This window comes from Durio zibethinus, chromosome 12, assembly GCF_047325235.1.
Source record: "Durio zibethinus cultivar Kanyao isolate XHJ-2024 chromosome 12, ASM4732523v1, whole genome shotgun sequence".
NCBI lineage: Eukaryota > Viridiplantae > Streptophyta > Magnoliopsida > Malvales > Malvaceae > Durio > Durio zibethinus.
In genome coordinates, this window is record NC_143173.1 from 14,490,753 (window position 1) to 14,562,841 (window position 72,089).

Here is a 72,089-nt window from a genome sequence, read left to right on the forward strand (position 1 = left end):
TAGAATTAGAAAACATAGATTCAAAAATTAATCTAATTGAGCCTACTTATCCCTAGAATTGTCAAAAAATATTGAAAAAAACATAAATTAAACGCAATTATTGTAATTATAATGATTACATTAACAACGCATAAATTAAGAAATTAATTAGGTGAGCAAAGATACAAATGTTTTCTTTCATTATGATTATTTTTCATATCATTAAATGATATTTACATGATGTCATATCATCAACAAATGAAATTGCATCATAAAAATCTATCGCAATTTTTTTATTAAAGAATTTTTTCTTTTCTAATTTAAAACAAAAAAAAATTCAAACTTAATTCTTTCTATGAAAGTACATATGTATTTATGATTAAATCAAATACATGGTCCTTTTACTATCGTGTTCGCATGCACTGATGTGAAAATAAATATTCTTCTGTTGTCTATGAATTAATATTAAACCAACCTGAAAATTTTTTAATGGCAGTAGTTGCAAAGGAGTAAGGACAACTATTGAAGACCCAAAAGTCACTGCTGACAAAGACTCAATAAAACAAAAAAAAAAAAAAAAAAAAAAAAAACAAGACAAGAAAATCAGTAACAATACAATGTGAAATTAAGTTTTTCTTTAATAATAATATTATTAATTTAATCTCAAGTTTCAGGAGAAATTATCAAATATATTAATAAAAAAAATTTTAATACCAAAGGGGTAGGTTGACACGTATTTTTAGTGTATTCAAAAATATAAAAAAACAGTTTACAAAAATAAGATCAATGTCATCTTGTTAATTTCATTTATAAAATTAAAAAATTTTACTGACAATATATTAAATAATTTTTTCGTGCATTTAAAAAAATAACAAAACAATTTTTATAAAAAAGATAAATGTCATTTTGTTAATTTCATTTGTAAAATTAAAAAAAATTTTGGTAATATATTAAATAATTTCTTCAAAATTTATCTCAAACAATATTTAATGCAAATTTTTCTACATCAATAAAGTATATTTAAAACTTTACTCTATGAAGTACTTGCCAAAAATATCAAACTTTAGATGAAAAAAATTACCAATTACCATTTATTGATAAAATAGTGGAACATTTGTTCTACTACATGGGAAACCTCGAGAAAAGAGACAATATATCTATACTTTTTTTGGCCGAAGGAGACAATGTGTATTTATAATTTACTATTATTCGATCTGTAAAAACTTTTAACTTATTTTAATTTGGCCCTTTTTTATTTTTTTTAGTGTTTTTCTTGTTGACTATAATTGACGATTAAAAACCACCGGCTATGTAAAGTAGTCTAACCCTTTTGTTCCATTTTTGCCTGTCATTTCATTGTAATTTTGGCTTTTCTGATATGGATGAAAATTTGATGAGGGCTGCTCAAGAGGGAAATGTTGATGAATTATATGCATCAATCCAAAGAGATTCTAATGTTTTGAGGCGTATTGATGAGATAGAGTTTGTTGACACTCCAGTAGACATACAGCTGTAGCTGAAGGTTGCATTGATTTTGCAATAGAGATAATAACTTTAAAGCCTACATTTGCTAGGAAGCTAAACCAACAAGGCTTTAGTCCCATTCATATGGCAGTGGGAAAGGGACATTAAGAGCTGGGGCTGCTTCTCTTGGAAAATGATAAAGATTTTGTTCGTGTCAAAGGGAAGAAGGGTGAGACTCCATTGCACCATGCAATAACCAGAGAACACAAGCTTGATCTCGTAGCCAGATTTTTGGAGCTCTGTCCTGAATGCATCCAAGGTGTGACAACTACAAACGAGACTGCTTTGCATATTGCAACGAGAAACAATGAATTAAAAGCTCTCAAACTCCTATGTGGGATGCTGAGGAGGACTGACAATCGAGAGGATGTTAATTAGAATGACAGGAATGGGGACACTGCCTTGCACATAGCTGCGTGCGATATTCAACATGAGATTCTACTCATCTGCTCTATTTAATTTTACTTTTACCGAAAGAAATAGATTCTTTTCAGATCTATAATCTCATCTTACTCAAACAGATGCTCAAACTACTATTGAAATGCAGCGCCGACAAATATGAGACCAATTAGGCTGGTTTAATGGCATTGGATGTTGCACAACAACTTAATAAAAGAGAAAGCATTAGAATTCTGCATGGATGTTGTATTCCAAGAGTTTTAACCCTCATATAAATTGCAGAAACAAATTTTCAGGGATGTGACAAAGGCATCGGCAATAACTTTTCAAGATATGAACAATATATCAATTAAGGATCGCAATACCTCATTAGCAATTCTAGGACTGCTTTTTAATAGCAACCTACCAAGCGTGTCTTAGTCCGCCTGGGGGTGTTTGGCAGGGGGACGGTTCCTCAAATTTCACGAGAAAAGTACGCGGGCAAAATGTCCTCAATATAATTTTCTTTATTTCTACATTCCAACCTCTGCTGTCTCACAGTAACGTTTTTCCTAATATTGGGCCTCCTTAAACCTTTAACTCGTGGTTTGAAAAGTGAGAGAAAAAGATTTTGTCTTTTATGCTTGAAAGAAAAATGGTTAGACCCGTGCGTAGAACCGGAGTCGGCTCAGGATTCGCGCGTCCGATTTGATGCCTTAACTGCTGGAAATCGGTCCAACTAAATCGCTTTTGAACCGTTTGAAACGCTTTTCAATCACCGGTGAACCGCTTCAAACCGTGTTGAATCACGCCAAAACAATTGAAGCGGCTTGAACTGGACTGTAGAACCGTTGATTGTATTAAGCAAGGGCCATTTTAGTATTTTTATTATATTTTTTTTCATATTTTTTTATTTTTTACTCAATTTTCTAATATATGTTTATTATTTTTATTTCTGTTTTTGGGACTTTTTATTTTCTTTTTTAGTGAACTTTGATATAGAAAATAAAATAGTTGTAACAAAATATATAGGAAAATTTTATGTGAAAAATAATTTTTTAAAGATATTTATAAAAATAAATTGAGGAAATTTTTGAAATTTTAATTTTTCCTAAATTCTTTGAAAAATAAAAAAATGTCATTCGTTCTTAATAATCACAAGTGAAATATTTCTTGAATGTCACCTAAATATGGGAATAATTCAAAAAATTATATTTGTTAAGAATAAAGATTTTACAAATAATAAATGAATTAAAAATAATTAATTATTTGAATAAATTTTTGGTAATGTAATTTTAAAGAAAATTGAAATAGTTTAAATTTCTTTAATTATTGTAAGTAAAAATATTTTTGGATTTCATTAAAGAGTTAGGATAGTATAAAAATTATTTTTCTAAACAAAGATTTATTTAAATAACTCAAAAAAATAATAATTAAATATAAAAGTGTTTATTTAAATAAATCTCTTAAAGGAAATTTTTAAAGAAAATTCGAGGAATCTTATTTTCTTTAATTATTTTCAAAGAAATTTTATTTTTTTTAAATTTCACCAAATAGTTGACACAACCCTAAAATCAATTTTACAAATGAAATTTTTATTTAGATAATCACATAATGATAAATAATTATTATAATAATAATCATCATAAATTATTTATAATATTTTAAATCATGCATGTTTGTGAATAAAAAAAAATCTCCGAATGAAATTTTTGAAATTTGGTGAATGGATAATTTTTTTAGCATTTTTTAATGAGAATATTTTCTATAAATTTTGTCAAAGTGTTAGAAAATTTAAAAAAATGTTTAAATAATAAATTTTATAAAAACTAAAAATAAAAATTTTTCATAATAAATTTTAAGGAATTAATTTAGATATTGAAAGGATCATGCTATCAAAATTAAAAGGACATTACCTGTTTAATTGATACCATTCTTTGAATGAGTGATGTGAAGGCACCCAATATGTTTGAGTTTTATTCTAAACTAAATTTAATTAGTCAAATATTAAAAAATTACATAAAATTTTTTTATCATTTTAGTAAATTTCTTAAAAAAAAATTTTCGTCTCAAAAGCATTTAAGGAATCCATTTATTTCCTTGAAAATGCTCTATTGTCAAATTGACGAAAATTTTTGTGATATCATTTTAAAAAATTTCTTTTATAATTTAATTAATTCTTTTTCATTTTTATAAAAATATATAAAATTTTTATCATTCTGACAAAATTTAGAAATTTCTTATTCCCTAAATTTTTTTCCTAAAGATCACTCATTTATAATATTTAGAATTTCATGATCTGAAAAATTGGTTTAAAATTTAAATTTTATAAATTATTCTTTATTTTGAAATAATTTAGAAATAATCTCTTTTAGAAAATTACACATTTGTAATTTGTCTAGATTTTATCATTGATTTTATCCTTAAAAAAGACCTTAAAATTGTTAGAGATTAAATTATTTGATTATCTAATTTTTATTATTTTATTTTAATTTAAAATAAATATTATTAAAAAAATTTTCTAAATTCATCATAATTTTGGTATAATTTAAAATATTTATTTATCAGTCGTACATTTGCAATTGTTTGAAATATTATTATTGAAATATTTGTATCATATTATTTTATTTATTATTTTCATTAATCTTGCTTTTTCTTAAAATTTGTTCAATTTTATAATAAAATAATTATTATGCAAAAATTTTAGTTTAACATTTTATTTAATAATTCTATTATTGTTTTTTTCATTATCATCATTTAAATAAACGTCCCATACTCAAATTACTCTAACTTTTAATATGCATATATTAAATATTAAACATAAATATAAATAAAATAAAACACAAAATATAAATAAATAAATAAATAATTATCTAAGAATATTATAATTGTATTTGTATGTTTTATGTATTAATCTTATCATTTTTCAATATCTTTTTGTAGTTTGACCGTTGAAATTTATGTAATAAGAATAATCAGATTCAACAGAAGGACTAAAATGAAAGTATACAGCAAAAAAAGAGTGCGGTCGAGCTGCTGGCATTGTGCTGAGACAATAAATGGCAATGGCCACAGCTACACCATTAAAAATGAATGCTATTCCAGTGCCACTGACAAGACGATTGTGCTCCAGTCGTTGGTCAAAGGCCTTTTTTTTTCCACCGTTTGTTTTAATCTGCGTCGTTATCTGTACACATCGTTACGACGTGTCCTTGTGCTCCAGTCGTTGGTCAAACCCCTTTTTTTTTTCCACCGTTTGTTTTAATCTGCGTCGTTATCTGTACACATCGTTACGACGTGTCCTTTTCCAGTGTCCCACTGTTGGCATCACCTCCCATGGAGACAGCGCCCTTTCATTAACTTTAATCTATACCCATTTTTAAATCCATCCACCCTTTAAAGAAAATCCCCAAAAATTAAAAATTATGATTATACAAATTTATTCAATAAATTAATTTTTAATTTATATATTCAATAAATTTATTTTTAATTTTTAAAATTTTTATTTATATATTAAATAAATTTATTTAAACAAAAAATATTATTATTTAAATAATTATATGATAAATAATCATAATTATTTAACATAAAATTATAATTATTCATACAATCTTTTAACTATTTTAACAAAAATTATAAAGTCCTGACCTGTCATTGTCATTTGGCTTTTCTCCTATGGATGAAAATTTGAGGAGGGGCTGCTCAAGAAGGAAATGTTGATCTATTATACGCATCAATCCAAAGAAATTCTAATGTTTTGAGGCGTATTGATGGGAGAGAGTACTTGGTTTTGAGAAAATACCTATCTATATAATTAAATCTGTATTTAGATAATTATGTTTATATAAATAGATATCTATTTGTGCAGTTATTTTAGGTATATTTAAATTATATTTGACATATAATAATTGAAAAATAAGATATTAATCATTTTATTATATATTTATTATTCAATTAAATAAAATGATTGAATTATTAAAAAAATTAAATATCTTATATGAATAAAATAATTTTATTACTTTAAAAAATAAAAAACAATTTTCAAACGATAAGATTAAATCATTTATTAGAAATTTTAAATAATTAATTTTTTATTTTTTTATTTTTTATCGTACCATCTCATAACCCAAGCCTTAAGAAAAGAATTCAATAATTTATTAATTAATTTTAAAATTTTTTATTTATATATTGAATAAATTTATTTAAACAGAAATTATTATTATTTAAATAATTATATGATAAATTATAGCAATTATTTAATATAAAATTATAATTATTCATACAAATTTTAATAAAAAATATAATTATATTTATATAATATAAAATTATATACGACCATCTCACTCCCCACTAGGCTCTTGGACATTTGTTGTGAAAAGATAACAGATGAGAGGTCAGCTTTGGCAGGCAGCGGGACCAAGCATTTGATTTAATTTGATTTGATCGATGTAATCAGCAAAATAATGCAGCTAGTTGGGTGAGGAGTGACCAGTAGTTCGGAACATGCATCTTACTATGATCAATGCCTGTCTTTTATGCATCTTGCACTTTTGAAAATCGGATACAAAAGTCGTTGATACGTTGTTTTTTATATTCAAAAGCAAAAAACAGTTAATAAAGTTTTGAAAAGTCTTGTAACTTGTTAAAAGTGAACAAAAGAAATTGATCTTTTGAATACTTTGGACCGTACGGATGAACAGCACTTGTGTGTGAATAGTATCAATTTAATACCTAAAAGAATCGAAGATATGAAGCGTAACTTACAACATTTCATAGTCTTAATAATAATATTTAATATTATTTTTTTTACGATACAATAAAAGCATATAAGTATCTAAAATGTCATCCATTCGATTTCATTTTTAATAAATCTTCGCAAAAAAATGACATATTCTTTTTTAGTCTTTAATGTCAGTTATTGACTTTTACAAAACTCTATAATTAGTATCTTATTTCGAAGATATAATTTTAAAAATGCACTCTTTCACATTTGAAATGACTTCTGACCCATACGTATAATAAAGATACACATTCTATAAATCGTCTTTTTTTATTTTATCGATAGAAATTCAATGACCTAATGGTTTCAGCTAGGACTACTGGAGCGAGATTAATTGCTTAGATTTTAATTTGCTTGAAAAAATTTATCACAGTTATCTCAATGTAACTCAAAGTCAAAAGATTATCATGTCATACGATGCTAGAGCAAACATATCCATACCTTGATCATCATCTAAATGCTTCTGAATGAAGTTTCGGAGAAAATCTTAACGAATGTCGAGATGTTCACCTTTAGACTTCGTAAAAAAATCAATAGTTTCTACTTTAACCCCCATAAGCTTGGTTAACTTTTTGCGATAACCAGATTTTGGCTTTCGGATAAATATTTTATCTGGACATTGTAATTTTATCTCGAGTAAAATCGAATACTCCTCCATAGTTGGTACTAAATCTTTCTGATTAAAAGTGAAGCATCTATAGGATGGATCCCAAAATTATATAGCTGCTTTGACTAGTTGTTCATCGATCATTACTGAAATAAGGGATGCAATCTACCCAAACTTTTTACAAAAGCTTTCTTTTCTTTCTTCACTTAACTGACCCCAAACAGCAGCTAACTCTTTTAAATTATTCTATGTGAGATCTAAATGCACTTTTTCGGATAATTCAGACACATAATCGGTAGGTAAACAATCTTCATTCTTTTGTTGAGCTTTTTTTGACCAAACATGTATTTCATTATACGACTCACATGGCACACTGATTGAGGATGAGCAAATCTGTAATTCTATGGGATCCATAAAAACTTCTTGAGAAAAATATGTCCTAGAGCAAATATCTCGATATAAAATTGTATGATATGATTAATGCAAAAAAAAATGAAACAAAATTGAATTAGTGTGAGGATGTGGTTTAAAAAATATATTTTTTTATTTTTTTAGTTTTTTTTTTTATGTTTGGAGATCTTTTGTTTGTTTTGTTTTGTTTCGTATTATGCACAACTTTTATTCTTAGGTATTTTCTACAAGAAGATGGATAAGGCTTTACATAAGGCTAGTTTCCTAGGTTTATTATATGTTGGGTTTGAATTGACACTGTCTAAAAGTTCCCAAATTATTCCTAGCTGTCATCCATGTTAGACTAGTGAGACACCTCGATCCTCACCCATTACAGGCTACGAATGAAAATGATTCAATTCGAGTGAAAGTATTTCGCTTGTCATTACGGAGGTTATCACCTCACAAGAGCATAAGTACTTTACTTCCTCCTATAAAAGACGAAGCCCGGGTATAAAGCTCATATATAAGATGCATCGTGCCATTGTGTGCAAATATATCATAATTTATTGAGAGCAATATATACAAAAAAATAAAACATAAGAGGCATAGTAAAAGAAATGTGTGTGAATTTTTTTGCTTTTTATTTTCGATTTGTTTTGTTTTTTTTTTTACCATTTTTATTGAAAATGAAAAATAAAAATTTAAGAAATTGATTAAAATTGTTTAACTCAAAATTTGAGGATAAAATGTAGTTAATTTTGGCATGACTCTAAAAAACAAAAGGCGTCCCCAGTGGAGTCGCTAAGCTGTCATAACGATTTTGTGTCCGTCCGATGAATTTGAAAATGAAATAAAGAAAATAACGGAGTCGCCACCAATCTTTTTTGATTATGTGCGATTGGTCACTTACTAAAACATATCCTTTTGATAGAGTTTTAAAATTTATTAAAATTTATTAAAAAGATAGTTTTACAGTCTGTGAAACAGTATGGGTTCGAGAGTCGGTTACGCGTGGGGAAGGATTAGCATCCCCAAAACGTTCGTTAAAAACAGTACCAATTAACAACGTGTTATCCTTTGATTTTGATAAAAATAATCCAATTTTTGATGTTCGAAAAATAATTTTTTTGATTTTTTATTTATTAGAAAAAAAATTTATTCTCGAGAAAAATAAATTAAAACTTTTTTATTGAAATAATTATTAAAATCCAATACGTTTGGTAACATTAGAAGAAATTTTTCTCACCTAGAGATTTCTTAGGCATCGCTTTTCAGAATACCTTAGAATCTCATCCTCGAAGGCTCAAATTTACTTTTCGTAAAAAATTATCATGCATGCAATGTAAAATATTACCATGTTAATGCACACATTTTATTTTCCTTTGTTAAAAATTTTATTAATTATTTTATTAATATTTTTATTTAAAATTTTGAAGAAAAATGAAAATTTCATTATATTGAAGATTTTCTATAAATATTTCAATACACTGGTAATATTTTACAAAAAATCTTCTCACCTAGAGATTTCTTAAAGCATCTCTACTCGAAATACTTTTAGAATCCCATCATCGGATAAATTTTTTTTTCTTCTCATTTTTATTACTTATATTTTTAATATATTAATCAATTTTTATTTATTACTTAAAAAAAAAGAAAATCTTTACCGTATTGAAAATTTTTTTATAAATACTCCAATACACTAGTAGTATTTTAAAAAAAATCTTCTCACCTAGAGATTTCGTAAGCATCACTACTCGGAATACCTTTGAATGTCATCGTCGGATAAAAATTTTATTTTCCTACATTTTTTATTAGTTTAGGATTATTATTAAATTTATTTTTATATTATTTTATTTTTAAAGTTTATTTTAAAAATTAATAAAATTATAAAAAAATATAACAACATATTTCATCATTTAATCTAACAAATATAAATATTTTAATATGCATGAATATTAATAAAAATAATATATAAAAAATAAAAAAATAAAAAAAAATTTTACCTGAACCGAATCGATCAACAAACGGTTTGATTAGGTTCAATCAGACCGGTCAGAGGTTGATGAAAGAAGTGGGTCGCAGGTCGGGAGTGCGGACCCCGGGTCGGGTTGCGTGTTGACACGTGGATTCTGGGTGCTTAAAACGACGTCGTTTTGGTTTTCATCGTTTATATAAAAAGTTTAATTTTTTTTCAGTCATTTTTCTTTCTTCTCCAAAAAAAAAAAAAGCCTGATTTTTTTTCTCTCTTTTTTTTGACCGACCTGGGCCGATGGTCGTCCGTCGCAATTGCCGCTGCAATCCTCGTCGGTGGCGAACTCCGACCACCGTCGACGGTGCCAACAAATTTGAAAAAACTCTCACAAACTCTTCTCGACTCTTTGAACGCAGATCCGACCTCTTTTTCATCAAAAAGGGTCTCCACTTTCCTAGATCTGCTTTCAAAATTTTGGTGAGATTATTTTTTTGTATTATGATCCTTTTTTTTTTAAACTAACCCTTTTTTTTTTCGTGCAGGAAGCTCGACGCTGGGTTCTTCCATATGGGGAGGACTATTTGATTTTTTTTTTTGTTTTCGCAAAATCTCCCTCTTTCTTTTTGTTTTTGATTTGGCTAGGAGCTCTATTTATAGAGCTCTGGCCGTGCGTATGCTTGAGAGAAGGGCATGAGGCTCGGCATAGGGTGTAAGCACGAGTCATGTACCTCTTTTATTCGTTTCTGTCTTATTTGACAGTTTATCAATGAGATGAGTAATTAGAGAGGTAAAAGGTAAGGTATAATGATCATAAAGGTAGAATATAGGATCTGGTGGCAGAGGTGCCTTCCCTAGCACCACTGCCATCCTCGATTTTTCTATTCTGTTCATTTTTTTATATATTTTTTTATATTTTGTATTATTTTTAATATTTTTTATTGTATTTCATATTTTATATTTTTTATTACGTATTTTTTTTAGCAAGTTGATGTCCACATTTATTATTCAATTAAATAAAATGATTGAATTATTAAAATAATTGAATTATTGAAAAAATTAAATATCTTATATGAATAAAATAATTTTATTATTTTAAAAAATAAAAGACAATTTTCAAACGATAAGATTAAATCATTTATTAGAAATTTTAAATAATTAATTTTTTATTTTTTTATTTTTTATCGTACCATCTCATAACCCGAGCCTTAAGAAAAGAATTCAATAATTTATTAATTAATTTAAAAAAATTTTCATTTATATATTGAATAAATTTATTTAAACAGAAATTATTATTATTTAAATAATTATATGATAAATTATAATAATTATTTAATATAAAATTATAATTATTCATACAATTTTTAATAAAAAATATAATTATATTTATATAGTATAAAATTATATACGACACCTCACTCCCCACTAGGCTCTTGGACATTTGTTGTGAAAAGATAAAAGATGAGAGGTCAGCTTTGGCAGGCAGCGGAATCAAGCATTTGATTTAATTTGATTTGATTGATGTAATCAGCAAAATAATGCAGCTAATTAGGTGAGGAGTGACCAGTAGTTCGGAACATGCATCTTACTATGATCAATGCCTGTCTTTTATGCATCTTGCACTTTTGAAAATCGGATACAAAAGTCGTTGATACGTTGTTTTTTATATTCAAAAGCAAAAAACAGTAAATAAAGTTTTGAAAAGTCTTATAACATGTTAAAAGTGAACAAAAGAAATTGATCTTTTGAATACTTTGGATCGTACGGATGAACAACACTTGTGTGTGAATAGTATCAATTTAATACCTAAAAAAATTGAAGATATGGATCAAAACTATGTATTCATTATTCTGCTTTTTAATTTTTTTTAATGTTTCTTGTTGACTGTAATTGAATTAAAATGGATAAAGCAATAATATTGGATATGAGTTTGGATTTTTAAATTTTTATTTGGTTTGGAATTAATTAATAGTTATATATTAAATATATGTTTTGAACGATCTGTCTTAAAATTTTGCTAGTTGCTTATTTAAAGAATTTTAAAACTACAAGATTAGGTTTTTGTACATTTGAATCACTTGATTTTTTTAGTAAATTAATTTATTTTTAATTTTTTATTAATTAATTTTTGAAAATTTTATTTATATATTAATAAATTTATTTAAACAAAATTATTATTTAAATAATTATATGATAAATTATTATAATTATTTAATATAAAATTATAATCACTTTTATAAATTTTAACGGTTTTAATAAAAAATTTAATTATAGCTATATAATATAAAATTATATAACTATTTCGGTGTTGATCATCCGCACTAGGCTGTTGGACATTTGTTGTGAAAAGATAGAAGACCAGAGGCTAGCTTTGGCAGACAGCAGGCCTAAGGCATTTGATTTGATTTGATTGCTAGAAAGTTACGTGAAAAGTGACAAACAGTTCGGAACGTCCATCTTGCTCTGATCAATACCAAACTTCTTTTTTTTTTTAGTGCTGCAATATGCACCGTACCTTTTTCTCTTCGCATTTTAATTTTTTAAAAGTAAAATTACTTAATTTTTTAAAAATAAATTTTTAAAAAATTTTAATGATTTTCGAAAATGGACCGTACGGATGAACAATACCTTTGTCTGAATAGCAGCAACTTAATGCCTAAAAGAATTGAAGATATGGATCAAAACTATGTTTTCAATAATCTGCTTTTTTTTTATTTTTTAACGTTTCTGGTTGACTGTAACATACCAACTAAACAGCACCTACGTTTGGAAGGTACTATGTAACTGAATTAAAATGGATAAAGTAAATACATAGGGGTATGAGTTTGGAATTTTTAAATTTTGTTTGGTTTTGAACCAATTAATAATTATATATTAAATATATGTTTCGAAGGATCCGTGTTAAAATTTTGTTAATCACTTATTCAAAAATTTATAAGGTAAATGATTAGGTTTTTGTACATTTGATTCACTTGCGTTTTTTCAGTAAATAAATTTATTTTTAATTTTTTATTAACTAATTTTTAAATTTATTACTTGTATTTTGAATAAATTTATTAGAATAAAAATTATTATTATTTAAATAATTATATAATAAATTATTATAATTATTTAACATAAAATTGTAATATAATACTATTTAATAACACTGATGTGATAATGAAGTGTGCTAATTTAATATTTGAAATGACCAATAAAAATATTGAGTTGACAAAAAAATTAGAGTAAATTGAGTTAGCTTTTATATGTAAGTATAGTTATTATATAGCAATTGGTGCTATACAGCCTCAAATGATTTCGTGTTTGTGTTTTACCGTGAGGAGGGGAGCTGCTTAACTTTAAGTGAAACCATACTCTTGATTTCCTCCATCTTCTCTTTCACCCTTTTAATTTGGCTATATAAAGCAGTCTAACCCCTTTTTCCTCTTTTGTCTTTCATTTTCATTGTCGTTTGGCTTTTCTGATATGGATGAAAATTTGAGGAGGGCTGCTCAAGAAGGAAATGTTGATGAACTATATGCATCAATCCAAAGAGATTCTAATGTTTTAAGGCATATTGATGAGATGGAGTTTGTTGACACTCCATTACACATAGCTGCAGCTGAAGGATGCATTGATTTTGCAATGGAGATAATGACCTTAAAACCCACATTTGCTAGAAAGCTAAACCAACAAGGCTTTAGTCCCATTCATCTTGCAGTGGAAAAGGGACATAAAGAGCTGGTTCTTCTTCTCTTGGAAAATAATAAAGATCTTGTACGTGTCAAAGGAAAGAAGGGTGAGACTCCATTGCACTATGCAATAACCAGAGAACACGACCTTGATCTCATAGCTAGATTTTTGGAGGTTTGCCCCGAATGCATCCAAGATGTGACAACTACAAATGAAACAGCTTTGCATATTGCAACGAGAAACAATGAGTTAAAAGCTCTCAAACTCCTATGCGGGATGCTTAGGAGGACTGACAATCGTGAGGATGTGGTGAATCAAAAAGACAGGAATGGCGACACTGCCTTGCACATAGCTGCCCGTGATAATCGACATGAGGTTCTACCCATATGCTTCAATTAATTTTACTTTTGGCAAAAGAAATAGATTCCTTTCAGATTGTATAATTTCATCAAACTCTTGATTAAACAGATGCTCAAACTGCTATTGCAATGCAAGGCTGACAAACATGCTACCAATCAGGCTCGCTCAACGGCACTGGATGTTGCACAACAACTTGATAACAAAAAAAGCATTGGAATTCTGTGTGGTTGCTTTATTCCAATAGTTTCAACTTTTAATTATAAATTGCAGAAACAAATTTTCAAGTATGTGACGAAGGCATCAGCTATAATTTTTCAAGATATGGACAATATATCAATTGAGGACCGCAATGCCTTACTAGTAATTCTAGGATTGCTTTTAACAGCAACCTACCAAGCCAGTCTTAGCCCACCTGGTAGTGTTTGGCAGGGGGACAGTTCCTCAAACTCCACTGCCGATCTAGGAGATGAAGAAAAAGTACCAGGGAAATCAGTCATGAATGAAATTACTTTTCTTTATTTCTACATTCCAACCTCTGCAGTCTTCATAGTAACGTTTTTCCTAACATTGGGTCTCCTTAAACCTTTTCCTCGTGGTTTCAGGACTGCTCTTCAAATACTCCTTGCCTTTCTTGCTATATGCTTCAACGAATCAATCTCTGTCTTAGCGCCAAGTTATTTAGCAACTGCAGTTATCAATCTATTTTCACTTACGATTTTCGTTTTGATGATGTTCATGTGCTTTGCTTATCGGGTGTCAAAAGTTAGTGTTTTAATTCTGGGATGCTGGTTATTCCCCACAAGTCCTCTGTTTAATGGTTTTGTAAGTTATGTAATAATAGGATGTTGGTTATTCGTTTTTCTACGTGATAAATTATGGAAAGGAACAGCTTAAGTTGTAGGGTATTGTACTCATTGGTTTGGGTAGTAGAGTTATATACATCATAGAAAATATTTTGACATATATCCTAGGATGTTGGTTATTCCTTAGTCTCTGTCGATTCTGCATAAAGCGGTGTAATGAACATTATAATACCTGAACAGTCAAAACAATGTACCATGTCCGTGTCCATGTCTCCCACACATGGATATTAGATGCATATCTAGTGATGAAGGATGGTCACCGCAATTTCTTTTAGAACAACAATGGAAATTGCTTCTTTTTTCCTAAGTTGTTCTATTTGTAATATGTCAAACTGTCAATGTATCACTGTTTTTTTTTTCTTTTTGTTTAATTTTTTATCTTTTGAGTTTATTTCACTTATATATATTTCGTGCATATATAAATAGTGTTATAAAAAAGGTACTACAATTTTCCTTCCATCATTAGTTCTCTCATACTTTTAACTTGTAAAAATGTTAAACAGGCCATTTCGATTGTTGAAGGTAAAGCAATTATATCCTCCACTTTACATTTAATGCTTTAAAAGGTAAAGTTAAAGGTAGACAAAGCAAGTGGAGGAAAATTCAATTTTCGTCTACAAATTAATTCTCATGATTCAAGTCGTTTAACCTTAACCACCCTATCTCACCTCTAAGGAAAATGGTAGTTAACTTACGCACTTCTTGGTTTCTACTTTCTATAAAAAGTTGCATTTTAAATTATTATTATTTGAATTTATATTTTCATTTTAGCATAAACTTTATTTGAAATATACTATTTATTGCTAAGATAAACTTTATTTGTAATCATCAAAAAAGAAAATTGACATTAAAGAAAATTAAAACTGTCAAATAGATAAAGAAAAAGAGGAACCCTGCTAATCAAAAGCATGAATTTTTGTTTAAATATGGGTTTAACTGAAACAGTTCACTCACTTTTATTAAAAAGTAAATTCTTCTAAAATTAGGTTTTGATTCTTAACATTTCATTTGCTATATATTTCCTTTCTTCAATCTCTTTGGTTTCCATTTTTTTTTTTTTTGTAAAAAAACAAAATTATTTGTTTGGTGCAAGAAATTATGTGATGTGTTCTCATTTATTTCTTTATTATTATTATTATTATTATTGTAGTTGTAATAATTTTTTAAAATACTTCCATTACCAAATAAGCAACTGAATTTAAATAAAAAATATCATCAGATTTGTTTACAAGAGCAAATATTTAAGCAGCTTTCAATGGACAAAAGATTGAGAGAGGCCAACAGTTGCATGATTTATTATGATAAAATGTTGGATTTTTAATTTAAGTGATTAGGTGTGGAGATTTATAATTAACTTGGAAGATATTATCTGTTTTATTTCAAAAATTTTATAATTTTGTCCTGTACAAAATATTTTATAAGTATAAATTTAAGTTTCTAGTTATATATTATGTCAGATTTTCAAACCATTTAGATATGAAATTGAGGTATCATAAATTTTCATCCATTAAAAATTAACTTTATTGTCAAGCCCAACACAAAACACATATAAAATTACGTAACCAAAAATCATACTAAATGCTAGGATTTTTAGAAATTGCTCTCTATGTAGTATTTAATTTTTATTAATCAGTAATTAGCTCTAATATCATTTGTTGGGATTCACACTCAATATACGATGTATTATTTGTTTTAATTCAAAATTTTCATAATTTTATCTTATAAAAAATATCTTAAAAATATAAATTTAAATCTTTAATTATATATCATAACATATTTTTAATATATTTTAATATGACATTAAGCGTCACATTAGCATTCGAGATCTGATAATATGTAAAAAGAAAGTGAGAGAGTGGGGTTGAGAAAATGTACAGTTTATTGAAGAAAGCCTGAAAAGGTAGAGGAGATACGATGGACAAGTGTGTGCGCTTTTTCTAAAGAAAGTGAGCTGAGAAAAAAATGGTGATGCTGAGCACAATAGCAAGAAAATTAAGTTCAGAATCCCAATATCCTTGGGACAACATCTAGCATGACCTTACCATTGCCAACAGCAAGCCATGCTGTGAGCACAAAACAAACTTTTCTTTCATCTTATAATAAACCTACAAATAAATTTAATAATCTATTTATTATCTTCATGTATATAAAATTTTAAGTCAATTTGAACATATCAAGTGTTGATCAAGAATACTAGATTTTTTTTCTTATATATGTTTAACGATTTGAAACTTTTATTGATGTCAACAATATAATAATCTAAAATAAATTATTAATCCAACAATTAGATTAAGAAAATATAAAAAATTATATATAAACTTTAATTATTTTTACACTGTATAGTGTAAGGGAATCTTTACTCTAATCATTAATCCTATAACTATTTGATATAGATTTTTAGTGAAGGTTTGCTTTTCTTTTTTTTTTTAATTTCGAGATTTCGGGTTTTTATAGTTTTGTTAAAAGAAGGTTATTTTACTTGCATTATGGCAAAGTTGGTTTCTTTGGCAAAAAAATTATATATAGAAATGCAAAATGCAATTGCCTTTATGCATGTAACTATTTGATGTAGATTTTTAGTAAAGGTTTGCATTTTGAGGAAAAAATGTAGATTGGTTTGGAAATGTTATGTATAAGTGTTTTTTTTTTTTTTGGTGATATGATCAGCACTGCAATATCATCAGGATTTTTCAATATTTTGAAAAGGCTAACACATGTTGGGCGCTTATTAGGGTTTGGAATTGAAAATAGATGTTCAGCTTAAATCGTTTTTGTTTTTTTAAATTTCTTTTACATTAATACTCTCCTTTTTCTTCTAAAATGGTGTTAGAAAGTGCTATTAACAAGCTCTAAACCATTGTACCAAAAGAATAAAAGGGAAAGACATAGTATGAACAAGCCAGCCACTACAAGAAATAATATTTTTTGTAGAGAAAAAAATTATTACTAAAAATAAAAAATTTAGTCACTAAAATTATAGCGACCAATTTAAAGTCATCATTTGTCATCACAAATAACTTCATCACTATTGAATTGTGATGATATTTATTAAGTTGCCACTATGGACATCGACATTTTTCAGTAAAAAAAAAAAATATTATTAAATACAAAATACAAGATAAAAAAAAAAAGAACAAAAAAAAATGAGGGATGACAATGATGTCTTTTTCGGCACCACTATCATTATACCCTACCACTCATCCCTCACCCATACCCTATTCACTACCCTCCCCTAGGCTCCTAGCCATCGTACCCTACCACCAGATAATATAAAAGAAATAAAGAGGCATGGAGCTTGTGCTTGCACCCCATGCCATGCCCTATGCCACTCCCTCAAGCACAAGGCATTGTCGCAGCTCTATAAATGAGCTCCTGGTCGAACACAAAAAATGATGAAGGAAGCTGCAAAAAAAAAAGGGGAGTTTTCTGCCTAAAAAAAAAAAAGTCAACACAGTCCTCCCCGTAGGGAGAAACTTAGTGCCTAGAAGCTTCATGCACAAAGAAAACAAACAAAGTCAGTTTCAACAAAAAATAAAAAAGTCAGAATACATAAAAAAAAAATCGTTTCACCGAAACTTCAAGAGCATATCTAGGGAATTGGGGATTCTTTTGGTGAAAAAAAGGTCAGATCTGTGTTTAGGAGGTCGAAAGAAGTTTGTGGGTATTTTTTAAAATTTTTTGACACCGACAATAGCAGTCGGAGGTCGTCGCCGACAGGATCACGGCTGCCGTCACGGTTGACTGCCACCAGCTCTAGTCGGCCTAAAAAAAAGCATTTTTTCTGAGAAAAAGGAGAGAATGATCGAAAAAAAATTTAGCACATTTTTATATAAACTACCAAAACCAAAACGATATCGTTTCAATAAAGACCCTAAATGACATCGTTTTAAGCACCTAGGATCCGCGCGTCAACCCGCGACCACACCCGGGGTCGCACACCCGACCCGTGACTTGCTTCTCCATCAGCCTTTGATCGGTCTAACTGAACCGAAACTGAACCGCTGAACCTAATACGAACCGTAACTGAACTGTTAAACGCGATAGAACCGCCAAATCGAACCGTTGAACCCGATCGAATCACCGGACCAAACTGCGGCTTGATCGAACTGTTGATCGATTAGGTTCAGGTAAAAAAAAAATTTATTTTAATATTATTTTTGTTATTTTAGTTATTATTCTTAATATTTATGCATGTTAAAATGTTTAAATTTAACAGAATAATTTTTTGTTGTTTTATAATAATAATTAATAATAAAATATATAATAAAAGTTTTTTCTAATTATATTAATTTTAGAATAAATCTTATAAAATAATAAAAAATGATAAAAAATAAGAAAAAAAAGAAATTTTTGTTCGACGATGAGATTCAAAGATACTCCGAGTAGTGATACCTACGAAATCTTTAGGTGAGAAGATTTTTTAAAAACTACTAGTGTATTGGAGTATTTATAAAAAAAAATTTTCTTATAAAATAATAATAATAAAATTAACTAATAAATAAAAATAGGTAATAAAAAATGAGGAAAAAAAATTTTGTTCGATGATGGGATTCCAAAAGTACTTCGAGTAGAGATGCTTTAAAAAATTCCTAGGTGAGAAGATTTTTTCTTAAATATTATCAATGTATTGAAATATTTATAGAAAATCTTCAATACAATAAAACCTTCTCTATTCTTCATTTCTTTTAAATAAGAATAATAATAAAAATTAATAAAATTTCTAAAAATAAAAAAATAAAACGTGTGCATCATGTTATTATTTGCATTGCATGCATGATATAATTTTTATGAAAAGTAAATTCGGACCTTCAAGGATGAGATTCTTAGGTATTCTGAGAAACGATGCCTAATAATAGATGAGTGGCATAGAAAGGGATGCTCACATGAGATGGAAGACAAAAAGCTTAGGGAGGCAACAGTACATAAAGCACTTGACAATCAAGTTTGTAAGGTAGTGAAGAAAGCATGAGAGATGATTGAAAAGGTAGAAGCATTAAGAAGAGAAGTTAATCCCATAGGAGAATGTGGACAACACCTAGTGAACTTTCTAGATGAGGTAAATGACTATTATGAACAAGTCAAACGCTTCTATGGATATAACTCTATGATAGTAAATCTCATGTAATAAAAGTTATAAGGAATCAATAAAAATTTCTAATATTGAAATTCATCCAAGAGCAAATATCTCGCACTTGCTTTCATGCATCATGTACATCATTTTTCATAAAATAAGTGAAAAATAAAATTTTTAACACATAGCATTCTAATTTTTTTTCTTTTTTTTTAAATAAAAAAATTTTGTGATAATAAAGGTTCAAAAATAGCTCGCCCATCAAAAATTTTGACCCAACCTACTAGTCATTCATATAATACCAGGACTCAGACAAGAATCATGGAGCAAGAATAGGCCAGTCGATTTGAGAGAATAAAAAAAGTTCAAGAAGAACTAAGAGGGGATCTCAGTACAACAATGAATATGTTCATGAAACTTGATAAGGGAAAAGTAATGGAAGAAAATCGTAACTTTTAAGAGCAATTGCCAAATATGGTAGATCCTTCTACCCTCCAGGGTTTGAGCTACGATCGACTCAACCTTCTTAAGGAATTAGACTGCCAATTCCTACTCCTGGTGGATATCCCAATCCTTATCTAAGAATGACATCCACACTTGTTCCAAGATAATTTTAAAATTTTGTTAATCCCGTTGTAATGAAAAAACCACCTGAGCTGATCTTAGTTCCCAGTTTGAATGATCTCAAAAAAAGAAAAAATTAGAGATACAGACAACTAAAAAAGTGAAAGATACCAGTGCCCAGAAGAATATGAAGTTATTGAAAGAAAGGCTTAGGGCTGTAGAGGAAATAAATTTTTATGACTCAACAAATGTGGCTGACCTTTGTTTAGTTTCAGATGTGGTCATTTCATCAAAATTTAAGGTCCCTGAATTTAAAAAATACGATAGCATGAAATATCCAATGATTCATATCACTATGTATTATCTTAAGATGACAGCACATACTCATGACGATAAGTTATTAAAGTACATATTTCAAGATAACCTTACGAGATCTGCAGCTAGATGGTATGTCCAACTAGATAGCACTCGTATTTATTCCTAACAAGAGCGTACAAGGGCATTTCTTACATAATATCAGCATGTCAAAAATTTAGCTCAAGATCGTCTATCTTTACAATGTATGAAAAAGAAAGCAACTGAGAGCTTCAAAAAATATGCACAAAGATAGAGAGACATGGCTGCATAAGCTCAACTTTCTCTTACTGAAAAAAAAAACTGTTTTATTTGTGAACATCATGAAAATATCGTACTATGAGAGATTGATAGGCAATGCAATCAAAAACTTTACAGATATGGTGATATCAAGTGAGATCATTAAAAATATCATAAAAAACGGTAAGCTCAATACAAGAGAGATAAGTGAAGCAAAGAAAGACGGAGCTCCTAAAAAGAAAGATAATAAAGCTCAAGCAGTGAACTATGTGGGACAATAATTCAAAGGTTTCACACCTTATCCTACACCAGTCTACCAAACCCATTACCCTTCCATAAATAATATTACATCTATTCCTTATCCATACCAGTCATACCAACTATTACCACAATCAACTTATTTACTCTATTTTCAGTCATCTTTTCATATACCCACCTACAATCGTCCTGCTACACCACCAGACCAAAATGGAGATTTAATCCTAATAATGTTTTGAGAGCCTTGAGAATTACTAAAAAAAAAATCACGTTCGATCTCATACCCATGACATACACATATCTATACCTTTAACTTATCGAGAAATATTTATTAGCTCCTATTATTATTGAGCCTTTGAAACCCCTATTTTCTAAATGGTATGATCTCAATGCATATTGTGATTATCACTATAAGAATCCAAGTCATTCTATTGAGAACTGTACTACTTTGAAGCATAAAGTGCAGGGGTTAATCAATTAAGGGGTGTTACATTTTGATACCAGCCAAAAAAGAACTCCAAATGTTAATGAAAACCCTCTGTTGAATTATACTAAACCATTAATAAATGCTTTGATTGATGGGCAAGCAAGCTATGTGAAGAAAAGGGTAAAAAAAGTTAAAACTTCGATGGTTAAAGTATTTGAAGCTTTGGTCAAAGCTGACATGTTAAAACTAGTAAAGTTTCAAAATCACTCTGAAACAATTAATTTAATTGAAAGATGTGACTTTCACAAAGGTGCTTTGGGGCATTCTATCGAGAATTGTCACCAATTCTATCAAGAAGTGCAAAAATTGATGGATATGGATCGAATAGAGTTTCACAAAAAAAGAGAAGAGTTGATGAAAGCTAAAATATCTACCATTGATTCAAAGAATAAATTTATGCGTAGATCAGTAATAATTTATTATGATGAGAAGTCAAAATTGAGGCCAGAAAAACCCACATCCCGATCAATGTGATAATTAAAGTTCCTAGATCTTTTTCATATCAGAATGATAAAGTAGTATCATGAAAGTATGATTGTGATGTTATAGTCAACCCAAATATTACAAACATAACGGACGTAAGAGGCATGACTCAAAGTAAGAGGTGTTATACCCCAGAGGCTCTAGAAAAAGCTAGAAAAAAGAATGTCAATGTAGGAGAAAAAAAAAGTCAGAGTGGTCTTGACGTAGCCTCAGAAAAAGAATGTCAGAAGCCAATCTCTAAGAGTGAAGCATGTAAATTTTTAAAGTTAATAAAACATAACGAGTATAGTGTAGTAGAATGGCTTAACAAAATGTCGCTAGAATTTCGCTATTGTCATTATTGCTCAGTTTAGAGTGGCACCGTAATGCTTTGCTAAAGGTGCTAAATCAAGTATATGTATCTCACAATACTTCTATTAAATATGTGAAATAACTTGTTAACAATCTGATAATTTCAAATTATATCTCTTTTAGTGATGAAGAGATTCCTCCTGAAGGTCGAAGAAGTATCAAGGCTCTTCACATTACTGTGAAATGTAAAGATCATATAATGGCTAAAGTTTTGATTAATAATGACTCATCTATCAATGTTATGCCTTTGACTACTCTGGTAAAACTCTCTGTTGATGGATCTTATATGAAACCTAGTCATATGATAGTGAGAGCCTTTGATGGAACCCAAAGAGAGGTGCTAGGAGATAAAAATGCCATTACAGATTGACCCAAGTACTTTCAACATGAAATTTCAAGTTATGAACATCTCTCCTTCATACAGTTGTTTATTAGGTAGGCTATGGATCCATATGACAGGTGCTGTTCCATTCTCATTACATCAAAAAGTCAAATTCATTGTTGATAGAAAGCTAACATGTGTGATAGGAGAAGAAGATTTATTAGTAACTCAATCGATAAATACTCCTTATGTGAAATCAGCAGATGAAACTCTGAAATGCTTTTATAGAATCTTCGAGATTGTCAATGCAATATATATAGTTGAAGGATCTAAATTGTATTTACCATACTTATCTACGACAACTAAAATGGTAGTCAAACAGCTTACCAAGATGGGATGAGGATCTCAAGTTGGACTTGGGAAGAACCTGTAAAAAATCATGAAGCCATCGGTCATATATAAAAAGAGAGACAGATTTGGCTTAAGATATAAGCCAACAAAAAGGAACAGAATAAGAATGGTGAATGAGAAAAGAGATAAGAGGATAGTTAATCTTAGGGGATATGAGTCGGAGTCAGAGCTTATGGTCATTTCATATCTCTATGATTCTTTTCACTCGAGAGAATATATTTATCCAGATTTACTGAAAGCCCTAAGTGCAGGATTCATGAAAGAATTTTCAGAGCTGACCATTCAAATGGTGGATGATGAAAAAAAGAAGAGCCAAAGTGAAGAGCAATTTGTGTACCTTTGTCCTTCAAATTTTGAGCTGGATAATTGAAAAGTTATAGAGCTGCCTGTTACCTTTAAAACTTTGAAAAAATAATGTATTGTAAAACTTTAAATCCCTAATTACTTTCTACGAGTATGAGGAGATCTTTTATAGTGTGTTTATGTTTGTTGTTTTAATAAGACTTAGAAGATGTATCAGCATTTCTTTTATTGTTTTCATCTTTATTTTACTTTTCATTCTTTTCTTTTCGTCATTTTCTTGTCATTTCATTTTTGTGTGCTAATATTCTCTTCATCTTACCCTTTACAAGGTCACAAACAATGAACACGAAGATAATCATAGCAATAATCTTAGATTTGATTTCGAAAACTTAATTCATGTTGATGAACTTGATAATGAGAAAGATTCAGATAACTACACACTGCCTTTTGATTTGTTAAAATTAATAGAATATGAAGATAAGCCAATTGAATCCCACCAAAAAATTACTGAATTAGTAAATTGGAGAGATGGTAAAAATAGAAAAGAGGTTAAAGTTAGTATATCTCTTTTACCAGTTGAAAGACAGAAGCTAAAAGAGCTACTCTGAGAATATGTAGATGTATTCGCGTGAACTTACCAGGATATGCCAAGACTCAGCACTGATATTTTAGAGCACAAGTTACCTTTAAAATCAGGATATAAGTCGATGTAGCAAAAATTAAGGCGTATGAAACCAGAGATGCTGCTGAAAATTAAAAAGGAAGTGAAAAAACAATTTGATGTTGGATTTTTGAAGATGATAAAATATCCTGAATGGGTAGCCAACATAGTACCAGTTCCTAAAAAGGATGAAAAAGTGAGAATGTGTGTCGATTATCGAGATCTGAATAAGGCAAACCCTAAGGATAACTTTCCTCTACCTCACATCGATACTCTAGTGGATAATATTGCTAAGCATTTCATATTTTTCTCTATAGATGACTTCTCATGCTATAATCAGATTAAGATGGCTTAAGATAATATGAAAAAAACTACATTTGTGATCATGTGAGAGACATTCTGTTACAAAATCATGCCTTTTGGGTTGAAATATGCTAGTACCACTTATCAAAGAGTAATGGTGACTCTCTTTTATGATATGATGCATAAAAAAGTAGAGGTATATGTGAATGATATGATTGTAAAATCTCGTGAAAGAAAAGATCATGTAGTTAATCTCAAAAAGCTGTTTGACAGATTGAAAAGATTTCAATTGAAGTTGAATCTTACTAAATGTACATTTAGTGCCAAATCAAAAAAACTATTGGGCTTTGTGGTCAATGAAAAAGAAATCGAAATGCACCCGAGTAAGGTACAAGCCATCCAGAACTTACCTCATCCTCGTACCCCAAAAAAAATATAAGATTTCCTAGAAAGACTGAACTATATTGCTCGTTTCATCTCTCAACTCACCTACAAGTGCGATCCTATTTTTAAGTTTCTTAAAAAATATGATCCAGGAGAATGAAATAATGAATGTCAAAAAGCTTTTGACAAAATCAAAAAATACTTATCAAATTCGCCCATATTGGTACCACCTGTTCCAAGAAAGCCTTTGATCTTATAGTTAACAGTACATGAAAATTTTATGAGATGTGTGCTGGGGCAAAACGATGAAATTGACAGAAAAAAATGAGCAATATACTACTTGAGCAAAAAATTCACTGATTATGAGTCCAAGTATTCACCATTAGAGAAGATATGTTGTGCATTAGCCTGGACGACTTGAAGGCTTGACAATACATGCTTTATTACATTACTTGGCTTAAAGCAAAGTTGGATCCTATTAAGTATATATTCGAAAAACCCTTATTGACAGAAAGAATATCGCGGTGGCAAGTTATGCTTTTCAGAATATGATATCATTTATGTGACTCAAAAAGCTATAAAAAAAAGTACCGTAACTGAGTTTCTTGCTGATCGTGCTGTTGAAAATTATAAACTAATGAACCTGGAGTTTCCTGATGAAAATGTGATGGTCATTGAAGAAAATGAACTTGTTGAAGAGTCTTGAAAGATGTATTTTGATGGAACTGCTAATGCTTTAGGTCATGGTATTAGAGTAATTTTAATATCTCTCGATGGGCACTATTATCCCATTACAGTCAGATTAAATTTTAATTACACAAATAATGTGACTGAGTATGAGGCATGTGTTATGGGTCTGCAAGTAGCAGTTGAAAAAAAAATCAAAGTATTAATTGTGTTTAGAGATTCAACTCTAGTCATCTATCAATTACGAGGAAAATGAGAAATCAGAGATTCTAAATTGATACGGTACCATAAGTACATCTTTCAATTGGTTAAACGATTCGAAGAAGTTCAATTTGAGCATTTACCTAGAGAGAAAAATCAAATTGCTGATGCACTGACTACTTTAACTGTAATGATTAAAATAAATGCAACTACTGAAATCCAACCCATTAAGCTGAATGTGATGGATGAACCAGCACATTATTCAGGTGTTAAAAAAGAAGTTGATGGGAAGTCATGGTATCATGACATCATGCAATACATTAAAAGCCAATAATACCTAGAACATGTAACAGAAAACGATAAGAGAACTATTGAAAGATTGGCTATGAGTTTCTTTCTTGATAGAGACGTCCTCTATAAAAGGGGTCGAGATCAAGTATTCTTAAGATGTGTGAATGCAACTGAAGTGAAAAAGATTATTGAAAAAGTGCATGATAGAGTTTGTGAGACACATGCAAATGGTCATATGATGGCTAAATAAATTATGAGGGCTGAATACTATTGATTGACAATAGAGAGTGATTGTATTGATTATGTCAAAAAATGCCATAAGTGTCAGATCTATGCTGATAAGATCTACACTCCTCCAACAACATTACATGTTTTGACTCTTTCGTGACAATTCTCTATATGGGGTATGAATGTCATTGGTCCCATCACTCCAAAAGCTTCAAATGAATATATATTCATCTTTGTGATGATTGATTACTTTACAAAATGGGTAAAAATCGCATCATATGCTAGTGTGACCCGATCTATGGTATGCAAATTCATAAAAAAAGAGATAATATGAAGATATAGACTTCTAAAGAATTATTTTTTATAATACCAAAAATTTGAATAGCAAAATAATGAATGAAATTTGCACTTAGTTCAAGATTGGTCACCGTAATTCGACACTATATCTTCCAAAGATGAATGAGGTAGTAGAGGTTGCAAACAAGAATATCAAAAAAATCTTAAAAAAAATGACTATACTTATAAAGATTGGCATGAGAAGTTACCTTTTACTTTGCATGCTTATAGAACATCAGTCCGAACATCTACTGGGGCCATTTCATTCTCTTTGGTATATGGAATGGAAGCTATGCTGCCGGTCAAAGCAAAAATTTCCTTGCTGAGAATTCTGATGGAGGTAGAGTTAGAGGAAGCAGAATGGGTTCAAAATCGCTACGAGTAGTTAAACCCCATTGAAAAGAAAAAACTTACAGCACTTTGTCATGATCAATATATCAAAAGATATCAAAAGAGGATGATGAGAGCACATGACAAAAAAATTTATCCGTTGCTTTAGGAAAAGAGATTTAGTGCTGAAAAAAATCTTTTCAAATCAACATGATAATCGAAAAAATGGACACCAAATTGAAAAAATCCGTATGTGGTGAAAAAGACCTTTTCTGGTGGGACATTGATTTTGACAGAGATTGACGAAAGTGATTTACCTACTCCGATAAACTCAGATGCTGTGAAATAATATTTTGCTTGAAAGAAAAAAAATAAAAAAAAGTAAAAAATAAAAAATAATGACTTATCTAAACTGAAAACCTGAAAAAGGCGATTTGAATGCGAAGAAAAAATATCATTCCACAATACAAGGGCAAGTGTAATTTTATGAACTCTAAAGGATCAAAAAAATCATCTAATTTAGTTTTAAAAAAAGAATCTAAGAATATTTTATTCATGATTATCTTATGATCATTGTTTGAGCACCTTTGTTTTAACTCAAATAATTTACCATACACTTGTTACCAATCTAATAAAATATGCTATCTTTCATTTGAAAATAACACATATCCATTCCTTTATTCTCATTTTTTGTCCGTCATATGAATAGAAAAAATGTGTGATTGCATTTTATTGATTTTGGACTTAAAATAATGAAAAAAACAAACATAAAAGATCTTAGCATTACTTTTTAAAAGTGGACAAAGACAAATGAAAAAGAATGAGAAAAGCATGACAAGACATTGATGTTGCAGACTTTCGAAGAAGAAAAATATTGTGATTAGATGTTAATAACAGATTGATCATATAAGAATTTTGATAAAAAAAGTCAAAAAACGAGAGATTTCGAAAACTTTTTTACTACAATGAATAATTTTGATTGCATTACATGCATTGCATTTAGAGCACTCAGTACATGCATTCATGAGCAGTTTTAATAAGGATAGAGACTTTCTATTTTCTAATGAAAAATAAGATCAAATAAAAAATTTCAAAAAAGAAAAATTTATTTGTTCAAATATAAGAACTCGATTTGAAGAACAGATGATATTTTTAAAGTTGTTAAGCTTCTATTGAAAGAAACTTTTTTAAGATGATTTTTAAAGTCATTGAATCTCTATTAATAGGAATTTTTTCAAGTAAAATTTTAAATTTGTTAAACCTTTGTTAAAAAAAACCCTTTTCAAAATGAAATTTTAAAATTATTGACTCTTTGCTAAGAAGAGACTTTTTAAAGATGATTTTTTAAATTATTTAACCTCTGTTGAGAAAAATTTTTTCAAGTGAGATTTTTAAAATTATTGAACTAAGATGAGTCTTTTTCAAGATAAAAATTTTTAAAATTTTTAAATCTTTGCTAAGATGAATTTTTTTAAATGAGATTTTTAAAATTGTTGAACCTTTGTTAAAAAGAATTTTTTTTATTAAAAAATTTTTTTCAAGATAAAATTTTTAAAATTATTAAATTTTTGCTGAAAAAAAATTTTTTTAAATAATTTTTAAAAATTATCGAACTTCAAATGAGATGAACATTTTCGATTCGATGAAAAAAATTTTATGGATAATCTATATTAAAAAAAAATATACCTTTTTGGATTTCGGATAAAATTGAACCTCATGCGATTATCGCGGGCAGCTACGTGTAAGGCAGTGTCCCCATTCCTGTCTTTTTGATTCACCACATCCTCACGATAGTCGGTCCTCCTAAGCATCCCGCATACGAGTTTGAGAGCTTTTAACTCATTGTTTCTCGTTGCAATATGCAAAGCGGTTTCATTTGTAGTTGTCACATCTTGAATGCATTCGGGGCAAAACTCCAAAAATCTAGCTATGAGATCAAGGTTGTGTTTTCTGGTTATTGCATAGTGCAATGGGTCTCACCCTTCTTCCCTTTGACACGTACAAGATCTTTATTATTTTCCAAGAGAAGAAGAACCAGCTCTTTTATGTCCCTTTTCCACTGCAAGATGAATGGGACTAAAGCCTTGTTGGTTTAGCTTCCTAGCAAATGTGGGTTTTAAGGTCACCATCTCCATTGCAAAATCAATGCATCCTTCAACTGCAGCTATGTGTAATGGAGTGTCAACAAATTCCATCTCATCAATATGCCTTAAAAAACTAGAATCTCTTTCGATTGATGCATATAGTTCATCAACATTTCCTTCTTGAGCGGCCCTCCTCAAATTTTCATCCATATCAGAAAAGCCAAACGACAATGAAAATGATAGACAGAAGAGGAAAAAGGGGTTAGAATGCTTTATAGAGCCAAATTAAAAGGGTGAAAGAGAAGATGGAGGAAATCAGGAGTCTGGTTTCACTTAAAGTTGAGCAGCTCCCCTCCTCACGGTAAACACAAACACGAAACCATTTGAGGCTGTATAGCACCAATTGCTATATAATAACTGTACTTACATATAAAAGCTATTCCCATACTCAATTTACTCTAATTTTTTGTCAACTCAATATTTTTATTTGCCATTTCAAATATTAAATTAGCACACTCCATTATCACATCAGTGTTATTAAATAGTATTATATTACAATTTTATGTTAAATAATTATAATAACTTATTATATAATTATTTAAATAATAATAATTTTTATTCTAATAAATTTATTCAAAATACAAGTAATAAATTTAAAAATTAGTTAATAAAAAATTAAAAATAAATTTATTTACTGAAAAAACGCAAGTGAATCAAATGTACAAAAACCTAATCATTTACCTTATAAATTTTTGAATAAGTGATTAACAAAATTTTAACACGGATCCTTCGAAACATATATTTAATATATAATTATTAATTGGTTCAAAACCAAACAAAATTTAAAAATTCCAAACTCATAACCCTATGTATTTACTTTATCCATTTTAATTCAGTTACATAGTACCTTCCAAACGTAGGTGCTGTTTAGTTGGTATGTTACAGTCAACCAGAAACATTAAAAAATAAATAAAAAGCAGATTATTGAAAACATAGTTTTGATCCATATCTTCAATTCTTTTAGGCATTAAGTTGCTGCGATTCCGACAAAGGTATTATTCATCCGTACGGTCCATTTTCGAAAATCATTAAAATTTTTTAAAATTTTATTTTTAAAAAATTAAATAATTTTTCTTTAAAAAACTTTTAAAAAATTAAAATGCGAAGAGAAAAAGGTACGGTGCATATTGCAGCACTAAAAAAAAAAAGAAGTTTGGTATTGATCAGAGCAAGATGGACGTTCCGAACTGTTTGTCACTTTTCACGTAACTTTCTGCATTATTTTTCCGAGTCTAGCAATCAAATCAAATCAAATGCCTTAGGCCTGCTGTCTGCCAAAGCTAGCCTCTGGTCTTCTATCTTTTCACAACAAATGTCCAACAGCCTAGTGCGGATGATCAACACCGAAATAGTTATATAATTTTATATTATATAGCTATAATTATAATTTTTTATTAAAACCGTTAAAATTTATAAAAGTGATTATAATTTTATATTAAATAATTATAATAATTTATCATATAATTATTTAAATAATAATTTTGTTTAAATAAATTTATTAATATATAAATAAAATTTTCAAAAATTAATTAATAAAAAATTAAAAATAAATTTATTTACTAAAAAAATCAAGTGATTCAAATGTACAAAAACCTAATCTTGTAGTTTTAAAATTCTTTAAATAAGCAACTAGCAAAATTTTAAGACAGATCGTTCAAAACATATATTTAATATATAACTATTAATTAATTCCAAACCAAATAAAAATTTAAAAATCCAAACTCATATCCAATATTATTGCTTTATCCATTTTAATTCAATTACAGTCAACAAGAAACATTAAAAAAAATTAAAAAGCAGAATAATGAATACATAGTTTTGATCCATATCTTCAATTCTTTTAGGTATTAAATTGATACTATTCACACACAAGTGTTGTTCATCCGTACGGTCCAAAGTATTCAAAAGATCAATTTCTTTTGTTCACTTTTAACATGTTATAAGACTTTTCAAAACTTTATTTACTGTTTTTTGCTTTTGAATATAAAAAACAACGTATCAACGACTTTTGTATCCGATTTTCAAAAGTGCAAGATGCATAAAAGACAGGCATTGATCATAGTAAGATGCATGTTCCGAACTACTGGTCACTCCTCACCTAATTAGCTGCATTATTTTGCTGATTACATCAATCAAATCAAATTAAATCAATGCTTGATTCCGCTGCCTGCCAAAGCTGACCTCTCATCTTTTATCTTTTCACAACAAATGTCCAAGAGCCTAGTGGGGAGTGAGGTGGTCGTATATAATTTTATACTATATAAATATAATTATATTTTTTATTAAAAATTGTATGAATAATTATAATTTTATATTAAATAATTACTATAATTTATCATATAATTATTTAAATAATAATAATTTTTGTTTAAATAAATTTATTCAATATATAAATGAAAATTTTTTTAAATTAATTAATAAATTATTGAATTCTTTTCTTAAGGCTCGGGTTATGAGATGGTACGATAAAAAATAAAAAAATAAAAAATTAATTATTTAAAATTTCTAATAAATGATTTAATCTTATCGTTTGAAAATTATCTTTTATTTTTTAAAATAATAAAATTATTTTATTCATATAAGATATTTAATTTTTTCAATAATTCAATTATTTTAATAATTCAATCATTTTATTTAATTGAATAATAAATGTGGACATCAACTTGCTCAAAAAAAATATGTAATAAAAAATATAAAATATGAAATACAATAAAAAATATTAAAAATAATATAAAATATAAAAAAATATATAAAAAAATGAACAGAATAGAAAAATCGAGGATGGCAGTGGTGCTAGGGAAGGCACCTCTGCCACCAGATCCTATATTCTACCTTTATGATCATTATACCTTACCTTTTACCCCTCTAATTACTCATCTCATTGATAAACTGTCAAATAAGACAGAAACGAATAAAAGAGGTACATGACTCGTGCTTACACCCTATGCCGAGCCTCATGCCCTTCTCTCAAGCATACGCACGGCCAGAGCTCTATAAATAGAGCTCCTAGCCAAATCAAAAACAAAAAGAAAGAGGGAGATTTTGCAAAAACAAAAAAAAAATCAAATAGTCCTCCTCATAGGGAAGAACCCAACGTCGAGCTTCCTGCACGAAAAAAAAATGGTTAGTTTAAAAAAAAAGGATCATAATACAAAAAAAAATCTCACCAAAACTTTGAAAGTAGAGATCTAAGAAAGTGAGGACCTTTTTTTGATGAAAAAGAGGTCGGATCTGCGTTCAGAGGGTCGAGAAGAGTTTGTGATAGTTTTTTCAAATTTTTTGGCACCGTCGACGGTGGTCGGAGTTCACCACCGGCGAGGATTGCAGCGGCAGTTGCGACGGACGGCCATCAGCCCAGGTTGGTCGAAAAAGAAGAGAGAAAAAAAAATCAGGCATTTTTTTTTTAGAAGAAAAAAAATGACTGAAAAAAATTGAACCTTTTATATAAACGGTGAAAATCAAAACGACGTCGTTTTAAGCACCCAAAATCCACGTGTCAACACGCGACTCGACCCGGGGTCCGTGCACCCGACCCGCGACCCACTTCTTTCATCAACTTCTGATCGGTCTGACTGAACCGGAATCAAACCGCTTGTTGATCGGTTCGGTTCAGGTAAAAAATATATTTTTTTAATTTTTCTTATTTTTTATATATTATTTTATTAATATTCATGCATATTAAAATATTTATATTTGTTAGATTAAATGATGAAATATGTTGTTATATTTTTTTTATAATTTTATTAATTTTTAAAATAAACTTTAAAAATAAAATAATATAAAAATAAATTTAGTAATAATACTAAACTAATAAAAAATGTAGGAAAATAAAATTTTTATCAAACGATGATATTCAAAGGTATTTCGAGTAGTGATGCCTACGAAATCTCTAGCTGAAAAGATTTTTTTTTAAATACTACTAGTGTATTGGAGTATTTATAAAAAAAATTTCAATACAGTAAAGATTTTCTATTTTTTAAGTAATAAATAAAATTGATTAATATATTAAAAATATAAGTAATAAAAATGAGAAGAAAAAAATTTATCCGATGATGGGATTCTAAAAGTATTTCAAGTAGAGATGCTTTAAGAAATCTCTAGATGAGAAGATTTTTTATAAAATATTACCAGTGTATTGAAATATTTATAAAAAATCTTCAATATAATGAAATTTTTATTTTTCTTCAAAATTTTAAATAAAAATATTAATAAAATAATTAATAAAATTTTTAACAAAGGAAAATAAAATGTGTGCATCAACATGGTAATATTTTGCATTGCATGCATGATAATTTTTTACAAAAAGTAAATTTGAGCTTTCGATGATGAGATTCTAAGGTATTCCGAGAAGCGATGCCTAAAAAATCTCTAGGTGAGAAAAAATTATTCTAATGTTACCAAACGTACTGGATTTTAAGAATTATTTCAATAAAAAAGTTTTAATTTATTTTTCTCGAGAATAAATTTTTTTTCTAATAAATAAAAAATCAAGAAAATTATTTTTCGAACATAAAAAATTGAACTATTTTTATCAAAATCAAAGGATAACATGTTGTTAATTGGTACGTTTTTAACGGGTGCTGTGGGGGTGCTAATCTTTCCTCACGTGTAATCGACTTTTGAACCCAGACTGTTTCATAGACTGTAAAATTATCTTTTTAATTAATTTTAAAACTCTATTAAAAGGATATGTTTTAGTTGGTGATCAATCGCACCTAGCCAAAAAAGATTGGTGGCGACTCCGTTATTTTTTTTATTTCATTTTCAAATTCATCGGACGGACATAAAATCGTTATGACAACTTGACGACTTCATTGGGGACGCCTTTTGTTTTTGAGAGTCATGCCAAAATTAACTACTTGTTATCCTCAAATTTTGATTTAAACAATTTTAATCAATTTCTTAAATTTTTATTTTTCATTTTCAATAAAAATGGTAAAAAAAAAAAAAACAAATCAAAAATAAAAAGCAAAAAAATTCACACACATTTCTTTTACTATGCCTCTTATGTTTTATTTTTTTGTATATATTGCTCTCAATAAATTATGATATATTTACACACAATGGCACGATGCATCTCATACATGAGCTTTATACCCGGACTTCGTCCTTTATATGAGGAAGTAAAGTACCTATGCTCTTGTGAGGTGATAACCTCCGCAATGACAAGCGAAATACTTTCACTCGAATTGAATCATTTTCGTTCGTAACCTGTAATGGGTGAGGATCGAGGTGTCTCACTAGTCTAACATGGACGACAGTGAGGAACAATTTGAGAACTTTTAGACACTTTCAATCTAAACCCAACATATAATAAGCCTAGGAAACTAGCCTTATGTAAAGCCTTGTCCATCCTCTTGTAAAAAATACCTAAGAATAAAAGTTGTGCATAATACGAAACGAAACAAAACAAACAAAAGATCTCAAAACACAAAAAAAAAGCACTAAAAAAATAAAAAATATAATTTTTTTAAACCACATCCTCACACTAATTCAATTTTGCTTCATTTTTTTTTTTTTGCATTAATCATATCATATAGTTTTATATCGAGATATTTGCTCTAGGACATATTTCTCTCAAGAAGTTTTTATGGATCCCATAGAATTATAGATTTGCTCATCCTCAATCAGTGTGCCATATGAGTCGTATAATGAAATACATGTTTGATCGAAAAAAGCTCAACAAAAGAATGAAGATTGTTTACCTACCGATTATGTGTCTGAATTATCCGAAAAAATGCATTTAGATCTCACACAGAATAATTTAAAAGAGTTAGCTGCTGTCTGGGGTCAGTTAAGTGAAGAAAGAAAAGAAAGCTTTTGTAAAAGGTTTAGGCATATTGCATCCCTTATTTCAGTAATGATCGACGAACAATTGGTCAAAGTAGCTATATAATTTTGGAATCCATCCTATAGATGCTTTACTTTTAATCAAAAAGATTTAGTGCCAACTATCGATGAGTATTCGATTTTGCTCGGGATAAAACTATAATATCCAGATAAAGTATTTACCCGAAAGCCAAATTTGATTATCGTAAAAAGTTAACCAAGCTTATGGGGGTTAAAGTAGAAACCATTGATTCTTTTACGAAGTCTAAAGGTGAACATCTCGACATTTGTTGGAACTTTCTCCAAAACTTCACTCAGGAGCATTTAGATGATGATCAAGGTATGAATATGTTTGCTCTAACATTGTATGACATGATAATTTTTTCGAAGACTTTGAGTTACATTGAGATAACTGTGATAAATTTTTTCGAGTAAATTAAAATTCAAGCAATTAATCTCACTTCAGCAGTCTTAGCTGAAACCATTAGGTCATTAAATTTCTATCGACGAAATAAAAAAAAGGTGATTCATAGAATGTGTATCTCTATTATACGTATGGGTCAGAGTCATTTTAAATGTGAAAAGAATGTATTTTTAAAATCATATCTTCAAAATAAGACATCAATTATAGTTTTTGTAAAAGTCAATAACCGACATTAAAAACTAAGAAAAAATAGGTCATTTTTTTTACTAAGATTTATTGAAAATGAAATCGAATGAATGGTATTTTAGATACTTATATGCTTTTATTGTATCGTGAAAAAAATAATTATAAATATTATTATTAAGACTATGAAATGTTGTAAGTTACGTTCCATATCTTCGATTCTTTTAGGTATTAAATTGATACTATTCACACACAAGTATTGTTTATCCGTACGGCCAAGAGTATTCAAAAGATCAATTTCTTTTGTTTACTTTTAACAAGTTATAAGACTTTTCAAAACTTTATTTACTGTTTTTTGCTTTTGAATATAAAAAAACAACGTATCAACGACTTTTGTATCCGATTTTCAAAAGTGCAAGATGCATAAAAGACAGGCATTGATCATAGTAAGATGCATGTTCCGAACTACTGGTCACTCCTCACCTAACTAGCTGCATTATTTGGCTGATTACATCAATCAAATCAACTTAAATCAAATGCTTGGTCCCGCTGCCTGCCAAAGCTGACCTCTCATCTTTTATCTTTTCACAACAAATGTCCAAGAGCCAGTGGGGAGTGAGGTGGTCGTATATAATTTTATATTATATAAATATAATTATATTTTTTATTAAAATTATTAAAAATTGTATGAATAATTATAATTTTATATTAAATAATTGCTATAATTTATCATATAATTATTTAAATAATAATTTCTGTTTAAATAAATTTATTCAATATATAAATAAATTTTTTTTAAAATTAATTAATAAATTATTGAATTCTTTTCTTAAGGTTTGGGTTATGAGATGGTACGATAAAAAATAAAAAAATAAAAAATTAATTATTTAAAATTTCTAATAAATGATTTAATCTTATCGTTTGAAAATTGTTTTTTATTTTTTAAAGTAATAAAATTATTTTATTCATATAAGATATTTAATTTTTTTAATAATTCAATCATTTTATTTAATTGAATAATAAATATATAATAAAATGATTAATATCTTATTTTTCAATTATTATATGTCAAATATAATTTAAATATACCTAAAATAACTGCACAAATAGATATCTATTTATATAAACATAATTATCTAAATACAGATTTAATTATATAGATAGGTATTTTCTCAAAACCAAGTACTCTCTCCCATCAATACGCCTCAAAACATTAGAATTTCTTTGGATTGATGCGTATAATAGATCAACATTTCCTTCTTGAGCAGCCCCTCCTCAAATTTTCATCCATATGAGAAAAGCCAAATGACAATGACAGGTCAGGACTTTATAATTTTTGTTAAAATAGTTAAAAGATTGTATGAATAATTATAATTTTATGTTAAATAATTATGATTATTTATCATATAATTATTTAAATAATAATATTTTTTGTTTAAATAAATTTATTTAATATATAAATAAAAATTTTAAAAATTAAAAATAAATTTATTGAATATATAAATTAAAAATTAATTTATTGAATAAATTTGTATAATCATAATTTTTAATTTTTGGGGATTTTCTTTAAAGGGTGGATGGATTTAAAAATGGGTATAGATTAAAGTTAATGAAAGGGCGCTGTCTCCATGGGAGGTGATGCCAACAGTGGGACACTGGAAAAGGACACGTCGTAACGATGTGTACAGATAACGACGCAGATTAAAACAAACGGTGGAAAAAAAAAAGGGGTTTGACCAACGACTGGAGCACAAGGACACGTCGTAACGATGTGTACAGATAACGACGCAGATTAAAACAAACGGTGGAAAAAAAAAGGCCTTTGACCAACGACTGGAGCACAATCGTCTTGTCAGTGGCACTGGAATAGCATTCATTTTTAATGGTGTAGCTGTGGCCATTGCCATTTATTGTCTCAGCACAATGCCAGCAGCTCGACCGCACTCTTTTTTTGCTGTATACTTTCATTTTAGTCCTTCTGTTGAATCTGATTATTCTTATTACATAAATTTCAACGGTCAAACTACAAAAAGATATTGAAAAATGATAAGATTAATACATAAAACATACAAATACAATTATAATATTCTTAGATAATTATTTATTTATTTATTTATATTTTGTGTTTTATTTTATTTATATTTATGTTTAATATTTAATATATGCATATTAAAAGTTAGAGTAATTTGAGTATGGGACGTTTATTTAAATGATGATAATGAAAAAAACAATAATAGAATTATTAAATAAAATGTTAAACTAAAATTTTTGCATAATAATTATTTTATTATAAAATTGAACAAATTTTAAGAAAAAGCAAGATTAATGAAAATAATAAATAAAATAATATGATACAAATATTTCAATAATAATATTTCAAACAATTGCAAATGTACGACTGATAAATAAATATTTTAAATTATACCAAAATTATGATGAATTTAGAAAATTTTTTTAATAATATTTATTTTAAATTAAAATAAAATAATAAAAATTAGATAATCAAATAATTTAATCTCTAACAATTTTAAGGTCTTTTTTAAGGATAAAATCAATGATAAAATCTAGACAAATTACAAATGTGTAATTTTCTAAAAGAGATTATTTCTAAATTATTTCAAAATAAAGAATAATTTATAAAATTTAAATTTTAAACCAATTTTTCAGATCATGAAATTCTAAATATTATAAATGAGTGATCTTTAGGAAAAAAATTTAGGGAATAAGAAATTTCTAAATTTTGTCAGAATGATAAAAATTTTATATATTTTTATAAAAATGAAAAAGAATTAATTAAATTATAAAAGAAATTTTTTAAAATGATATCACAAAAATTTTCGTCAATTTGACAATAGAGCATTTTCAAGGAAATAAATGGATTCCTTAAATGCTTTTGAGACGAAAATTTTTTTTTAAGAAATTTACTAAAATGATAAAAAAATTTTATGTAATTTTTTAATATTTGACTAATTAAATTTAGTTTAGAATAAAACTCAAACATATTGGGTGCCTTCACATCACTCATTCAAAGAATGGTATCAATTAAACAGGTAATGTCCTTTTAATTTTGATAGCATGATCCTTTCAATATCTAAATTAATTCCTTAAAATTTATTATGAAAAATTTTTATTTTTAGTTTTTATAAAATTTATTATTTAAACATTTTTTTAAATTTTCTAACACTTTGACAAAATTTATAGAAAATATTCTCATTAAAAAATGCTAAAAAAATTATCCATTCACCAAATTTCAAAAATTTCATTCGGAGATTTTTTTTTATTCACAAACATGCATGATTTAAAATATTATAAATAATTTATGATGATTATTATTATAATAATTATTTATCATTATGTGATTATCTAAATAAAAATTTCATTTGTAAAATTGATTTTAGGGTTGTGTCAACTATTTGGTGAAATTTAAAAAAAATAAAATTTCTTTGAAAATAATTAAAGAAAATAAGATTCCTCGAATTTTCTTTAAAAATTTCCTTTAAGAGATTTATTTAAATAAACACTTTTATATTTAATTATTATTTTTTTGAGTTATTTAAATAAATCTTTGTTTAGAAAAATAATTTTTATACTATCCTAACTCTTTAATGAAATCCAAAAATATTTTTACTTACAATAATTAAAGAAATTTAAACTATTTCAATTTTCTTTAAAATTACATTACCAAAAATTTATTCAAATAATTAATTATTTTTAATTCATTTATTATTTGTAAAATCTTTATTCTTAACAAATATAATTTTTTGAATTATTCCCATATTTAGGTGACATTCAAGAAATATTTCACTTGTGATTATTAAGAACGAATGACATTTTTTTATTTTTCAAAGAATTTAGGAAAAATTAAAATTTCAAAAATTTCCTCAATTTATTTTTATAAATATCTTTAAAAAATTATTTTTCACATAAAATTTTCCTATATATTTTGTTACAACTATTTTATTTTCTATATCAAAGTTCACTAAAAAAGAAAATAAAAAGTCCCAAAAACAGAAATAAAAATAATAAACATATATTAGAAAATTGAGTAAAAAATAAAAAAATATGAAAAAAAATATAATAAAAATACTAAAATGGCCCTTGCTTAATACAATCAACGGTTCTACAGTCCAGTTCAAGCCGCTTCAATTGTTTTGGCGTGATTCAACACGGTTTGAAGCGGTTCACCGGTGATTGAAAAGCGTTTCAAACGGTTCAAAAGCGATTTAGTTGGACCGATTTCCAGCAGTTAAGGCATCAAATCGGACGCGCGAATCCTGAGCCGACTCCGGTTCTACGCACGGGTCTAACCATTTTTCTTTCAAGCATAAAAGACAAAATCTTTTTCTCTCACTTTTCAAACCACGAGTTAAAGGTTTAAGGAGGCCCAATATTAGGAAAAACGTTACTGTGAGACAGCAGAGGTTGGAATGTAGAAATAAAGAAAATTATATTGAGGACATTTTGCCCGCGTACTTTTCTCGTGAAATTTGAGGAACCGTCCCCCTGCCAAACACCCCCAGGCGGACTAAGACACGCTTGGTAGGTTGCTATTAAAAAGCAGTCCTAGAATTGCTAATGAGGTATTGCGATCCTTAATTGATATATTGTTCATATCTTGAAAAGTTATTGCCGATGCCTTTGTCACATCCCTGAAAATTTGTTTCTGCAATTTATATGAGGGTTAAAACTCTTGGAATACAACATCCATGCAGAATTCTAATGCTTTCTCTTTTATTAAGTTGTTGTGCAACATCCAATGCCATTAAACCAGCCTAATTGGTCTCATATTTGTCGGCGCTGCATTTCAATAGTAGTTTGAGCATCTGTTTGAGTAAGATGAGATTATAGATCTGAAAAGAATCTATTTCTTTCGGTAAAAGTAAAATTAAATAGAGCAGATGAGTAGAATCTCATGTTGAATATCGCACGCAGCTATGTGCAAGGCAGTGTCCCCATTCCTGTCATTCTAATTAACATCCTCTCGATTGTCAGTCCTCCTCAGCATCCCACATAGGAGTTTGAGAGCTTTTAATTCATTGTTTCTCGTTGCAATATGCAAAGCAGTCTCGTTTGTAGTTGTCACACCTTGGATGCATTCAGGACAGAGCTCCAAAAATCTGGCTACGAGATCAAGCTTGTGTTCTCTGGTTATTGCATGGTGCAATGGAGTCTCACCCTTCTTCCCTTTGACACGAACAAAATCTTTATCATTTTCCAAGAGAAGCAGCCCCAGCTCTTAATGTCCCTTTCCCACTGCCATATGAATGGGACTAAAGCCTTGTTGGTTTAGCTTCCTAGCAAATGTAGGCTTTAAAGTTATTATCTCTATTGCAAAATCAATGCAACCTTCAGCTACAGCTGTATGTCTACTGGAGTGTCAACAAACTCTATCTCATCAATACGCCTCAAAACATTAGAATCTCTTTGGATTGATGCATATAATTCATCAACATTTCCCTCTTGAGCAGCCCTCATCAAATTTTCATCCATATCAGAAAAGCCAAAATTACAATGAAATGACAGGCAAAAATGGAACAAAAGGGTTAGACTACTTTACATAGCCGGTGGTTTTTAATCGTCAATTATAGTCAACAAGAAAAACACTAAAAAAAATAAAAAAGGGCCAAATTAAAATAAGTTAAAAGTTTTTACAGATCGAATAATAGTAAATTATAAATACACATTGTCTCCTTCGGCCAAAAAAAGTATAGATATATTGTCTCTTTTCTCGAGGTTTCCCATGTAGTAGAACAAATGTTCCACTATTTTATCAATAAATGGTAATTGGTAATTTTTTTCATCTAAAGTTTGATATTTTTGGCAAGTACTTCATAGAGTAAAGTTTTAAATATACTTTATTGATGTAGAAAAATTTGCATTAAATATTGTTTGAGATAAATTTTGAAGAAATTATTTAATATATTACCAAAATTTTTTTTAATTTTACAAATGAAATTAACAAAATGACATTTATCTTTTTTATAAAAATTGTTTTGTTATTTTTTTAAATGCACGAAAAAATTATTTAATATATTGTCAGTAAAATTTTTTAATTTTATAAATGAAATTAACAAGATGACATTGATCTTATTTTTGTAAACTGTTTTTTTATATTTTTGAATACACTAAAAATACGTGTCAACCTACCCCTTTGGTATTAAAATTTTTTTTATTAATATATTTGATAATTTCTCCTGAAACTTGAGATTAAATTAATAATATTATTATTAAAGAAAAACTTAATTTCACATTGTATTGTTACTGATTTTCTTGTCTTGTTTTTTTTTTTTTTTTTTTTTTTTTTGTTTTATTGAGTCTTTGTCAGCAGTGACTTTTGGGTCTTCAATAGTTGTCCTTACTCCTTTGCAACTACTGCCATTAAAAAATTTTCAGGTTGGTTTAATATTAATTCATAGACAACAGAAGAATATTTATTTTCACATCAGTGCATGCGAACACGATAGTAAAAGGACCATGTATTTGATTTAATCATAAATACATATGTACTTTCATAGAAAGAATTAAGTTTGAATTTTTTTTTGTTTTAAATTAGAAAAGAAAAAATTCTTTAATAAAAAAATTGCGATAGATTTTTATGATGCAATTTCATTTGTTGATGATATGACATCATGTAAATATCATTTAATGATATGAAAAATAATCATAATGAAAGAAAACATTTGTATCTTTGCTCACCTAATTAATTTCTTAATTTATGCGTTGTTAATGTAATCATTATAATTACAATAATTGCGTTTAATTTATGTTTTTTTCAATATTTTTTGACAATTCTAGGGATAAGTAGGCTCAATTAGATTAATTTTTGAATCTATGTTTTCTAATTCTAGAGTTGGGTCTAAAATATATGTAAAAATTGTAATCAATTCAATTACATCAAAAATTAATTTAATAATTTTAATTTAGTATAATATTTATAAAATTTTTTTAATATAAATTATATTTTAATTATATTAATATAATATTTTTATTAAGTTAATATCTTAAACAAAATATTAAATAATAATTTTATTAATACAATACGTATATATAAATATAAAACTAAATAACAAATAAAAATATTATATATATATATATATATAGATTTATCTAAAATTTGATTTTGAACAAATTTCAATTTTTTAAAAAAATATCGGTCTAACTTGTTTTTTTTTAAAAATCAATCTATAAAATCAGGTTAGATTGAAACTCAACAATTTCAAGTAGATTTACCATCTCCAATTGTAGGTTCGAATACCAATAGCTACCTTATGTCATTTACCTGAGCAATGCAAATGAAATATGTATAATAAGCAGCCCTGTTAATTAATATTCAATTTTGAACTCCGGGTTTAAGCTTCGGGTTTATTTTAAATGGTTCATCCATCTTTTTTAAAGGGTGATTTTTAAATAAGATTTTAATTTAATTTTTAATAATTAGAAATTCTCTTTTCCTAATTTTTTTAACCGTTGACCTTACCTCTTATGTAAAAAAAAAAAAACTACCATTCAACTTTAAAATAATTTTTTTTCTCTCTACTTTTATATAGTCAGTGGCCAAGTTTAATACAAGATGCATAAGGGTAAATATTTCTTAATAATTTTGTAGTCTTTTAAATGATTATATATTTGTTCGTTGCAGAGCAAAACAAAAATATTTCATTCTATCTTATTATTCTAAATTATATGCTTATTGAGAGAAAAAAAAAATTAAAAAAGACGCAGTTTGATAATGATATTCAAGGACAGGATATATTCCATAATTTTTATGTTGCAATTGAAAAAAAAAATCTAAAGACATTGGGAAAAGATGTAAGAAACTGAGCGATAATTAAGTAAGTTCATGATTAAATATTGATAAAAATAAAAATTTATCTTTGAGGGTTAATCTAATTAGTAATTATTTTTATTTATCAAATAAAGTATGATATTTATTGAGAGTATTTCAAAAGTAAAATTTTAAATGCACTCAGTTAATGTAAAGAAATATATTTTAAATATTAAAAAATTTTGAGATTAGATCTAAATAAAACTTGAGATATCAATTATTAAAAAAAAAAAAGACTTAATTTCGCATAGTATTGTTACTAATTTTATTGCCTTATTTATTTTTTAGTTTTGTTTTTTAAGTCTTTATCACCAATAACTTTTGAGACTTCAATAATTATCTTTTGCAACTACTACTATAAAATTTTGTGGGTTGGATATTAATTCATCCATTTCAATAATTGTTCTTGGCAACTACTACTATTAAAATTTGAAGGTTGGGATATTAATTCGTCCAATTCAATAATTGTCCTTTGCAACTACTACTATTCAATTTTGAGAGTTGGATATTAATTCATCGATAGTGTAGACATCAAATTTATTCAACTTTGATCAAATTTGTTATTTTTATTAAATAATAAATAAGATAATAATAATATTATTAAATATAATAATAAAAATTAAACAAAAATATGGAATATAAAAAAATATAAAATATAAAAATACTAAAATACAAAATATCAAAAAAATATAAAATACAAAAAAAAGAACAGAAAAAAAAGAGGGGATGGCAGTGGTGCCACCATCCCTGCCCACAATACCCTATCCCTCTTCCATACCCTGTAAATTTTATCCTAACTATCTTACCCTACCACTGAATAAAACAAAAGAAATAAAAAGGGTGAGGAGCTCGTGCTCACCCCTATGCTGAACCCTATGCCACCTACTCAGGCATAGAGCACGGCTGGAGCTCTATAAATAGAGTTACTGGCCGAATCTAACAAGAAGGGGAGAAACCCTGTAAAAAATAGAAAAAGCTTTTTGTCAGAAAAATACTAAAAGAATACATAAAAAATAATTTAGTCCCCTGGAACAGGGAACCCAGCGTCGAGAGTTCTTGCACAAAGAAAAAGTAAAGTCAATTTCAAAAAAAAAAAAGAGAATAAAAAAAGGTTTGACCAAAAGTTCAAGAGCAGATTTAGAGAATTTGGGACTTTTTTTGGTGAAAAAGAGATTGGATTTGTGTTCAGCAGATCGAGAGAAATTTGTGAGTGTTTTCTGAAATTTTTCAACCACCGACGGCAGCAAACACGATTGCCGATGATCGATCGACCGACTTAGAGAGAGAGGCTCTGGGAATGAGAGAAAGTTAGAGAAAGAAGAAGAGAGGGAAGAATGACAGAAAGAGAAAAAATTTGACATTTATAGAAATTACCAAAGACCAAAACGATGCCATTTCAATAAAACCCCAAAACGATGTCGTTTTAAGCCGTGAGGATCCGCACGTCAACTCGTAACTCAACTCGAGGTTCGTGCACCCGACCCACGACCCACCTCTTCATCAACCTCTGACCGATTAGACTGAACCGAAATTGAATAGCTGAACCCGATCTAAACCGAAATTGAACTACCGAACGTGACCAAACAGCCAAACCGAATTGTCGGATTGAACCGCGCATTTATCGGACCGTTGATCGGTCCGATTTAGGTAAAAAAAATTTTTTTAGATTTTTTTAAAATATTTTTTTGTTATTTTAATTATTATTCTTAATATTTATGCATGTTAAAATATTTAAATTTAACAGAATAAATTTTTGTTGTTTTATAATAATAGTAATAATTAATATAATAAAATATATAATAAAAGTTTTTGATAATTATATTAATTTTAGAATAAATCTTATAAAATAATAAAAAATAAGAAAAATTTTTTTATCCAACGATGAGATTCAGAGGTACTCCGAGTAGTAATACCTACGAAATCTTTAGGTGAGAAGATTTTTTTTAAATACTATCAGTGTATTGGAGTATTTATAAAAAAATTTTCAATACAATAAAAAAATTTTTTTTCTTATAAAATAATAAATAAAAATTAATCAATATATTAAAAAAATAATATAAATAAGGAAAATGAAATTTTATCCAATGATGGGATTCTAAAAGTATTCTGAATAATGATGCTTTACGAAATCCTTAGGTGAGAATATTTTTTTTAAAAAATATTATCAGTGTATTGAAATATTTATAAAAAATCTTCAATATAATAAATTTTTTTCTTTAAAATTTTAATTAAAAATAAAAAAATCAAATCAAACAATTAATAAAATTTCTAAACAAAAATAAAATGTGTGCATTAACTTATTATCAATTGCATTGCATGCATAGCATAATTTTTTACGAAAAGTAAATTTGAGCCTCCAAAGATGAAATTCTAAGGTATTCCGAGAAGCGATGCCTAAGAAACCTCTAGGTGAGAAAAAGTTCTTCTAATGTTACCAACGTATTGGAATCTTTTAAGAATTATTTCAATAAAAGAGTTCTAATTTATTTTTTCTCGAATAAAAAAAATGAAACATTAATAAATAAAAATAATTTCTAATAAATAAATAAATCAAGAAAATTATTTTTTTAAACACAAAAAATGGGACTGTTTTTCTTCAAAATCAAAAGATAACATATAGTTAATTGGTACCGTTTTAAACAGGCACTGTGGGAGTGCTAATCCTTCCCCATATGTAACTGACTCCTGAACCCAAACTGTTACGTAGACCTTAAAATTATCATTTTAATAAATTTTAATTAATTTTGAGATTTCATTAAAAGGATATGTTTTGATAGGTGGCCAATCACACGTAGCCAAAAAATATTGGCGACTCTGCTTTTTCATTCTTTTATTTTCGTTTTCAAATTTATCGGACGAACACAAAACTGTTATGATAGCTTAATGACTCTACTGGGGAGTCTTTTTGTTTTCGAGAGTCAAGCCAAAATTAACTACGTGTTATCCTCAAATTTTGATTTAAATAGTCTTAATTAATTTCTTAGATTTTTATTTTTCACTTTTAACAAAAAAGGTAAAAAAAAATAACAAATTGAAATCAAAAAGAAAAAAATTTTCCTAACATTTTTTTACTATGCCTCTTATGCTTTATTTTTCTGTATATATTATTCTCAATAAATTAGGATATATTTGCACACACAATGACACGTTGCATCTCATGCATGAGCTCTATACCGAAACTCCGTCTTTTATAAGAGAAAGTAGAGTACCTATGCCCTCGTGAGGTGATAACCTCTGTAATGACAAGCGAAATACTTCCACTCAAATTGAACCCTTTTTGTTCATAGCTTGCAATGGGTGAAGATTGGGGTGCCTTACTAGTCTAACATGGACTACAGTGAGAAACAATTTAAGGACCTTTAGACACATATCAATCCAAACCCAGCATGTAATAAGCCTAAGAAACCAGCCTTAGGTAGAGCTTCGTCCACCTTTTTGTAAGAAATACCTAAGAATAAAAGTTGTTTATAATAAAAATAAAATAAAACAAAAAAATCTCAAAACTAGAAAACAAAAAAAATGTTTTTTCTCAAACCACATCTGCACACTAACTCAATTTTGTTTCCTTTTCTTTTTCTTTTTTGCATTAATCATATCATATAGTTTTGCATCAAGATATTTGCTCTATGACATATTTCTCCCAAGAAGTTTTCATGGATCTCATAGAACTACAGATTTGCTCATCTTCAGTTAGTGTCCCATATGAGCCGTATAATGAAGTATATGTTTAGTCAAAAGAAGTCCAACAAAAGAGTGAAGATTGTTTGTCTACCGGTTATGTGTTTGAATTACCTAAAAAAATGCATTTAGATATCACATAGACTGATTTAGAAGACTTAGCCACCATCTGGGGTTAGTTAAATGAAGAAAGAAAAGAAAGTTTTTGTAAAAAGTACAGACAGATTGTATTTCTCATTTTGGTAATGATTGATGAACAGTTGATCAGAGCAGCTATACAGTTTTAAAATCCATCTTATAGATACTTCACTTTTAATCAAGAGAATTTAGTGCCAACTATCGAAGAGTATTCAATTTTGCTCGAGATAAAACTACAGTGTCTAGATAAAGTATTCACCCGTAAGCCAAAATTAGGTTTTCGTAAAAAATTGGCCAAGCTTATGAGGGTTAAAGTAAAAACCATTGATTCCTTCGCGAAGTCTAAATGTGAACATCTGGGCATTTGTTGGGACTTTCTTTGAAACTTCATTCAGGAGCATTTAAATGATGATCTAGGTATGGCTGTGTTTGCTCTAGCATTGTATGGCATGGTAATCTTTTCGAAGACTTTGGGTTACATTAAGATAACTGTGGTAGACTTTTTTGAGCAAATTGAAACCCAAGCAATTAATCCTAGCTGAAACCATCAGGTCATTAAATTTTTGTCTATGAAATGGAAAAGGATGATTCATAGAATGTGTATTGCTATTACATGTGTGGATCAGAAATCATTTCAAGTATGGGAATAGTGCTTTCTCGAAGCCGTATCTACGAAATAAAGCACCAATTGAAAAGTTTTACAGAAGTCAATGGCCAATATTAAAGATAAAGGAATAGTGGGTCATTTTCTTACGAAGGCTTACCGATGATGAAATTGAATGGATGGCGCCTTAAATGCCTCTAGTGCCCTTATTGTATCTTAGAGAAAATGAGCCATGGATACCGTTATTAGGGCTATAGGGCATTGTAAGTTATGCTCCATTAATGGTGCTTAGGCAATTTGGTGTAAAGCAGTTTGTTCCTGCCACTCATAGCCAGGTCCAAGTAAAATTCATCTATGGGGAACTGAATCCATCAAGAACCTCAAAGCAGTTGATTCAAGCATGAACACAAAGAATAAGGTTAGGGCCTTTCATCGATAAAGTCACCCCTGATTATCAAATTTGAAAGGCAAAGCGTTCGGATGACAGCTCATATCAATTGGTTAATCTTTCGAAAGAGGTGAAATTATCAGAAGTTGAGTTTGTCAAGGAAGAATTAGAAGCTAAAAAAAAGAAATAATAAGAGAAAATTCGAAACTTCATGAGAAAGTTGAATAATTAAAATATGAAATAGAGATATAATAGAGCATATTGGAAAAAGTCATAAGAGAATGGGATGTGGCCAATAGTGATTTGAAAGATCTACACCAGAAAAACAAGAGATTACGAGTCCAATTCAAAACTAAAAAGGTCACCAAGTCTTACCTCAGTCAATAACGTGAAATGGATGAGCTCCGAGAGGAAATGAACCAATGAAAGGGCAAAGCTCAAGAAAAGCAAGAGAAGACCACCATAATTTCTTAAGAATGTCAGAATTGGAAGGGGTTATACTCTACAACCTCAGCAAGATTAGTGGAATGCCAAAAAGAAAAAGAAATATTGAAAGTCATGCTCACAAAAGAGAGAAAAAACCTTTTAAAGTACTGAATGAAAAAGAATCACTTCACCAAGTGATCCAAGGGTCAGACATGCAATTGCAAGACCACACGAGCCATATTTCAGTAATAATAGTGAGTGGCATAGAGAGAAAAAGATTGGATCTTCATATACGATTCAAAAAGAAATGCTCACATAAGGTGGAAGGCAGAAAGCTTAGGGAGACAATAGTACATAGGCAACAATACTTAGGAAAGCAGAAAGTAGAAGTGTTAAGAAGAGAAGTCAATCCCATAGGAGAATGTGGACAATGCCTAGTGAACTTTTTAGATGAGGCAAAGGACCATTATGAACAAGTCAAATGCTTTTATGGATATAACTCTAGGATGGTAAATCTCATGTAATAAAAATTGTATGGAACCAATAAAAATTTTTAATGTTGAAATTCGTCCAAGGGCAAATATTTCTCACTTGCATTCATGTATCATATACGTCATTTTTCATAAAATAAGTGAAAAATAAAATTTTTAACACATAATATTCTAATTTTTTCTTTTTTTTTTCAAAAAAAAAAAACTTTGTGGTAATATAAGGTTCAAAAATAACTTGCCCATCAAAAATTTTGACCCAACCTACTTGTCATTCATACAATACTAGGATTCAAACAAGAATCATAGAGCAAGAACAGGCTAGTCGATTTAAGAGAATTGAGAAAGGTCAAAAAGAACTAAGAGGGGATCTCAGTACAATAATAGATATGCTCAGAAAACTTGACAAGGAAAAAGCAGTGGAAGAAAATCTTAGTTTTCAAGAGCAATCACCAGATATGGTAGATCCTGTTTATCCTCTAGGGTTTGAGCCACGACTGACCTAGCTTTTTCAAGGAACTAGAGTGTCAATTCCTACTCCCGGTAGATATCTCAATTTTTATCCAAGAATGACATCCACACCTGCTCTAGGATAATTTTAAAATTTTGTTAATCCCATCATGATAGAAAAAGCACCTGAGCTGATCTTAGTTCCTGATTTGGATGATCCAAAGAGAGAGAAAAGTTAGAGATAAAGACACTTGAGAAAATGGAAGATATCAGTGCTAGAGAGAAGATGAAGTTATTGGAAGAAGGTTTACGACCGTAGAGGGAATGAATTTTTATGGCTCCACAGATGCAGCTGACCTTTGTTTAGTCTCAGATGCGATCATTTCACCAAAATTTAGGGTCTCTGAATTTGAAAAATATGATGGCACGAAATGCCCGATGATCCATATCACTATGTATTATCGTAAGATGGCAGTATATGCGTGTGATGAAAAGTTATTGATGCACATATTTTAAGATAACTTTACGAAATCTACAGTCAAATGGTATGTTTAACTAGACAAGACTCATATTCATTCCTAGCAAGAGCTCACAAGGGTATTTCTTACACAATATCAGCATGTCAGAGATTTAGCTCCAGATCGTCTATCTTTACAAGGTATGAAAAAAAAAGAACTGAAAGCTTCAAAGAATATGCCCAAAGATAGAAAGATATGGCTGCACAAGTTTAACCTCCCCTTATTGAGAAAGAAACAACTGTTTTATTTATGAATATCCTGAAAGTACTGTACTATGAGAGATTGATAGGCAATGCAACCAAAAACTTTACAGATATGGTGATATCGGATGAGATTATTAAAAATACCATAAAAATGGCAAGCTCAATATAGGAAAGATAAGTAGAGCAAAGAAAGGCGAAGCTCCTAAAAAGAAAGATAACGAAGCTCAAGCAGTGAACTATGTGGGGTAATAATTCAAAAGTTTCACACCTTATTTTGCACCAGTCTATCAGACCCATTACCCTTTCATAAACCATGTTACATCCATCATTCATCTATATCAACCATACCAGTCACTATCATAACCAGTTTATCCATCTCGTTTTCAACCATCCTTTCAGACGTCTACCTATAATCGTCCTACTATCCCTACCAGACCAGAATGGAGACCTAGTCCTAATAATGATCTGAGAGCTTTAAGAAATACCCAAGAAAAACCCATTTTTGACCTCATTCTCATGACATATACAGATTTGTATCCCTGACTTGTTGAGAAATATTTACTTGCTTCTGTCATTGTTGAACTTTTGAAACCTCCATTTTCCAAATGATATGACCTAATGCGCAGTGTGATTATCACTATAAAAATTTAGGTCATTCCACTGAGAACTGTACTACTTTGAAGCATAAAGTGCATGGATTAATCAATAAATATGTATTAAACTTTGACACCAACCAACAAGGAACTCTAAATGTTAATGGGAACCCTCTACTAAATCATACCAAATCATCAATAAATGCCTTAATTGATGGGCAAAAAAGTCACGTGGAGGAAAAAATAGATGAAGTTAAGACTTCAGTGGCTAAGGTGTTTGAGGTATTGGTTAAGGTTGATATGTTAAATCAATAGAACCTTAGCATTACTCTAAAATGATTAACCCCACTGAGAGCTACAATTATCACAGAGGTGCTTTGGGGTATTTTATCAAAAATTATCATCAATTTCGTCAAGAGGTGCAAACGTTTATGGATATATGTTAGATATAATTTTAGGAAGAGAAAAAAGAGTTGATAAAAGTTGAAGTATCTACCATTGATTCAAAAAATAAGTTTGTGCATAAATCGATCACTATTTATTATGATGAAAAGTCGACACTAAAGCTAGAAAAGCATGTCTCATGACCAGTGGTGACAATTAAAGTTCCTAGCCCTTTTTCATATCAAAATGATAAAGTAATACTGTGAAAGTATGATTATGCTGTCGTAGTTAACCTAGATACTGTGAACATAATGAGCGTATGAGGCATGATTCAAAGTGAGAGGAGTTATACCCCAGAGGCTTTAGAAAAAGCTAGAAAGGAGAAAGCTAAGGTAAGAAAAGAAGAGAAAAGTCAGAATAATCATATCGTAGCCCCAGGAAAAAAATTTCAGAAGTCAGTCTTTGAGAGTGAAGCATGTGAATTTTTAAAGTTAATAAAATATAACGAGTATAGTGTAGTAGAACAATTGAACAAGATGCCAGTTAGAATTTTGCTATTATCATTATTGCTAAGCTGAGAGTCACACCGTAATGTTTTACTAAAAATGCTCAATCAAGCATACGTGTCTCACAATGCTTCTGTTGAATATATGGAATAGCTTGTTGGTAATATAATAATTTTAAACTATATCTTTTTCAGTGATGAAAAGATTTCTCTTGAAGATTGAAGAAGTACCAAGGCTCTTCATATTACTGTAAAGTGTAAGAGTCATATAATAGCTAAGATTTTGATCGATAATGGTTCATCCATCAATATTATGCCTATGATTACTCTGACAAAATTTTTTGTTGATGGATCTTATATGAAGCCTAGTCATATGATAGTGAGAGCCTTTAACGAGACCCGAAAAGAAATGCTGAGAGATATAGAAATGCTATTACAGATTGGCTCGTGCACTTTCAATGTAAAATTTAAAGTTATGGATATCTCTTTTTCTTATAATTGTTTATTGGGTAGGTCATGGATCCATATGGTGGATGCTGTTCCATCATCATTGCATCAAAAAGTCAAATTCATTGTTGAAGGAAAGCTAACATGTGTGGTAGGAGAAAAAGATTTATTGAAAACTCAATTGATAAATACTCCTTATGTGAAATCAGTAGATGAAGCACTAGAATGCTCATATAGATCTTTCGAGATTGCTAACATAACCTATATAGCTGAAAGATCTAAATTGTATTCACCACACTTGTTTACGACAACTAAAATGGTTGTCAAACAGCTTACCAAAATGGAATGGCAACCTGAAACTAGACTAGGAAAAAATTTGTAAGGAATCATATAGCCACCAGTAGTATATGACAAGAAAAATAGATTCAGCTTAGGGTATAAGCCAACAAAAGGGGACAGAATGAGAATGGTGAATGAAAAAAAAAAAGATGGCTAATCTTGGAGGATATGAATCAGAGTTAGAGCCTATGGTCATTTCATACCTCTATGATTCTTTTCGTTTATGAGCATATATTTATCCAGATTTACCTGGAGCCCTAAATGTAGGATTCGTGAAAGAGTTTTTTGAGCTGACCATTCAAATGGTGGATGATGAAAAGAAAAGGCAAGATGAAGAGCTGTTTGTGCACCCTTGTCCTTCAAATTTTAAGCTAGATAATTGAAAAGTTGTAAAGTTGCCTATTGTCTTTAAAACTTTTAAAAAGTAATGTATTGTGAAACTTTAAATCTCTAATTGCTTTATGAGCATTGGGGATCTTTTATGGTATTTTTATGTTTATCATTTTAATAAAAGACTTAGAAGATGCATCCATATTTCTTCTATTATTTTCATTTTCATTTTGCTTTCCATTTTTGCTTTCCATCATTTTCTTGCCATTCCATTTTTATGTGCCAATATTCTCTTCATCTTACCTTTTGCAATGTCCCAAATAATGAACATGAAGATAATAATTACAATAATCTCGAATTTAATTTTGAAAACTTAATTCATGTTGATGAACTTGATAATGAGGAAGATTTAGATAACTACACACTACCTCTTGATTTGTTAAAATTAATAGAATGAAGATAAGCCAATTGAACCCCACCAAGAAATTATCGAATTAGTGAATTTGGGAGATGATGAAAATAAAAGAGAGGTCAAAGTTGGTACATCTTTTTTACCAGTTGAAAGATAGAAGCTAGAAGAACTACTCTGAGAATATGTGGATATGTTCGCGTGGACTTACCAGGATATGCCAAGACTCAACATTAATATTATTGAGCATAAGTTACCTTTAAAACTAGAATGTAAGCCGGTGCAGCAAAAGCTAAGGTTCATGAAGCTGGAGGTGCTGCTAAAAATTAAAAAAAAGTGAAGAAACAATCTGATGTTAGATTTTTGAAGGTGGTAAAATATCCTGAATGGGTAGCCAATATAGTGCTAGTTCCTAAGAAGGATGAAAAAGTAAAAATATGTGTCGATTATCAAGATCTAAATAAGGCAAGCCCTAAGAATAATTTTTCTCTACCTCATATCGATATTCTAGTAGATAATACTGCTAAGCATTCCATATTGTCCTTTATGGATGGCTTCTTAGGCTACAATCAAATTAAGATAGCTCGAGATAATATGGAGAAAACTACATTTGTGACCATATGAGGGACATTTTGTTACAAAGTCATGCCATTTGGGTTGAAAAATGTTTGTGTCACTTATCAAAGAGCAATGGTAACTTTTTTTTATGACATGATGCATAAAGAAATAGAGGTATATGTAGATGATATAATCGTAAAATCTCATGAAGGAGAAGATCATATAGTCAACCTCAAAAAACTATTTGACAGGTTAAGAAGATTTCAGTTGAAGTTAAATCCTGCTAAATGTACATTTGATGCCAAATCAGAAAAACTATTGGGCTTTTTGGTAGATGAAAGAGGAATCGAGGTTGACCCGGATAAGATACAAGCCATTCAGAACTTATCTCCCTCTTATATCCTAAAAGAAGTGCGAGGTTTCCTAAAGAGATTAAACTACATGGCTCGCTTCATCTTTCAACTCACCTATAAGTGTGATCCTATTTTTAAGCTTCTTAGAAAACATGATACAGAATAATGGAATGATAAATGCCAAAAAGCTTTTGATAAGATCAAAAAATACTTGTCAAATTTACCTGTGTTGGTGCCACCAATCTCAAAAAAATCATTGATTTTATACTTAACAGTGCATAAAAATTCAATGAGATATGTGCTAAGGTAAAAAGATGAAACTGACAGAAAAGAACGAGTGATTTATCACTTGAGCAAGAAATTCACTGATTATGAGTCCAATTATTCACCATTGGAGAAGATGTGTTGTACATTGGCCTGGACAGCTAGAAGATTCTGACAATACATGCTTTATCACACTACTTGGCTTATAACAAAGTTAGATCCTATTAAATACATCTTTGAGAAGCCCTAATTAACAAAAAAGATAGCATGGTGGTAAGTTATGCTTTCAGAATATGATTTTATTTATGTGACTTAAAAGGCTATTAAAGAAAGTGCGATAGTCAAGTTTCTTGTCGATCGTGCAATCGAAGATTATGAGCTAATGAAACTAGATTTTTTTGATGAAGATGTGATGGCCATTGAAGAAAATAAACCTATTGAAAAGTTTTAAATGATGTATTTTGATGGAGCTGTAAATACTTTAGGCCATGGTATTGGGGCAATTTTAATATCTTTCGATGAACATTATTATCTAATCACAGCTAGGTTGAATTTCAATTGCACAAACAATGTGGTTGAATATGAGGCCTGTGTTATAGGTTTACAAGCAACGATTGAAAAAAAATCAAAATGTTGGATGTATTTGGAGATTCAACTTTAGTCATCTATTAGTTACGAGGAGAATGTGAAACAAGGGATTCCAAGTTGCTTCGGTACCACAAATACATCTCTGAATTGGTCAAGCAATTCAAAGAAGTTCAGTTTGAGCATATGCCTAGAGAAGAGAACCAAATTACTGATGCATTGGCTACTCTAGCTGTAATGATTAAAATAGATACAAATACTAAAATTTTACCCATCAAGCTAGATGTGAAGGATGAACCAGCACATTGTTCAGGTATCGAAAAAAAAGTTGATGGGAGGCTATGGTATCATGACATTATGTGATACATTAAAAGGCAGCAATACCCAGAACATGTAACAAAAAATGATAAGAGGACTATCAGAAGGTTGGCTATGAGTTTTTTTTTGAATAGAGATGTTCTCTACAAAAAGGGTTGAGATCAAGTGCTCTTAAGATGTGTGAATGCAATTGAAGCGAAGAGGATTATTGAATAAGTGCATGATGGAGTTTGTGGGGCACATGCAAATGGTCATATAATGCCTAGGCAAATTATGAGGGTTGGTTATTATTGGTTCATAATGGAGAGTGACTGTATTAATTATGCTAAAAAATACTATAAATGTCAGATCTACGCTGACAAGATCCACGCTTCTTCAACAACATTGTATGTTTTGGCTCTTCCATGGCCATTCTCTGTGTGGGGCAAGGATATCATTGGTCCTATTACTCCAAAAGCTTCAAATGGGCATAGATTCATCTTTGTGATGATTGATTACTTCACCAAATAGGTAAAAATTACATCATATGCTATTGTGACCCAATCAGTGGTATGCAAGTTTATAAAAAAAGAGATAATATATAAATATGGGCTTTCAGAGATAATTATTTTTGATAATGCCAAAAACTTGAACAGTAAAATGATGAATTAAGTGTATACTTAATTCAAGATCCATCATCATAATTCGACACCATATTGCCCAAAAATGAATGAGGCAGTAGAGGCTGCAAACAAGAATATCAAAAGAATCTTGGAGAAAATGATTAATACTTACAAAGATTAGCATGAGAAGTTACCTTTTGCTTTACATGCTTATAAAACATCAGTCCGAACATCTACTGGGGTCACTTCATTTTCTTTGGTATATGAAATGGAAGCTGTGTTACCGGTCGAAGTGAAAATTCTTTTGCTAAGAGTCCTGATGGTGGTAGAGTTAAAAGAAGCAGAGTGGGTTCAAAATCGCTATGAGCAATTAAACCTCAATGAAGAGAAAAAAGTTACAGCACTTTGTCATGGTCAATTATATGAAAAGAGGATGATGAGAGCACATGACAAGAAAATCTATCCCTGTTGCTTTAGAGAAGGAGATTTAATGCTGAAAAAGATCCTTCCAAATCAACATGATAATAAAAAAAAATGGACACCAAATTGAGAAGGCCCGTACATAGTGAAAAAGACATTTTTTGGTGGGGTATTGATTTTGACAGAGATAGACAGAGGTGATTTGCCTACTCTAATAAATTTAGATGTTATAAAAAAATATTTTACGTAGAAAAAAGAAAAAATGATGACTTATCTAAGCTAAAAACCTAAAAAAGGTAACTTGGATATGAAGAAGAAGCATCATCAAGAGAAGATCCCACAATATTAGGGCAAGTATAGTTTGATAAACTTTGAAGAATCAAGAAAATTATCTGATTTAGTTTTAGAAAAAGAATCCGAGAATATTTTACCCGTGATTATCTTATGATCATTACTTGAGAACCTTTGTTTCAACTCAAACACTTTTATTGCCATGCACTTATTATCAGTCTAATGAAATATGCTATCTTTCCTTTGAAAATAATGCCTATCCATCTCTCTATTCTCATTTGATATTTTTGTTCACCATATAAATAGGAGAAATGTGTGACTGCATTTTGTTTGTCTTAAACTTAAAATGATGAAAAGAAAAATGAACACGAAAGATCTTAGCATTATTTTTAAAAGTTGACAAAAGCAAATGAAAAAGGATGAAAAAAACATGACAAAACATTGATGTTACAGACATTTGAAGAAAAAAAGCATTGTTAAGAAAGAATACAATGGTCAGATGTTAAGAATGGATTGGTCATGTGCAATTCTGATAAAAGAAACCAAAAAGTAAGAGATTTCGAGAACTTTTTTACCATAATGAATAATTTTGATTGCATTACATGCATTGCATTTAGAGCACTAAGTACATGCGTCCATGAATAATGAGGACAGATACTTTCCATTTCCTAATGAAAAACAAGATCAAACAAAAGATTTCAATAGAGAAAAATTTACTTGTTCAAAGATGAGAACTTGATTTCAAGAACAAATGAGAATTTTTAAAGTTGTTGAGCCTCTACTGAAAGGAACTTTTTCAATGAGATTTTTAAAATTGTTGAGCTTATGCTAAGAGGAACCTTTTTCAAGATGAGAATTTTTAAAGTTGTTGAGCCTCTACTGAGAGAAGTTTTTTCAAAATGAGATTTTTAAAGTTGTTGAACATCTGCTGAGATGAGCCCTTTTCAAGATAAAGATTTTTAAAGTTGTTGAGCTTCTGCTAAGATGAGTCTTTTTCAAGATGAGATTTTTAATGTTGTTGAGCCTCTACTAAGAGAAGCTTTTTCAGATGAGATTTTAAAGTCATTAAGCCTCTATTGAGAAGAGCTTTTTTTTAGATGAAATTTTTAAAGTTGTTGAACCTTTGCTGAGAGGAGCTTTTTTCAGAGAATTTTTAAAGTTGTTGAGCCGCTGCTGAGAGAAACCTTTTTCAAGATGAAAATTTTTAAAGTTATCGAGCCTCTTCTGAGAAGAGCATTTTCAAGATTAGAATTTTTAAAGTTGTTGAGCCTTTGCTGAGAGGAACCTTTTTCAAGATAAGAATTTTTAAAGTTGTCAAGCCTCTACTGAGAATAGCCTTCTTCAAGATAGAATTTTAAAAGTTATTGAGCCTCTACTAAGATTAGCTTTCCCAGATGAGATTTTAAAGTCATTAAGCCTCTGTTGAGATGAGCTTTTCTAATATGAGATTTTAAAGTTGTTGAACCTCTGCTAAGAGGAGCCCCTTTTTTTTTTAGATTTTAAATTTTTAAAAGTTGTTGAACCTTGAGTAAGAAGGGCATTTCAATTTGATGACAAAAGCCCTTTGATTAATTTTTTTTTTTTAAAAAAAACTCTTTAAATTTCAGACAAAATTATTGTCTTTGTCTTTACCTTATTCTTGATTCTCAACAATGTGCAAAGAAAGACAGCTGTAGACATCAAATTTGTTCGGTCTTAATCAAATTTGCTATTTTTATTAAATAATAAATAAGATAATAATAATATTATTAAATGCAATAATAAAAATTAAATAAAAATACAGAATACAAAAAATACAAAATACAAGAAATACCAAAATACTAAATACTAAAAAAATACAAAATACAAAATAAAAACAAAAAGAGGGGATGGCAATGGTGCCTTCCCCGGCACCACTGCCACCTTACCCTACCCACCATACCCTATCCCTTTCCCATACCTTGTAAATTTTATCTTAGCTATCCTACCCTACCACTAAATAAAACAAAAAAATAAAAGAGATGAGGAGCTCGTGCTCACCCTCATACCGAGCTTTGTGCCACCTACTTAAGCATAGAGCATGGCTGAAGCTTTATAAATAGAGCTACTGGTCGAACCTAATAAGAAGGTAGAAACCCTGTAAAAAATAGAACAAGCTTTTTGCCAAAAAAATGAAAAAAAATACATAAAAAAAATAACTCAGTCTCATGGAACAGGGAATCCAGCGTCGAGAGTTCTTGGACACAAAAAAAAAACAAAGTCAGTTTAAAAAAAAAAAAGAGAATAAAAAAAGTTTGATCGAAACTTTAAGAGCAGATTTGGAAAATTTGGAACTTTTTTTGGTGAAAAGAGGTTGGATCTGTGTTCAGCAGGTCGGGAGGAGTTTACGAGTGTTTTTTAAAATTTTTCGACCATCTATCAGTTACCACTGATGGCTGTCGACATGGCAACCGATGATTGACCGACAGGCTTAGAGAGAGAAGCTTTGGGAATGGGAGAAAGTTAGAGAGAAAAGAAGAGAGGGAAAAATGACAAAAAGAGAAAAATTTTGACTTTTATAGAAATTACCAAATACCAAAACGACGCTATTTTAATAAAATCCAAAAACGACATCGTTTTAAGCCTTGAGGATTAGCGCGTCAACTTACGACCTGACTTGGGGTTTGCGCACTTGACCCGCGACCCGCTTCTCCATCAACCTCTGACCAGTTTGACTGAATCGAAACCGAGCCGATGAACCCGATCTAGATCGAAACTGAACTGCTGAACGCGATCGAACTGCCAAATCGAACTACCGAACTAAACCATGCATTGATCGGACCGTTGATCGGTACGGTTTAGGTAAAAAAAAATTTAACAGTTCGGTTCAGGTAAAAAAAATTTTTAATTTTTTTTATATTTTTTAAAAATATTATTTTTGTTATTTTAATTATTCTTAATATTTATGCATGTTAAAATATTTAAATATAACAGAATAAATTTTTGTTGTTTTATAATAATAGTAATAATTGATATAATAAAATATATAATAAAAGTTTTTTATAATTATATTAATTTTAGAATAAATCTTATAAAATAATAAAAAATAAGAAAAAAATTTTTTATCCGACGATGAGATTCAGAGGTACTTTGAGTAGTGATGATACCTACGAAATCTCTATATGAGAAGATTTTTTTAAAATATTATCAATGTATTGGAGTATTTATAAAAAAAAATTTAGTACAATAAAAATTTTCTTTTTTTCTTATAAAATAATAAATAAAAATTAATCAATATATTAAAAAAATAATAATATAAATAAGCAAAAAGGAAATTTTATCCAATGATGGGATTTTAAAAGTATTCCGAGTAGTGATGCTTTACGAAATCCCTAGGTGAGAAGTTTTTTTAAAAATATTACCAGTGTATTGGAATATTTATAGAAATATTTCAATATAATAAAATTTCTTTTTTCTTTAAAATTTCAATTAAAAATAAAAAAATCAAATAAAACAACTAATAAAATTTCTAAACAAAAATAAAATGTGTGCATTAACTTATTATCATTTGCATTGCATGCATAGCATAATTTTTTACGAAAAGTAAATTTGTGCCTCCAATGATGAGATTTTAAGGTTTTCCAAGAAACGATGCTTAACAAACCTCTAGGTGAAAAAAAGTTCTTCTAATGTTACCAACGTATTGGAACATTTTAAGAATTATTTCAATAAAAAGGTTCTAATTTATTTTTCTCGAATAAAAAAAATGAAACATTAATAAAAAAAATAATTTCTAATAAATAAATCAAGAAAATTATTTTTTTAAACACAAAAATGGGACTGTTTTTATCAAAATCAAAGAATAACACGTAGTTAATTGATACCATTTTAAATGGGCGCTGTGGGGGTGCCAATCTTTCCCTATACGTAATCAACTTTCGAATCTAGACTGTTATGTAGACCCTAAAATTATCCTTTTTGTAGACACCTAATTTGGTCAAGGCCTGGATCAATTGGGCCTAGTCCAAATGGGGTAAGCCCAATTTTGTTTTATATTTTTATTATTTTTATTTTATATTTTATGTATATATTTTCCTTTGTATCCTATGTATTTATTATTTATTTATTTATTATTACTATTTATTAATATATATTTTTATTATTTTTTTCTTTTTTCTCTTTTTCATTTTATTTTATATGTATTTTTATTTATCTAGTTATATATTCATTTATTTGTTGTTATTATTTTTTTATTTATCTTGTAATATTTTTTATTTATCTTATTCTTTTTTTCTAATTATCTATTTTTTTTAATCTAATTTTTTTTGGAGGTTGAGATTGAATTCTTTTGAAGAATTCTACCGAGAATGAGGATTCAATTAGAATCCAGATTAGATTCAAAGATTGAATCCCCATCCAAAAAGGAATAGGGTTTCTGATCAATCCCTATAAATAGGTACAGAACATAGAACACAACACACAAAAAACAATGAGGAAAGAAGCTACTGGTTGAGAGAAAAAGGCATATAGAAGAGATTTGAAGGCTAAGAAAGGTTTAGAAGTGTTAGAACAGATTTAGGAATTGAAAAAAAAAAATTTTTAGAGATTTTTAGTGAAATTTTTTTCTGAAAATTTTTGGAAAATTTCCAGATTCTGGTGACTTTTTCGACGGACATTGAATTTTTCGATGAAGATTTCGACCAAGTTTGAAGTTTTCGGCCAACTTCCCAGTTTTCGACGACATTTCTAGAAATCGATCAGTTTTTCGATGAACTTTCGGTGAAAAATCCAAATTTCGATGAAAAATTTTAGAATCCGATAAATATTCAACCAGAGTTTTTTGGGCGTTTTAGAGAGAAGGGAGAGAAAAAGAAGAAAGAGAGAGAGAGGGGAGAAGGCTTCTGCTGAAAAACAAAGGAACCAGCCCTATATACCCTCCCAAAATGATGTCGTTTTTACGTTAAAAAACCCTGAGGATCCGCGCGTTTTGCCAAGATCCGACCTGACTCGAGCGTCGACCCGTTTTTTGACCCGTGCGTGCTCTACCTCCTCGAGCCAAGCTGAGTTGAGCCGACCTTTCGAGCCACGTTCTCCAAGCCATTTTTCTTCCTTAAGCCGAGCTGAGCTGAGCCGTTCTCCGAGCCACTCAAGGTTTTTTTTAATTAATTAATTAATTAAATTTTTTTAGATTAGGTTTATTTAATATTCTTTTCTCTTTATTTTATTTTTATTTTTGTTTTACTTTTCTTTTTTTTTCACTTTTATTTTGTTTTATTATTTTATTTTCTTTAAATAAAATAAAAAATATATATTTTTGGGGAAAAGTTGAAAGTATCAATTTTTCTTAAAAATAAATTTTTAAAAATGATTTTTGAGGGAAAGTTGAAAGTATCAATTTCCTTCGAAATTAAAAGTTTCCAAAAAATATTTTTTGAGAAAAGTTGAAAGTATCAATTTTCCTCAAAAATCAAAGTTTTTCAAAAAATATTTTTGAGAAAAAGTTGAAAGTATCAATTTTCTTAAAAATAAATTTTTTTTAAAAAAAGATTTTTTGAGGAAAAATTGAGAGTATCAATTTTCCTCGAAATTAAAGTTTCAAAAGAATATTTTTGGGGAAAAGTTGAAAGTATCAATTTTTTCTGCACAAAAACAATCATTCTTTTATTCTTTTTTATTTTTTTTTATTTTTTTTAAATGTTAAATAATCCGACGATGGAGCCTCTGCAAGTGAAGCAGTAGTTTTTCTTGCATACTCTTGAGGTGAGGGAATTTTTTCAATTTTTTGCTAAAAGTATTAGAGTCAATTGAGAATAATTTCTAATAATTAATTACTTGATAAAATTTTAAGGCTCATTGGATAACACAAATTTAAGCTGGTACCATCTTTTAATGGGCGTTGTGAGGGTGCTATAACCTTCCTCACACGTAATCGAACTCCTGAACCCTGTTCTAGTTAGTAGACCTGAACCTATTTTTTTAGGGACCCTTAAACTTAGGTGTTCCCTGAAAGGACAGATTCCTTAGGTGACTAATCGCACCTAGATAAAAAAGATTGGTGACGACTCCTAAAAGCCAATGTCTAGTGATAGATCCCCAGACTAGACGTTATGACAGCTTGGCGACTCCACTGGGGACTTTGAGAGTCAGGCCAGCAAATAATTTGTGTTATCCAAAAGCCTAATAAAATTGAACCTTTTTGTATATATGTGTTATTATTCATTCATGTTTATTTACCTGGTTAATTATGTCATTCATTTGCATATGCATAACATGAGCTCTACATCCGAGCTCTGTCCCTTTAGGGGAAGTAAAGTACCTATTGCTTTCATGAGGTCTAATGCCTCCACAGTGGCTAGCGAAATACTCTCACTCAAATTGAACCTTTTTCGCTTGTAGCCTGTAATAGGTGAGGATTAGGGTGCCTTACTAGTCTGTGATGGACAAGGATGTAAGGAGCAATTTGAAAATCTTTAGACTTTGACCTTAAAACTGCATATAGTGAACCTTAAGTGTGCCTAACCTATAGATAAAGCCATCACTCTTCCCTTTTAGAATTGACCAAAAGCATAGGATTCATCCCTTTTACTCTGTGTGATGTTTAAATTTACTTAGTTATTTATTTTTTTTTGGGTATACTAACCTTTTTCTTATTCTTTTGCATTGGTTCATACGTATATCATAAAGTTGCATAAAGAACATTTGCTTGAAAAACGGTCTTCAACAAATTTTTTCATGGACTCCATTGAATGGCTAGTTTGTTCTTCATCCGTATTAGCACCTTGTGGGACACCCAATGAAGTAAAGGCCCAGCCAGAAAAGATTCAACTGAAGATGGGAGATTGCTTGCCAATCGGGTATGATTCTACTATCTCAAGAAACATCTATCCTCTTCAAACAGAACAATCTAGATGATTTGGTTGATATTTGGAAGAAGATGAGTCCGTCAAGACAAGAGCAGTTTTGTCAGAGACACAGGCATATAGCACACCTTCTAGCAGTAGTTGTTGATGATCAACTAATCAGAGCTACAACATAATTCTGGGATCTTGCATACAAGTGTTTCATCTTTAATGAAGTTGATATGACTCCCACCATCGAAGAATATTCGATCTTGATGGGTCTACACTTCAAGACTCCTGACAAGATATATGTCAAAAAACATAAGTCAAGATTTCATAAAAGTTTGGCTCAACTCATGGGGATAGACAAGGAAATTATGGATTCTCATACAAAGAAGAAACAAGAACAAGTTTGCTTACCTTGGAAGTTCTTTCATGAGTTTCTGATGCAACATGCCAATAAAGAACGAGGGTTAGATATATTTGCCTTGGCCATATACGGACTGGTGATCTTTTCAAAGGTTTTAAGATATATTGAGATAGCAGTGGTTGACTTCTTCGAGAGTGTGATCAATGGTTGTAATCCTTCAACCGTAATATTAGCAGAAACTATCAGATCTTTGAGTTATTATCGTCGGAATGGAGGACGCTTCATAGGTTGCATACAGTTATTATACTTGTGGATGAAAAGCCATTTTGAACAGGGAAATGGTGCTTTCTCGAAGCTTTGTATCCGTAATCGTCTTCTAATCAAGGAATTCTATGAAAGTGGGTGGTCAAAACGAAAGTCTAAACAAGAATAGATAACTTTTCTACAAAATTTGAAAAATGCCAGGGTGAGATGGTTGGCCTCATGGATGAATCGTGAGCCTATGCTGTATCAATGTGGGGATAGTACAGTGGTCCCATTTCTGGGTTTATGGGGAGTGACAAATTATGCACCACTCCTAGTGAGAAGGCAATTTGGGGGAGAACAGTTCATTCCTATGACTTATGGGCTTCATCAATTAGATTTCTCTTACAGTGAGCCTAAAGCATTTCAAAGGATGAATGAGATGATTAAAGCATAGAAAAATCCTCGAAGAGTGAGTCCTGGATCATTTATTGATAAAGGTACCCCAAGGTACTTGGTTTGGAGAACAAAAAGAAGACAAAAAATGGTATTCACTTATAAAATCTCTCAACCACCAACAGAAGAAAAACTTGAAGAGACACCATCAGAATTAGAGCTAGCAACAAAAGAATTTAGGTCTGAAAAGGGTAAGTTAAAGCAAGAAATCCAGAAGCTTCAAGAAGAAAAAGCCTAGTGGAAAGATAGAGCCGAAAGTTATGAAGTTAAAGTTCACAAGATTGCTAGAGAACGTGATACAGCTATTAAAGATCTAACAAAGCTACACCAAGAGCACAAAAGGGTATGTGTGAGAGAAAAGGGCCAAAGAGATAACCATTGTTGAGCTAACTAAGGAAAATACAAGATTGAAGCAAGAGTATGCTGAATTGGAAGAAGAAAGTACCGAAGCACAGGTAGAAATTAACATGCTAAATAGTTATTTGAGCAGGCTAAATCAAAAATTGGATGAACAAGGAGACCATATCATTGCATTGGTTAGAGAACATAGAGAATTATCATACCAAGTCTAGTGTGGTAAAAGAGAGAACTTAGAAAGGTAGAAATACATTGAGCACTTAACGACTCAAATCCGTAAAGGGGTATGCAAGGCAAGAGAGATGGTGGAAGAGGCAGAGGCATTGAGACAAATGGTGACCCCAATAAGAGAACATGGACAGTGTCTATTGAATTTTATCGAAAAAGCCAAGGCCTAGTATGAACAGATCAAATAATTTTATGGCTATAATTCTAGGATGATAAACTCAATGTAGATAAAAGTTTTTTTGGAATAAATGAAATCTTTTAGTTGAATACCATTTTTAAGGCTAATGTTCTTTGCATACATGCATTTTTCATTCATTGCATTCTCATTCATTACACTTAACAAAGTAACCATGTGATAGTCATGCAAATTTACTAATTCTAAGGTATGGTACTCAAAGTTCAAGGATAGCTCCATCTAGCGAGAACTCTGCCCATCGATACAACATAAGATCCAAAGCAAGGTAAATGGAGCAAAAAAATTCTCATAGATTTGAAAAGATAAAAAAACACAGGAGAAGATTGAAAGTGAGTTGAACAAGATTCTGGATGCTCTTAATAACATGAATAAAAGAAAAGAAGTTGAAAAAAATGCAAGCCAACAAGTTCCCCCGTTGCAAGAAGTGGCTGACCTTTTATATCCTCCAGGTTTTAACCCACCTCAAGCCCAGTCTACTCAAGAGGTTCCACTGCAACACTTCACATATCCAACATATCCGAAAATATCGTCAGCTTCCAACCCAGGATATTATAATAGTTATGTAAACCCTGTCTTTACTGAAAAAATAGTAAAACTAATTCTTGATCTAGATGATTTAAAAGAGAAGGAGAAAAAAAAATAAGAGTGGAAACTCAGCAAAGCTTCAAGATTAGTATGCTAGAACAAATGCTACGGGCCGTGAAAAGATTTAGTTTTTATGGGTCAGTTGATGCTGCTAAGCTTTGCCTAGTCCCTGATGTGGTTGTTCCTCATAAGTTCAAAGTACCAAAATTTAAAAAATATGACGGTACAAAGTGTCCCAAAACTCACATCACAATGTACTGTCAAAAGATGGCAGCTCATGCTCATGATGAAAAACTATTAATGATGTCTTTCAAGATAATCTTACTGGCTCTGCGACTAGATGGTATGTTCAGCTAGACAGAACCCGCATTCGCTCTTGGAACGATATGGCACGTGACTTCATCGATCAATATCGACATATTATCGATTTGGCCCTTGATCATTTATCTTTACAGAATTTGGAGAAAAAGGTAAATGAGTCTTTTAAAGAGTATGCCCAGAGGTGGAGGGATGTTGCTTTTCAGGTACAACCTCTTCTGATTGAGAAAAAAACTACAGTGCTATTTGTTGGCACTTTAAAACCTCCCTATTATGAAAAGATGATAGGGAATACAACAAAAAATTTTACTGATATGATAATTTCGGGAGAAATCATTGAGAGTGCCATCAAGAATGACAAGCTAGAAGAAAATGAAGCATTTAACAAGAGAATCCCGAAAAAGAAAGAAACTGAAGCTCAGGCTGTGAGCTTTGATAGACAACAATTTGAAGGCTATCAACCTTACCCACCACTAGAATATCTACCATATTACCTTACTGTAAATAATACTTTCCTTCACCCATACCAATCATTTATACAATCACCATACCCCCAAACATATCAAACTCCTCATAGGCCTCAAAATACCATGTACAGTCCTAACACTCAACCTATCCCAAGACCCCAAAATCGCCCAACTAACCCCATTGGTGGTTCACGGGAGTAACGAACTACCCGTGAGAAACCTGTATTTGACCCAATTCTAATGACTTATACAAAATTATATAAAAAGCTTTACAACAGTCATTTGATTCTCCAAGTAAATTGGAACCCCTCAAGCCATCTTACCCCAAGTGGTACGATCCCACAGCCCACTGTGACTACCATTATAAGATTACCGATCACTCCATCAAAAATTACACCACCTTGAAACATAAAGTGCAACGGTTGATCAAGGATGGAATGATTTACTTTGATACGGAAGGGGTGACTGTGTCGAATGTTAGTGAAAATCCTTTGCCGAATCATAATATGAATGCTATAAGTGAAAATAAAGTGGGGCTTAATCAAGAGGAGTAGGTTCGCCTTTGTCCGTCAGGTTATGAGCTGAATAATTAGAATGCCATCAAGATGCCTGTGACTTTTGATTCTAATACAATGTAATTGTAACATCTCAATAGCTATTGTCCAAGGCATTGGGGTGATCTTTTTTGTTTGTGCCATTTATCTTTTATTATTTTTAATAAAAAATAAGAATGATGCATTTTCATTCATTTTTTCTTGTGTCTTCATTATTTCCATCTTTCCAAGCACATCTTGCCAACATATCCCATTTCATTCAATTTCAGGTCTTTAAATGAACATGAAGATAATCATGATAACAATCAAGAGGTTAGCTTTGAGAATTCAATTAACACTGATGAACTTGACGGTGAAGAGAATTCTGAAGAATATGTTATGCCTCCGGACCTAATGAGGTTAATTGAACAAGAAAATAAGCTAATTGAGCCTCATCAGGAGGTAGTAGACTTAGTGAATCTGAGAGATGAAGAGAATAAGAAAGATGTCAGAATAGGCACTTCACTTTCATCTAGAGATAGGCAACGATTGGTAGACCTACTTCAAGAATTTATAGATATATTTGCTTGGTCTTACCAGGATATGCCAGGACTAAGCACAGATTACCCTTAAAGCCAGAATGTAAGTCAGTTCAACAGAAACTGAGATGGATGAAGCTTGAAATGCTACTAAAGATTAAAGAAAAGGTGAAGAAACAATTTGATGTAGGTTTTCTACAAGTGGCTAAGTATCCAGAATGGGTAGCCAATATAGTCCCAGTTTTTAAGAAAGATAGAAAAGTATGAATGTGTGTAGACTATCGAGACTTGAATAAGGCTAGCCCAAAGGATAACTTTCCTTTGCCTCATATCGACACACTGGTAGATAACATGGTTAAGATTCAATTTTCTTTTTTATGGATGGTTTCTCAGGGTATAATCAGATAAAAATAGCTATAGATGATATGGAAAAGACTACTTTTGTGATTATGTGGAGAACTTTTTGCTACAAAGTCATGCCTTTTGGGTTAAAGAATGTTGGGGCAACATATCAAAGGGCCATGGTAACACTCTTCCATGACATGATGCACAAAGAGATCGAGGTGTATGTAGACGATATGATTGTAAAGTCTTGTGAGGATGAATATCATGTCACTAGTCTCATAAAGTTATTTGAGAGATTGAAAAAATTTCAGCTCAAATTAAACCTAGCCAAGTGCACTTTTGGGGTAAAGTCAGGGAAGTTTCTAGGCTTTATGGTCAGTGAAAGAGGAATTAAAGTCGATCCTGATAAGATACAGGCCGTTCAAAATCTGTCACCTCCCAACATACCAAAGGAAGTTCGAGATTTTTTGGGGAGATTGAACTACATTTCTCGATTTATCTCTCAGCTTACTTACAAATGTGATCCCATATTTAAGCTTCTCCGTAAGAATAATCTTGGGAAATGGAATGAAGAATGTCAAAAGGCGTTTGATAAAATTAAGCAATATTTATTGAACCCTCCAGTATTGATGCCACCTGTTCCAGGGAAACCTTTAATCTTATACTTAACTGTATGTGAAAATTTAATGGGATGTGTACTGGGGCAACAAGACGAGGCCAGTCGAAAGGAGAGAGCTATTTACTATCTGAGTAAAAAGTTCACAGAATATGAATCCAAGTATTTTTTATTGAAGAAAATGTGTTGTGCATTAGCGTGGACTACCAAAAGACTCAGACAGTATATGCTCTATCATACTACGTGGCTCATAACGAAACTGGATCCAATTAAGTATATCTTCGAGAAGCCTTCTTTGTCTAGAAGAATTGCTAGATGGCAAGTAATGCTCTCAAAATATGGTATTATATACGTGAGCCAAAAAGTAATAAAAAGAGGTGCTATAGCTGAATTTCTTACAGATCATGCTACTGAAGAATATAAGCCAATGAAGTTGGAATTCCCTGATAAAGACCTAATGACTATTTCCCAACTGGAAGAAGGGGAGCATGGAGAAAAATGTTGAAGAATGTACTTTGATGGAGCTGCTAATGCCTTGGGGCATGAAATTGGGGTAATTTTGATTTCTCCATAAGAACAATATTGTCCTGTAACAGTAAGGTTAAATTTTAATTGCACAAATAATATCGTTGAATATGAGGCATGTGTCATAGGCTTACAAGCTACTATAGATAGAAGAGTGAAAGTATTAAAAGTGTTTGAAGACTCAGTTCTAGTTATATATCAGTTGAAAGGAGAATGAGAGATGAGAGATTCAAAACTCGTTTCATATCATAAGTATATTCTAGAGTTGACGAAATAATTTAAAGATATCTAGTTTGACCACTTACCTCGAGAAGAGAATTTGATTGCTGACGCATTGGTTACTCTAGCTGCAATGATTCAAATTAATGATAATACTGACATTCAGCCTATCAAGCTAGATGTTAAGGATATACCAGCTTATTACTCTAATGTAAAAGAAGAAGAGGATGGAAAGCTCTAGTATTATGACATCTTACAGTATATTAAAGATCAGTAGTACTTAGTTTAAGTAACAAAAAATAATAAAAGGGTCATCCGAAGATTGGCTATGAGCTTTTTCCTGAATGGGGATGTCTTGTACAAAAAAAATAGGGATCAAGTATTATTGAGATGCGTAAATAAGACTGAAGCGAGAAAAATAATTGAAAAAGTGCATGATGGAATATGTGAAGCACATACCAATGGACATATAATGGTAAGACAGATCATGAGAGCAGGATATTACTGGTTGATGATAGAGAATGATTGCATTGACTATGCTCGTAAATGCCATAAATGCCAGATATATGTTGATAAGATCCATGCTCCGCCATCTGTTTTACATGTTATGGCACCACCATGGCCATTCTCATTATGGGGCATGGATGTCATTGGTCCAATCACTCCAAAAGCTTCTAATGGGCACAGATTGATTTTTGTGATGATATATTACTTCATAAAATGGGTAGAGGCAGCATCATATGCAAGTGTGACACGCTCTGTGGTTTGCAAGTTCATAAAAAAAGAGATCATCTGTAGATATAGACTTTCGAAGAGAATTATTTCAGACAATGTCAAGAATCTAAATAGTAAGATGATGCAAGAAATATGTGCTCAATACAAGATCAAGCATCATAACTCGGCACCATGCCATCCGAAAATGAATGGGGCAGTTGAGGCAGCCAATAAGAATATAAAAAAGATTTTGAAGAAAATGATCGAGACTTACAAAGATTGGCATGAGAAGTTACCATTTGCATTGCATTCATATCGAACGTCGGTTCGCACCTTTACTGGCGTAACCTCATTTTCTTTGGTTTATGGGATGAAAGCTGTACTACCAGTGGAAGTAGAGATTCCCTCTTTGAGAGTTTTAAAAGAAGTTGAATTGGAAGAAGTTGAATGGATTCGAGAACGTTATGAGCAGTTAAATTTCATAGAAGAAAAGAGATTGACTGCACTGTGCCATGGTCAGCTATATCAAAGAAGAATGATGAGGGCTCATGATAAGAAGATTCGACCTCGTTGCTTTCGAGAAAGAGAATTGGTCTTGAAAAGAATTATCCCAATCTAACACGATAGTAGAGAAAAATGGATTCCGAATTGGGAAGGGTCGTATGTGGTGTAACATGCTTTTTCAGGTGGGGCGCTGATACTAATTGAGATGGATGAAAATGATTTACCCCATCCTATAAATTCTGATGCTGTGAAGAAATATTATGCTTAAAAAAATGAAAAAATAAAAAAATAAAAAAATAAAAAAATGAAAAAATAAAAAAAATGAAAAAAAACTGAATGAAAAAGGAGGACTCAAGGCGAAAACCCTAAAAGGGCGGTTTGAGTCATAGGGGGTTTGTCTAAGTTGAAAACTTGAAAAGGCAGCTTAGATAAAGAGAATACAGCATCGAATTTAAAAGTCCGCTGACATGGAGGCTAGCAAATTCGGAAGAGTTCCAAGTTGTTAAATACATCAGAGGGTTGGATTTTCAAAAAATAAACTTTGAGATTTGTTATCATGATTATCTGATTGTTCATTTTGGGCTTTGTCCCCATACTCATCCTTGTAATTCTCTTTTGGTCAAAATTAGCCAACATTTTGCTAATAAGAGACATTCTATTTCATTCTTTGTGTCTTTTTCTGATGACTGTTTCTCAACCATTCAAATTTTTTTCTTCTTAATACCCCACCATGGAAGAAATGTGCAAATGCATTCTTACATTTTGGGTTTGAAATAATGATTGATGAATGAATAACAACATGAAAGATTTTTACATTACATTGAATAAGTCAAGAGTGATAAAGGTAGAATCGAGATGTTCAATTTTTTATTAGGACATTGAATCTGGGAAGAGATTTCTTACAGGAAGAATGTGAGTGGAAGAGACAATTGAGAGCTACATTGGTTCGATCTTAGAAGAGCAGTGTAATTGGATCTTTGAAGAATCAAAAGGCTTGATGCCCAAGAAAAAAGTTTGAGAAACTTGAGTACCATACATTGAATAGGAATTAATTGGCCGACATTTGCATAGCATGCATTGAAATTCATATGCATTGCATTAGCATATACTACTTTCAGAAAAGTATAGTGTATAAATTCAAGAAGTAGGAGTGTTCCAACATCCCACATAGAGAAGACAGATATGAAGATATTTTCAAATTTGAGAAGAAACTTGTCAGGTAAGTTCTTAATCCTTGAAATAGGATGTCTTTTGGTATCGGGGTTGATTTATAAGACCTTTGGGCGTAATCTCCTGAAATTCCTTCAAACACAATTTTCAACTCCTTTGGACATGATTGTCAATGAGTAATTTACTTTCTAAAGTCGTGGTGCCTCTGTTTAGAGGAGCAATTTACTTTTTCAAAGTCGTGGTGCCTCTGTTTGGAGGAGCAATTTACTTTTCAAAGTCGTGGTGCCTCTGTTTAGAGGAGCAATTTACTTTTTCAAAGTCGTAGTGCCTTTGTTTAGAGGAGCAATTTACTTTCTTTGTTTAGAGGAGCAATTTACTTTTCAAAAGTCGTGGTGCCTCTGTTTAGAGGAGCAATTTACTT

General features: G+C 29.9%; 1 protein-coding gene, 1 long non-coding RNA gene and 2 pseudogenes across 2 annotated transcripts; 2 read left to right on the plus strand and 2 right to left on the minus strand.

The window, feature by feature from the left end:
• The first annotated feature begins 1,357 nt into the window (after nucleotides 1-1,357).
• On the plus strand, nucleotides 1,358-2,473 carry LOC149515748 (ankyrin repeat-containing protein BDA1-like; annotated as a pseudogene).
• A 10,447-nt stretch (nucleotides 2,474-12,920) lies between these two features.
• On the plus strand, nucleotides 12,921-14,896 carry LOC111296726 (ankyrin repeat-containing protein BDA1-like). The gene is made up of 2 exons (XM_022891163.2): nucleotides 12,921-13,677; nucleotides 13,771-14,896. Exons 1-2 carry the CDS (start codon nucleotides 13,096-13,098, stop codon nucleotides 14,554-14,556), a joined length of 1,368 nt encoding a protein of 455 aa, XP_022746898.2. The 5' UTR covers nucleotides 12,921-13,095; the 3' UTR covers nucleotides 14,557-14,896.
• A 4,914-nt stretch (nucleotides 14,897-19,810) lies between these two features.
• On the minus strand, nucleotides 19,811-29,119 carry LOC149515749 (uncharacterized). The gene is made up of 3 exons (XR_016326273.1): nucleotides 28,477-29,119; nucleotides 26,670-26,791; nucleotides 19,811-23,082 (listed from the first exon to the last, which is right to left on the minus strand). It is a non-coding gene; the product is annotated as an uncharacterized LOC149515749 (long non-coding RNA).
• A 10,625-nt stretch (nucleotides 29,120-39,744) lies between these two features.
• LOC149515750 (ankyrin repeat-containing protein BDA1-like) lies at nucleotides 39,745-40,860 on the minus strand (annotated as a pseudogene).
• Nucleotides 40,861-72,089: the final 31,229 nt, after the last annotated feature.

Excerpts from the sequence above, each read along its gene's own strand:
- LOC111296726 (XM_022891163.2), top strand. The coding sequence starts at position 13,096 with ATGGATGAAAATTTGAGGAGGGCTGCTCAAGAAGGAAATGTTGATGAA. Across the intron at positions 13,678-13,770 it reads CCCGTGATAATCGACATGAG|ATGCTCAAACTGCTATTGCA; the intron begins GTTCTACCCATA and ends TTGATTAAACAG.